We start from the raw sequence: 72,089 nt of genomic DNA on the forward strand, positions 1-72,089 counted from the left end.
CATTCAAAAATACAAGATGGGGGAATTTGACTTGGATTCCTGTACACAAGCACCTATGAGTTTACCTGATCAAGATATAAGACTCACGGCGGGTGTGACGTGACGACATGGTATGCTTACTCCTCCTAGGCGCCTGATCTAAACTCTGATATGTTACAGTTTGCTCAACTCTTAACTTTGTATTCCTTTTAGGAAGGTGAAGATAACGAACAGTGATCAATCACATAACTCCTATAAGCAATACAAAATAGATAGTTCAATGGACAAACACAGACCCCTGGATATACCAGAGGTGGGACAAGGTGCCTAGGAGGAGTAGGCGTCCCATGTCGACCGGTCACACCGGAGTTATAAAATTCATCACTGTTCGTTATCTTCACCTTTTCTTATGTGCAAAAGTAAGATCACATAGCTATTTTTGTACATTGAATAAATTATAGCTATTTTACTGCCATTTGTTGATGTTTATGAAGTTATATTTGTTGAGATTTTCCTAGATGATTTGCATAGAGCTCTAGGATTGAATTTCAAATCTTAAATAAGATCGTTCACAATTTTAAAGATGAAGGATAAGTAAATGTCTGAGGTTTAGGTACAACTTCTTGCATTTAAAGCAATGAGGACTTGTTTAGCTGTGTAAGTCATGTCAATCTTTAAGAGGAGTTATAGAAAAAAATCAAAATTTAGCATAAACCCAAGAGGTATAATGTTATGTGTGGAGATTTTCAAACATGTTCTTATGCTAGAATATTAATGTAGGGGCATATATTGTGACAAAAATGAGCAATTCCAAGAGTACAAATGTATATGATATGTTGGAATAGTACAATACAACCCAAACAAGGTGTTAAGTTACCAGTGTCTGTATGTACGTGAACATAAACAATTAATTGTAGACAACATATGTTATGCGTCAGTTTATGACTTTTGAGTGAACTGTTCTATTGTTTTATCATTTGGAATAATTCTCAATCCCAGAGGCATCTGGTGCAAATCTATATAAAATCATTTCCCATTAGTACTTTGATTGTATAAAAGTTTTTCTGTTCTTTTCCATTACTATATAACGTATGGAATTGACATGTATTTATTAAGTATATATATGGATTGCTATCAAATTACAACGAGACTAAACATGAGAAGTAAAGTTTTATTTTAATGTATTTACAAAACTCCACTATTTTTTCCCCGCTGTAATTCGTCAGATCAACACGGTGTGTTCATGTGTTCTGCCTATTTCCCCAATGGTGGTCTTCTCTGTAAATTGGAGAAAATTTCTTCACTTTGTGGATAATGTTTACGCTGTTTTGAAACTGAGGTGTATAGTTCCTCCATGCAATTTTCTAGATCATAACAATAAATAGTAGAAATTGATGTACAAATAATGATAAACACATTGATCTTTGTAACCCAAAACAATACTGATATACAGAACACACAGTATTTGTTTTATTTTCAAGACCTACAAAGTACTTTGATCTTTGTAAGTAAGGTGAAGATAAGAACAGTGATCAATCTCATAACTCCTACAAGCAATACAAAATAGATAGTTGGGCAAACACGGACCCCTGGACACATCAGAGGTGGGATCAAGTGCCTAGGAGGAGTAAGCATCCCCTGTTGACCGGTCACACCAGCCGTGAACCCTATATCCTGATCAGGTAAACGGAGTTATCCGCAGTCAAAATCAGTGTGCCAAGAACGGCTTAACAATCGGTATAAAACAGGTCAGACAGCATTTGACCCAATGTGAGGTTGTATTGACGAACTAGATCGTTATAACGACCATAGAATTTTCGAAATGCTGACTTTAATCGAGACTGTTGAAATCCCTGTACCATCAACTTGTTTTTCAGTAGCTTACCTCGATTTAAAAACTGACTATATCCAGAACAAGCTCTTGCATATCGAATCAGTTGAGATATATAAACACCATATGCAGGTGATAATGGGATATTGCTACACAAATATGGGAAGTTGACGATGGAGAAGCTGAAATCATACCGTTTGTCAAACAGTTGAGTTGTCAGTTTGCCGTTAATGTCTACTTTCAATAAAATATCTAAGTATGAAGCAGAAGTGGACGACTCTGTGGTGTCCTTTATTTCGAGCTCACAGGGATATATCAAATCGACATATGAATGAAAGCTATCATTGTTAATAGACAAAACGTCATCAATATATCTAAAAGTCGAATTGAAGGTCACAGCGAGAGATTTTTTCTTCTCACGTAGAAGTTTTGGAATACATTCTGCTTCATATGAATATAAAAACATGTCAGCTAACAAAGGAGCACAATTCGTGCCCATGGAAATTCCAACAGACTGTTGGAAGACCTGATCACCAAAGACCACGAAGATATTGTCAATGAGGAACTCTAGCATATTTTTTATTTCAACTTCAGAGTACTTATGCATGGAATCAGAGTGGTGTTTAATAAAGTAAGTTTTTGAATGACAGATCACGAGATATGAATATTTCCGTTTTCCGTTTTTGTTGAAGAAGCAACTGTCTATGATGTCAAAAAGTCTAGTCTTTAATTTATCGTGAGGAATGGTCGTGAATAATGTTGAAAAGTCATAGGGTTTAATGCTATTGATTTGGGAAAAATTCTGTGATTTCAAGTTTACTAAAAGTTCTTTAGAATTTTTTAGAATCCACATTTGATTAACACCACTTCTGGCATATGTAGTCGCACAGTAAGTTTGAAGTTTCTCCTTCACAGCTGTTAACATTTTCGTGAGGAGCAAATATAGGGGCTTGGTAGAGCACTTACTGGATCCAGCAATGTATCTTTGTTTGTAAGGGTTTTTATGTAGTTTAGGAATCCAGTATAGGTACGGTAACTCATATTCATTCGACCCATTGACTGGAATATTAAATGTGTCTAAAACTGAAGCATGGTTTTGAAGAATTTCTTCTTTTGAAAGGGCAGTTGGAGTATAAGTATGATTACCAAAAGTGGAATTAATTCCAAGTTCGTTTAAAATACAGTTGTAATAATGAGCCTTACAAACAAAGACAATGTTGTTACTAGCTTTGTCAGCTGGAACCAAAACATATTCCTCATGTAACCTATCTAATTCTTTTATCACTTCTGGTTTACTGAACAGAGAAGGATATATGGTACGTACTTTTGTTTTCATGTGTCTAATGGGGGATTTTAATATCCCTCTTAGGCTTTTAACCCATTCTGACAATGTATCAAGTTCTTCTTTTTCATATTTAGCCCATCGTCTGGTATAATATTCGACAGAATTCATAATAGAGATGAAGTTCTGTCACCAATTAAAAGACCGAGGTTCTCTGTATTTAGGACCTTTAAGAATAAGTGATTTAGGTCCTCATTTTCAACTATATCAACATCACCAGTAATGACATGTCCAGCTGGACTATAGTTGAAAGAAGATGAAGAACAAGATTACGTATAAGATGGTCTATATCTAAGCACTGCAAAGTTTGTTTATAATTAAAAATTTGGATACAATAGTAGAAGTATAGCCGTAGGAAATACAGGGTGTAGACTTGAACTTGAAATAAGTTGGAATACACGACTGAACCCTTTTATGACGAAGAATGTTGTTTATGTTGACGGCATCTATTCCTTTGTTTGTAAATTTGAGCTTATGGAACTGGCGGCATGATTTGGAAGGAATATCATACATGGTCCGTGCTGGTTTATAGAGCCTGTGGTAGGCAATATCCATAATAATAGAGTTCAGTCTATATTCAGGTATTGAAAATTTCAAGTATATACTAGCCATAGCTTCTTCAAATAACGTGTGTAAAACCCTCAATGGAATAGAGTAAAGTTTTGTACGAATATGATGTGGACCTAATTGTCCGTTGACGTGAGGCAAAAGTGAATCAAACGTGACATCATTTATACTTGGTCTTTTATTTGGGTATTGGGAAAGAGTCCCATCACATCCACGTTATTTTCTTGTGGACTAGTCAAATTTCCCACATCATATACATTATCATTGCATCTAGGATTGTTTGTGTGATGGTAATTTTTTTTCTCTAAAATCCTTACCCTCATGGACAAGATGGAGTGGTCCGGTGCATTAAAATGCTTGTAAAGAAGTTGGTTACCACCATTATTAATTTGAAATCTGTGCCCCGATATTCTTTTATTAAGTGGCCCCTTGGTTTCTCCCACATAAATTAAGCCACACAGGTTACACTCAACGGCGTAGACAACGTTAGAAGATTTACAAGTCAGATTATCAAACGTTTTTGTACAGAAACTACGTCCAGTTAGATTACTACTAAATGACTTTTTAGTGATCAGTATATCACAAGTTTTACAATTTTTTGCAGAACATTTTGAGGTTGAACACATGGGGTCTGAAAAGTAATTATCAAATATATTTCTTAAAGGAACATAACAGTCTTTAATTTGGGTATAAGAATGTTGGTTTCTGTACCAAAGCTGACAATCTGACGATTGTACATACGACAAATCTTTGATATCTCGAAGGAAAATCCGAGGGACACCAACCGACCTTTAGGAGACTGTGTCCCTTATAGACTCTACAGAGTGACACCTTTTATACTGGGCGACGTGTCAGCCAGTATTGTTTCGTTATTGTGTATATTCATGAAGGAACATATATCGAGCGACAAGTATCCTCGGGGACAGACTGTCCACCAGCAGAGATACAAACTCGATGGTTAAATGCAAGGTGAAGATAACGAACACTGATCAATCTCATAACTCCTATAAGCAATACAAAATAGATAGTTGGGCAAACACGGACCCCTGGACACACCAGAGGTGGGATCAGGTGCCTAGGAGGAGTAAGCAGCCCCTGTTGACCGGTCACACCCGTCATAACAATGCTGATATGCAAAATAAAACACTTGTCGATATTTAAAACTCAAACCATTACTAATATACACAAAAGTATATTCTGCATATGATCATTTTTTCGGTTCAGGCAGACTAATGCCAAACAAGTTGATGTTGCAGAGAATTGAAAGCCAATACTTTTGAAAATTCTATGATCGTTATAATTACCTCATTTGCAAATACAAGCTTTCACTGGGTCGATTGCTGTCTGACGTACATGTGTATTTCATAATAACTTTTAGGTAGTTCTCTACATAATGAATTTAATAAAGGATTACTCGAATTACCTGATCAAGATATATAAACTCCACTGTGGGTGTGACCGGTCAACAGGGATTGATTACAACCTTTCTTTAAAATTGTTCTATACAACCACATACATGTATAGTACAGATTCAGTGCTTAGTTACACTAAACAGAAATAGCTCAACCATAATTATAATTTTCCTAATCTCCGAGATAGAGGTTCTGACACCGGGGTTTTATATGTAAAGAATTTAAATAACATATTTCTGGCACAGTGATTTTGACTACGGATAACTCCGTTTACCTGATCAGGATATAGGGCTCACGGCGGGTGTGACCGGTCGACAGGCGATGCTTACTCCTCCGAGGCACCTGATCCCACCCCTGGTGTACCCATGGGTCCGTGTTTGCCCAACTATCTATTTTGTATTGCTTATAGGAGTTATGAGATTGATGACTGTTCGTTATCTTCGCCTTTCATTTTTTATTACGATTGATGTTGAATTGAAACTAAATGGATATTAAGAAGAAGCGTGTAGCCCTTTATCTAGATTTTAAATTTCATGGTCCTAGGGGTAGGAGTTTTGGTATTAAGATGGGCATTTTTAGGATAAGGGGTCATTCCATGAAAATTTCGGGGGTTTTGGTATCAAGATTGGCCAATATAGTCATAGTGATTAAATGTCTTAAAGACAACTTTGATTTTTTCTATGTTATACCAAAACTAAATGCATATGGAAACATCACCTTTGCCGGTGATGGAGAAATATGGGCCTATGCTCGGTACATGTACTTAAGGCCTTTTAACAGGGGGGGGGGGGTGTCTTTATCATGCCACGCCTGCTGTGACACGGGACCTCGTTTTATACGGTTTCATCCGGCGGACCGCCTAATTTAATCGCTTCTAACAATAGGCAAGGGCCACTGAGGACTTATTCTTAACCCGGAAGCTCAAGGGACTCAGATATTGCTAATATAGCATATATTATATGAATTCTTTCATCAGGGTAAGTGGTGTTTTGAGAACACATCTTGTTTTATACCGCTGCTGAATGAACAAACGAAGACACCGAACAGTGATTAATTTCATAAACCCTATAAAGAATATAAAATTAACAGAATTTCAACAAGCGGACCCCAGGACGTATCAGAGGTGGGACCGAGCGTCTAGGAAGGGTTAACATCTTTGTTGACCGGTCACATTCGCCGTGAACCCCTATATCTAATTCAGATAAACGATATATTTCGCTGATATATGCAAAGCAGAAAAATATTCTATTTTTCGAAGCCCATGGAATCCCACGGGCCTGTTTTTATTAAGGAAACATCTCTCTTTGAAGTAAAAAATTCTTAGTCTTTAATTCATCGTTAGGAATTGATATGTAATATGTTGAAAAGCCATATACTATGATGCTGTTTTAGAATTCATATTTGATTTACACCAGGTATACATAATGTAATAAATACGTTTAGCCACAATATGTTTTAAGTTTCTTTCCCACATCAGTTATCATAATATTTTCCTGATGGGCAAAGATAGTTTTGGAATCCAGTATAGGTGCAGTAACTCATATCCATCCGACCCATCGACTCACCGTACGAAGAATTGAAACCAAGTTCGATTAAAGTACAATTCTAGAAATAAGCCCTACACTGACAATGTTGTTACAAGCGTCGCCAGATGGAACCAATGTATATTCCTAAAAAAATCTATCTAGTTTCTCTACGATATCACATATTCATTTGTCCCATCGACTAGGATATTAAATGTGTTTAAAACTGAAACGTAATTTCGTATAGGAACAATGTATATCATTGTGATGTAAAACTTATACGGTACCAATTTTGATGCACCAGATGCGCATTTCGACAAATGATGTCTCTTCAGTGATGCTCAACCGAAATCTTTGAAATCCGAAATAACTATGAAGTTTTAGAGCTAAATATAGCCAGAAACAGCTTGCCAAAACAGTGGAGCCAAATTCGTCCAAGGATAAGAGCTATGCATGAGGGAGATAATCCTTAATTTTGAAACGAATTTCTAAATTTTGTAACAGCAATTAAATATACATCCGTGTTTTCAAGCTAGTAACGAAGTACTTAGCTACTGGGCTGTATAGACCCTCGGGGACTAACAGTCCACCAGCAGAGGCCTCGACCCAGGGGTCATAATGTAAAACTTTTACGGTACCAATTTTGATATACAAAGTAATCGAGACGTTTGTATTTGAAAGCCAATTAATGAAATCAGTTTCATTATTAGAGTTATATATATCCTGATAAAGCAAGAGAACAACATCCAATGCTCTTTAAACGTTGTAAGTAAAATCATTGTTGATATTGAAAAGGATATTTTTCTTTAAATAGTTAGGGTAGACTAGTAGTTAAGATGTTTAGTTTCGCAGTCGAGAGGCCTGGGTTGATTCCTGCGTCGCATTAAATTTAAGCCGTTAAATTATGGTGGTTACAGTTTCGTCGTCAATCGCCCGGTGAAATGAAAGTCACTGGTCTTGGTAAGCAATGTTATGAACAATAATACTTTGTGCCACGACTTTGCACCATATGCATTGATTAAAATTTGTTATACTTTACCTTAAGCTTGTAAGGTATCTATCTGAGTGAACAATTCGTTAATGAGACGTAAAATAACAGGCAACTTAACCAAACAAACTTACAAATAATGTAAACTTAAGTTAAAATCTACTGCAAAATTGGGAATCATGCCTATTCCATTATTCTATAAATTCATTTGATAGTATATTTTTTGTATAATCTACCATGCTGTCTGACACTAACCTCAATCTCTTCCATCTATATTATTTTGATCAGCAATTGTATCTTCTTTAAAAGAACCATCTGTGGCATCTAAACTACCAAGGAAAGACGCCGACTTCCAGGTTTTCTGAAAACGTTGCTCTGCTAAGGTGTTGTGAAGAACACAAAAGAAGACGATGAGCGAAAATATCACCTGATGAAATAATAAAATACCGATTGGAAATATAACAAATAATCGAAATATTGATAATAAATTTAACGTTATCCTTCAAACTGCCATTTATATTTTTGATTACATTTCGCCTATTCTTCAGAGCACGGTTAATCATAATTTAAATGGGAAAAACATGAAAATACTGAACTTTGATTAAGCTAAGGAATCCTATAAAAAAATACAAAGGCATAGGGACTCTAAGGGCCAACATCAGCCTACCTTAGAAATACACCACGTTTTTGTGAATATACGTTATGGATGTACATTTCTTAAAGGTAATACTAAATTGTTCATGGAAGTCAATTTTGGAAACAAATATAAGAATGTTGATAAAAGCATCCTAAATTCAGAAACGTTATCAATTTTATAGGCTTATTACATAACATTCAAAGGTAAACTAACAGCTAAACTTTATCAAAACGGGATGGTTTCAATTGCTTCATGGTCAACTTCCAGTATCTATGTAGTAATATTCCATTATTACCTGCATATTGTGTTTATATTTCTCAACTCATTCGATACACGAGTTTTTTCTGCATATAATCAGTTTTTAAATCGAGACAGGCTACGTATACTGACAAACAAGTTGATGGTGCAGGGGTTTCAACAATTTTGTTTAGGGGCTTCCGTGGCCGTGTTGTTAGAGCATCGCGCTCAAAATCACACGGCCTCTCACCTCTGGTTGGCGCGGGTTCGAATCCCACTCGCCCCGGTAAGTGAGATAGTTCCCCAGTTTACTTTCGGAAGGTCGGTAGTCTTTTCTAGGTACATTGTATCTGGGTTCTCCCTTCCATCAATAAAACCTGGGCGCCACTAGATAACTGAAAAATGGCTGAGTGTGGCGGAAAACAACACAAACAAACAAACAACAATAGCGTTTAAAATCAATACTTCACAAATTATATGGTCGCTTTGACAACCTATTTGTCAATGCAACCTATCATTGGGTCAAATGCTGTCTGACGTGTTTCATACCAATTGTTAGGCCGTTCGTGGAGCACTGATTTTGACCACGGATAACTCCGTTTACCTGATTAAGGTATAGGGCTCACGGCGGGTGTGACCGGTCAACAGGGGATGCTTACTCCTCCTAGGCACCTGATCCCACCTCTGCTTTATTCAGGGGTTCCTGTTTGCCCAACTCTCGATTTTGTATTGTTTATAGGAGTTATGAGATTGATCATTGTGCGTTATCTTCACTTTTCATTAAAAAATATATACATTCCTACAGTTTATCTAACTACGTCATCATCTTTTCCCCTACACTATCGATGGTGAAATGGTACAGACACTCAATGTGCAGTCTAATATTGCCTCATGCTGGAATTTTTACTCTTCACCTTTTATATTCCAAATGAAAACTAGGAAGTGGTATGAAATACAACAAAATATACCGTGACCCCTCTATCTTCTTCAGGTAAACAAAATAACCCATAGTCAAAATGAGTATTACACAACGGCGTAAGAATTGGTATGAAAAACGTCAAACAGTATTTCTTCCAATGACATGTTGTATTTCCAAATCTTATTATGATAATTAACAATTTCTCAACGAGACGTTTGTAACCTATATATTAAGAATTTAGTTGATGGTACAGGGATTTCAACAAACTCGATTGAAGTCAGCATTTCGCAAATTCTATGGTCGTTAAAACCATCTACTTCGTCAGTACAACCTCGCATTGGGTCAAATGCTGTCTGACGTGTTTCATACCGATTGTTAAGCCGGTATTGGCACACTGATTTTGACTGCGGATAACTCCGTTTACCTGATCAGGATATAGGGCTCACGGCGGATGTGACCGATCAACAGGGGATGCTTACTCCTCCTAGGCACCTGATCCCACCTCTGGTGTGTCCATGGGTCCTTGTTTGCCCAACTATCTATTTTGTATTGCTTATAGGAGTTATGAGATGCTTACTCCTCCTAGGCACCAGATCCCACCTCTGGTGTGTCCAGGAGTCCGTGTTTGCCCAACTATCTATTTTGTATTGCTTGTAGGAGTTATGAGATTGATCACTGTTCGTTATCTTCACCTTGCATTGATCACTGTTCGTTATCTTCACCTTACATGTATTTGTCAGTAGCCTGTCTCCGTTTAAAAATCGATGACACAAAGTACATGCAAAGTGAAGATAACGAACAGTGATAAATCTCATAACTCCTACAAGCAATACAAATTATTGTATTTTGCAAGTTAATATTCTAGTATAATGTGCATTATCTAATCATGATATTATATTCTTCTTACCATTTTGAATACTATCCCTGCGGCAACTCTCAAGTCAGTTGACGTATGTGATAAGGCTTACAATACTTCCATTATATATATATGTATTCCATGAATGCACATGTTGTCATCTGTTGAAGTGGGCGTGTTTTTGTATTTATGTTTTAGTAGAATACAATATCATCACTTTGAAAATACGGCATGAACAATGATCATTCTCATAACTCCTATAAACAATACAAAATAGAGAGTGGGGCAAATAATGACCCCTAGATATACCAGAGGTGGGATAAGGCGCCTGGCAGGGGTAATCATCCCCTGTCCACCGGTGACACCCACTGTGAGCGCTATATCTTGATCAGATAAACATTTATTTAATCACTCAACACTTTCCAATGATCACATTAAAGCAGAATTTGAGTTTTGGATATTTTTCAAATAAAATCTTTAATTTTATGCAAATCGATGAAGATGACAAACAATGATGAATCTTCTAAATACAGTAACTATGGATTTATCATATGTCTTGACAGTGAATAGTTATTTCGTGTACATATACCTTTGTTTGTCTATTTGTTGACTGATGGCCCATATGTAGTATTATGATTTTCAACCCCCAAAAAACATGAAGGTAGTGAACACTGATCAATCTCAATTCTATAAAGGTTGCATGTTCAATAGTAAGACAATCAACAAAAAATAACTTTATTTCATTAACATTGTTCAGCAAATAATATCTCGCTAGAATGTGAATTCGTGATGGATGTCTTTTTATTCGCACATCTTGTAGGGTATTTCATTTGTTGTGTACTTGATCGTTTTGCGTAACTTTGAATGTAACAAAAAGTTTTAATAAACGAAAATTAAATGGAGATGATTCTGGTCTACGATTAGAGCATAAATCTATCTCACCATTAATGCGTATTCGGGAAAAGTAGAATATGTAGCCTTACATTCGTTTTATTTTAATTTCTCGGACGATTTAAGTTACTGTTCAAACATCTTCACCAAAGAAATGAAATTGAAATAAAATGGATGCAGCACATGGTATCTGGAAGGACAAAAGTGAAGCTGATTTTATATATCTGAACGTGTGTGTAGGCAATAGAACCATCGAATGACATATGTTTATCTGAAATTGTAATCAGTACGTAAGTCTCACTGTTCGATACCTTCACCTTTCATATTGTGAAATTTATTACTTCAATTCAAGTATGCTGCATTCAACACATACCATTAAACCCACTTTATTTGTGAGAAACATATTTGTAAAATAAAGGATCAGACACACGTTCTCGATGATATTCATTTATGAATACAAATTCTAATCATTTGTTCTCCCTTTCTATACGCTGAAAGACATAAACACCATATGTATATGATAACCGAACATAAGATTAAAATGAAAATAAATTAAAATTATCTTAAAATCAGCCCAGGTATATGTCGCTTTGATCGAATATAATGTATGAGATGCTTTGGACGCCATCATGGAGATACCACGACCATGCTAAATAAAAAGATAAGGAATGTTTTGACAATGTTGGGTATTATGACGATGGGTTGGCAGGGGTAGCAAGTCAAGAATAAGTAACAAAACATAATTGAAAAAAGCAGACTGAACAATTATCACTTGGCTGTTGCATAGTGTAAATTCAATGCAGATCCCCTGAATGTTAAGAAGGTGAAGACGGTTGTACAAAATAAAACTTACGTGTGTCATTTCTACTGAACCAAGCAGAAACATTAGTGGATTCATGGTTGCGAGAAAACAATCTAGTCAGGTACCACCTTACCACCAAGTATGTAATCATTAAATCGTCATCACAAATTGCTTGGACATTAATTGAAAATAAAATTATTTCTTGTTTCGGAATAGGTTTGCCCTTTCGCCTCCAGGTAATTGGATAGGATTATGTGAGTATAATGAAAGGTGAAGATAACGAACAGAGCTCAATCTCGTAACCCCTATAAGCAATACAAAATAGAGAGTTTGACAGACACGGACCCCTGGACACACTAGAGGTGGGATCAGGTGCCTAGGAGGAGTAAGCATCCCTTGTCGACCGTTCACACCAGCCGTGAGCCCTATATCCTGATCAGGTAAACGGAGTTAACTATTATACATAAGATGAACTCTGCCCAATTCAGTTTATACAACTACATTGCTTGCATTATTTTATTACAGAAATCAGTATGTACTTTTCAACATTACTACCTATATGATTATCCCAAATTTCAGAGGCATAATTGACTGTTCCTCCAATATAACAACCAAAATGCGATAATAAAGTTTCAGTATTTAGTGATATCCCTCGTATATTTTTATAAGACGAAATACTGCTGTCCTACTTTGGAATGCTAATTGTTCCTCAGCTTTAGTGCACCATGGTGCAATCTGCACCGTTCTGGCCTTATGTTTGTTCTTCATGACAGCTCCAACAATGTCACAGAGGTATATACCGTTACACTTGCAATGAAAGATCCTGCCAAAATCCGTTCATTCTCAACTAAAAGTCTTCCTTTTTGAAAGCTTTAACATATCCACAACATTGTTTGTCTCCTATAAAAACAAATACCCTTATATGTACTTGTATATTGCTTGACTTTATTAATTATTTAATGATTAAATGATTTACAATGGATATACCAATGTGATATTTAAAGCCTGCAATAGTCACCTGCAAGTCTGTGAACAAAGTAAATGTCTATTTCGTCTTGACACACTGAAGGCAAGTGGTTCCTGTCTTCCTCTCTCAGCTGCTGGAAACATTTTATAGGCCATGCAACTTCTAAAGGTGTGGGCAGAATGACATGATCACTTTTGAAATACGCTAGCAAATTAAGAGATTAAGAGATTCAGTGATTACTGAGTCAGGTTTTTTATTGAATAATTCTATTGCAATAAATACACAATTGTAACTCAAAAGTTTTCTTTGATCAAATATCAAAGGTTTTACAGATAATGTTTGTGTGCAGCAACTTTTATATTACTTTTAAGCAGACGAAACGATATTTGTTCTCCATGACAAATTATCGATGATATACATGTAGGTCTATTTTCATTCGAATCAAAACATGATTTAATTGAAATGTATTGAACACAACGTTCAAAATTAAATCAATTTCTTTGCCTCTCGTTGAACCTCCTCTCGTGATCAACTCTTGTTTTAACTTACTTACTGACCACCATGTATATCGGGAATTCTTTCCTTCAGCGTCAATAGCTATTACTGATGCTAAGCGTCTCGTAGATCAAGCGTCGTACGTGTACCGCATAACGTATATAAAATTTGAACCGAAAACGGCGCTGGTTTAATCCATTGTCTGATTATGTCTACCAATTTTGATGTAATGTGGCGTTCAGATAAAAAGTTGTGACAAAGGTTTACTTAGTTTTTTATTAATGACCCTCGTACATACTAGATAGAGACTCGCGCAAGAGCAGTGATTTGGATTGGAGCCGGTGAGTTTTTGGAATTTATACACGAACTTTAGGCAAAACATACAAACAACAATCACTAACGTGAAAACTGTAACACTCATCCGTTTTAGTTTTAGAAATGCAACATCTTTTTCAGAATTTTGATCGCGTGATGTAGGTGTTGGAACAACACTGCGTATGATTAATTAATTAGGCCCCTACCCTTTTTGTGAAACATACATTGATCAGCGACAAAACCACCTTCCTCACGCCATTTCGTGTATTAATAAACGAAACTAGTTTGCTTCCTCCTTCTCAATTTCCTCCGATATCCATATGTGAGCAGATCTACACGAGTGGAGAATTACAACCTCGCCCATGTGATCGATTGAGAGAGAAAGAGAGAGGGAGAGAAAGAGAGATAGATAAAGAGAGAAAGGAACATTTTAAAATGGCATTCTATGATTACCGGGTATGTTGGAATTTTTCTGAAATGATCGGAAGAATTTGAATATCATTCATAGGGTTCAGACATTACAATAGAATATTCTAAATATGTTCATTGAAAAAAACCACATTGTAGATATTTTCTTTGATCCACGCCCGTACTGTTTTTAATTATATTCATTTTTACGCCATCACAACTGAAATCAGAATACTATATACAGTGTACTATATACGGTTTTTCTTCATTCTTGCATATATTTATCTATATAAATTTGTTGCTAATTATTGTCACATAATTTGTAATACATATATTGTATAGGGAAATACCTAAATGTTACCAATCGTACAATAGTTCTGATTTACTTAGTACGTAATATGAAATGTTTTGTGTGTGGCGATGAGGGGAGGGCCGGTATTTTGCATCAATCCATAAGTTCAAAGCTCATTTAATTCAACAGTTACAATTACATGCAATGACTGTTTTAAAAAAAAAATCCGCTGCACAACACAATATTGTATTCATACGTTATAGATATTTCTACATAATGAGTCATATTTAATATTCATATGTAATTGGAATATATTTATTTAAAACTATATCTTAATAAGAAAAAAATGAATAAATAAGAAGCAAATAGGGCTTTTTTTAATTTTTGAATCTTGAAACGATTCAAATTTTTCGTGTATACTGTGTAAAAACCCAAGCAATGTTTAATATTCAATGTCATTGTGCAGATTTGTTATAACCTGCTTCAAACATTTACAGTGTACCATCTCTATTCCGCTGTTAATAAATTAAAGTTGAAGGTCCTGATGGCATGATCCGAAAGAAATACCATCAATAACCAGCGGTGGTTTAAGAGCCTTTGATGCGTTCGTTTATTTGCAATACATTATTAGAAATAGTGATTCATCGTTTTGTATCATAAAATTTCGGGTTATGAAAGCGTAATATAGTCAATACAAAATCATATATCAGTCAATCAGTATAGTTATTTAGTACAGCTTTGCAAACAAATGACCGTTATTCTCCCCTCAAAGCTCTTTGTCTGGCCTCAGACTTCTAATTTTCCTTAGACGGTGAGTAGCAAAATTTAGGCGGCAAGATGAAATCCGGAACGTTTTTTTTTTTTGTCTCATTCCCTACCGCGGAAGGAGACATAAAAATACCGGTGTTCATATGTCCGTCCGACCATCACACAATTGACTTCGTCGACGCAACTCCTCGGAAACCGCTCAGCCGATTTTGTTCACATTTTGTAGGATTGTTATTCACCATATGTACATGTAGTTGATAATATTGTGCCGCCATTTCCATTCGACAAATTGTGCAGGAGTTATGGGACTTTGTTGACTTTATTCATGTTACTTAATTGGAACACTTTGCGGATGCAACTCTTCGGGCACTTCGGTACGGATTTTGTTCAAATTTTGCAGGATTGATAGTTACCATATGTATTTGATCATAGTACACCGCGAGTTTGATTTTAAAAAAATACAGGAGTTATGGGACTTTTGCACATTAACATTTGTTTGCGGAGGGGGGGGGGGGGTTACCTACGTATAGAAATCTTGTTAATTAAATTTCTATCTTAAAGATGTTTACATATATACTGGCTGTCTTTAAAAAAAATTGCCCGGTTCTTAATGGCCATAAAAAGCGAGTCGAAGCCGAGCATTCCACGAATGTTAACCCTGACAATTCTGTCGGCAGCAAGTTAAAGACACAATAAGTAATAATATGGAATGCTTGATTTATCTCACGTCAGTCAGCACGTGTAAATATGTCAAATAATAAAAGAGGATTCAATGAATCAACCATGTATATTAATCATAATCTATAGTTAAGACATTTGTGTCCGATGTTAAAACATTGTATTAAAAAAAATGCAGATATAGCGATGAGTGTATTATTGTAATAGTGGAGGATTTCACTCGAACAAATGTTAACAAAACTACATCTAGTCGATTATTCGTGCGTGTATTTATTGCATACTTAAGTCAGTACAACATTTTGTATATGGAAACTAATGTGTGTTATGAATACAATAATACTAACATATCAGTGAAATACATAATAAAATATAAGTAAATGGATACATAATTATACATATACGTATATATGTATCATTAATGAAAGGAGAAAAATATAACACAAAAAACTCAGTTCTAGGCCTAATATCAGCATTGAAGACTGTATAACACAGTGATAAATTGACCCACTGCTTTGAAAAATAGCATGCTAGCATGAAAAGAGAGTGAACCAGAAATTGTAAGACAAAAATGTTTCACAATTTCCCGGATAAAATGAAATTTCATTAACTTGAGTTTATCAACATCTTCATATCGGATAAATATATCAGAACAACTAAAACCCGCCTTTTCCAGTTTGGTGATGCGGCAATGTTGTTGTTTATTCGATTTAATTATTTGAGTTTTGTTTATCAATTATTTGTAAGGATGAGAGGAACGGAAGTGACGTCTGCTCGCTTTAAACCATCTAATGTGAGTGATAACAGTTTACGCTCTTGATAAGCCGCTTCAACGGTGATTACTACATACATTTGTTTGTAATGATTATGGAACTTCCGAAACAGATTAGTCGTGTATAGCAGCTGACACCAACTAGTCATGTTCTGATCGAATACTGTGGTACTATCAAGCATGAATATATAAATTGACTCATTGTTGTATAAAGACCAGGTATGTTTTATATTGTCACGGTTTCTTTGTCCGGTATTTTATTGATTTCTTTCTTATTTTGACGTCGCCAAGTGAAGAGGAAGCGCCGCACATTTAGATCTATGGGTGGCTCTTTGGACTGTCGTAGTTAACAGGTTCATAAGTTATTTATTATGCCAATACCTGCCGTGGGAGCTCGGTTTTTACTGTTTCATCAGAAAGACCCACAACCTCATGGTTCGAATTCACGACCTCCACGTCACAACATGAACACTTTAACCACTTAACCACCGATTGATCTATTGTATATTGGATCTTTTTCTTTAAAATACTTATGATTTATTATAAGACTCTCTTATGAGTAGCCATGAAATATAAGGTGATTCCATCCGAGTGTTGCAAAAAAGCTGTGAAACCCGAGGCTTTTCCGAGGGTTTTACAACTTTTTTGCAACCCCGAGGGTGGAATCACTTTAATACTTCATGGCTACTCATAAGAGGGTATTTTTCTTTCATATTTCTAGACATTTTCCGTTTTCTTTGTGCTTAGCGACGCCATTTTGAGATTTTTCCAATTAATTAATTTTTCGCCGTACATTAAAAATAACACCAGAATCGAAATCTACGACCTTCAATTTGGCAACTACGTAGGCGACAAGAAATCGGCCGACGAGTGTATAAGTGAATTGTATTAGAGCTATTTTTCTTTGAATAAATCAATAATCAGGGTGATGCGTGACGTAACTCGACAGTCCATCAGCGCGGAACAATTTTACAGACCTAATCAGAATATGAATCCACAACTGCACGTTTTTTTCTTAGAGGAGCATTGATATTGATATTAATCGAGCAGTTATTTAATGACGAGTGTGTGAAGAGAGATTCCAAGTGGGTTTTTTTTTTTGGTGGATATGGGCATACCAGGCTAAACTTTCGTTTTCCACGCGTGCAAGGACTCGAGTCTCATGGACATTGGATGCACTTATTTCACCTGAGACACATTTAGGGACAGTAGACGTTGACAGTGAATGTGGAGGGAGGTCTAGAACTAATAAACCGTGTGGGCTGGGTTTCTGTGAACTGGCATAATGCACCGGATGATATAAATGTACTCGACAGCATTTGTGAGGAGTTTGTGACTGTTGTTGAGTGTGCAGTAATTGTTCAAGGAATGTATATTTTTGTGTCCGGTCACATACACCTGGAGATTTTCAGGGACATTACAATCTGTAATTTTTTGTACAAGACTTTTTCAGAAGTTAGTGTTGGTCAATCGAGGTAAGTTGCAGGCTAGTTGTGTATTGATTATGACGTCACGGGATATCTAAGATAAACGTCACGTGATATGAAAGATTATAAGACTCTCTTATGAGTAGCCATGAAATATAAGGTGATTCCACCCGAGGGTTGCAAAAAAAGCTGTGAAACCCGAGGCTTTGCCGAGGGTTTTACCGCTTTTTTGCAACCCCGAGGGTGGAATCACCTTAATATTTCATGGCAACTCATAAGAGAGTATTTTTCTCTCATTTTTCTAGAGTTTTCCGTTTTCCTTGTGCCTAGCGACGCCATTTTGAGAATTTTCCAATTAATTAATTTTTCGCTGTACATTAAAAATAACACCAGAATCGAATTCTACGACCATCTATTTGGCAACTACGTTGCCGACAAAAAATCGGCCGTCGAGTGTATAAGTGAATTGTATTAGAGTTATTCCTCTTTGAATAAATCAATAATCAGTGTGATGCGTGACGTAACTCGACAGTCCATCAGCGCGAAACATTTTGACAGACCTAATCAGAATATGAGACAGAACTAATCAGAATATTAATCCACAACTGCACGTTTTTTTTTCTTAGAGGAGCATTGATATTGCTATTGAGCAGTTATTTAATGACGAGTGTGTGAAGAGAGATTCCAAGTAGTTTTTGTTGGTGAATATGGGCATGGCTAGACTTTCGTTTTCCACGCGTGCAAGGACTCGAGTCTCATGGACATTGAAGGCACTTATTTCACCTGAGACACGGACAGTAGACGTTGACAGAGTGAATGTGGAGGTAGGCCTAGAACTAATAGACTGTGTGGGCTGGGTTTCTGTGAACTGGCATAATGCACCGGATGACATCTAGGTGTATGAGGAATTTGTGACTGTTGTTGAGTGTGCAGTAATTGTTCAAGGAATGTGTAATTTTGTGTCTGGTCACATACACCTGGACATTATCAGGGACATTACAATCTGTCATTTTTTTGTACAAGAGCTTTGCAGACGCTAGTGTTTGTCAATCGAGGCGAGGTAAGTTGCAAGCTATAGTTGTGTATTGATTATGACGTCACGGGATATGTAAGATAAACGTCACGTGATATGAAAGATAGAAATATCTTACATACCTTTCTTTCATAGAATATCTGTATCTTACATATGTAGATATGAGAGAAAGAAATATCTTACATACCTTTCTTTCATAGAATATCTGTATCTTACATACGTAGATATATGAGAGAAAAAGTCGTCTTCTCAATATTAACATAGACCTGCTTAAAACGTAGGTTGAAATACTGTTCTCTGTTACTAATTCTGCAAACAAAGTTGCCTATAAGACACCTGAATTGAATGAATAGAAAAATCGGCATTTGAGTTTAACTAAGGGACTCGAAATATTTACTGAAGAATACAAAATATGAATGAATAATGTACATTTTTTTGAAAACGTTGCTCCTTTCTGTTAAACTTATACAACAAACATTTAGATATGTGCATTAGTATTAAGCGTACAGGGATTAATGGGACATTGAGTTATATTCAATATTGGTAAACGAAGATTGTCATCATTTGCAAGAGGTATATGTAGATTGCGGTACTCATGAAATACATGGCAGCATTTGTTTTGTTCGGTTCGTCGTCATATCTTCCGAAAAGTCGAGTTGGTCCACCGCTTCCATCAAAAATCTTAAGTACGGGCATATAGACGACGCTGCCACTTTCCGGAATGTTGTCCAGATTCGCTACGTGTTCTATTCCCACTATATTATGTTTTCCCAATATGATGTGACAGGGAAATGTGTTGGTTTGTCCATAGTCCGTAGAGGGAGTGTCGACACCAACGGCGTTGACCTGTCGTTTGGTTATCAACCACGTGACGGCTTCCTCGTGCCAGCTAGGGAAATGAAACGATGTGGTATCGTTGGGTAGAGAGGTTCCATAAACAAGATTTGGATCTGGATATTTTTTAGACCAACCTGAGTTCATCACAACCACAGCGTGTCTGGGAATCTCTCCGTATTTTTCCTCCCATGCCGACAAATCATCGGTTGAAACTCTGTAAGTAAACAAACCACTCCAAAACGTAGAAGATGTCATTCACATGGATGAGAAGGTAACGATAATATCATAAGTCCTATAAGGAATACAAAATTGAGAGTAGGGCACACACGGATCCTGGATATACCAGAGGTGGGACCAGGTGTCTAGGAGGAGGAATCATCTCCTGTGGACCGGTCACACTCTTCGTGAGCCTCACAGTATATCTCGATCGAGTAAACGGAGTAATCCGTTGTCAAAATTAGTGTGCAAATAACGGCCCCAATTGGCATGAAACTGGTCAGACAACATTTTACCCAATAGCAGTTTCCATTGGTGAATTAGATCGTTATAACGACCATAAAGCGAAATGCCGATTTTAACGGAGATTGTTGCAACCCCTGAATATCGTGCAATCATTCAATTGAATACCATTTCATTACAAACCGTTATAATGGATGAAAAAATAAGCAAAGATGATGTCTCAATTATGATTACATCCTGCCTGCACCGTGACATTAAAGCTACCAGAAGTCTGTGGAATTGACACGGTAAAAAGGAAAAGCATCTGTTGTGTGACCAATATCCATACCACAATACATATGTTAATAACATGTAGTTGGGAAACTGTAATAACTGATAAATGGCTAGACGAAATATTGATTTTTTTCTCTCCGAACTTTGTTAACTATAAAGTATAAGATGATAAATCGAGTGTATCGTATTTCATTATTTACACAGTCAGTTTGGGATGTAATACAGAGCCATACAGGTTGTGAAATGGAAATCCGTATTGGGATTCAGCTTCGCCTTGATGATACGGAACAAGTGATATTTCGTGTAATCGCCATAAAGTAAGTTTGACGCCATAAAATCAAGAAAAGGTTTGGAGTATGACTTGATATTTTTCAGATACATATAGATATGTATAAATGGGCATTAAAGATTAAAAATTCTTAAATTTTAACCGATGTAAGATTATACTTCAACACCCCTGTCCTTAACCATCTGATCGGATTACCACTGTTTTTTGTGCTTTATTTGCATTAATAGTGTTTTCAAAACATGTAACAGGAGAATCTCTCCAAAAAGAATGGCAGCTGCTGTTACAGTTTCATCGTCCATATTGAATACACTGCATGTACACTACACAAGTAAATTAAATTCAGTGTAGAGATGTGTAGACAAATCAAGCACTCCCATTGAACAAAGGACACTTGAATATAAGGCGTAAAGCGACTAAAGCGGGTGTAGGCGAATGCGCCCATTGAGTGTGTCAAACACTACAGAACCATATTATATCACATAAGGAGGCTCTAGTAATGAAGGATAACTCGCAGAACATTTGAGGTCCATCAGAAATATTTTTCACATATTTCTAACAGCACATTTCGTTTGTAGTTCAACACCCCTGTCCTTACCCATCTAATCGAATCACCATTTATGACAAATAAGCTTCATCTGAATGTATATCTATGAATGTAAGAACCATAGTAGCGCCTCGCATATATTCTTTACCTGTAATCCGGATTGTTCGCAACCTTGGATTTGACATTTATAATGACTCCTGGTCCGTACAATTTTTCCATCGGGATTTGATGGATCTTCCAGGCACCCTCTGCGGCGTGGACCGGCGCGTCAATGTGAGTCCCCATGTGCTCTGGCATGGCAAAATGGTTGTTTTCAATCCTGCAATGATATATTTAATATCACAGATACGTGTTGCTGTAAATAAAGTTTTGACGTCAGCATATGAAGAAGTAGCATACAATGATTAAGCGACACCCTTCTGAGAATCCCGGCCATGTGTGCTTTCAGATACTTTAAGGGAAAATACAATGCAAATGGATTTTATTACCGTTCTCTTCTACTCTAATTTATTTACAAACCGAGCAAGGCATTCATGTATTCTTTGTCTTTTATCTCCGTAAACAGCGACAAAACATGGCTCAACATCACGATTTTCCATTTCACCCCACCACATACTCTGTAATAGTACCGCACTTAATAAGTGTGCTGATCACCCCACCAAATACTTTGTAATAGTACCACGCTGAAAAAGTGTGCTGATCACCCCATCAAATACTCTGTAATAGTACCGCACTTCATAAGTGTGCTGATCACCCCACCAAATACTCTGTAATAATACCGCGCTTAATAAATGTGCTGATCACCCCACCAAATACTTTATAATAGTACCGCGCTGAATAAGTGTGCTGATCACCCCACCAAATACTCTGTAACAGTACAGCGCTGAATAAATGTGTTGATCACCCCACTAAATACTCTTTAACAGTACCGCACTTAATAAGTGTGCTGATCAACCCACCAAATACTTTGTAATAGTACCGCGCTGAATAAGTGTGCTGATCACCCCACCGAATAATCTGTAATAACCCCGCAACTAATAAGTGTGCGGATTTTGATTGGATGAAAGATTTGTTTTTTTCTTCAAATATTGATATCAAGAAATAGAAATAGCGTATATTGTCTTTAATTAATACTTTTATTCTATCAACAAAGCCACGTTTCCTTAGTATTTTCCCTGATAAATGCATTTATTCAAACAATAGATATCGTTTTTAATTAGATGATGTTATCTAACCCTGGAAAGCTTTACGCCGGCATATATTTCATTAAAAGTAACCTAGGACTAGAGAAGGTGCACTGAACCAAATTTAAACTAAACAACATTCGTGCCAACTTTACAAATAATTAGTATATCATATTCACACCTGCTGAGCACTTTTTTTTATCAAGGTTTTTCCCTGACGTCTGTTTGTATATCTGACAAACATTTTCAATTCATCTTTTTTTCCTTTTGCAAAATGTACATGTACCATTTGGCTTTTTTTTAACGATACATTTGGTGCAAAACGGATTAACTTTGGCATTCTATAATGCATTAGGACCATGATAGTATTACGTCCACTTGGGCAAATTCAATGCAGATACAGACGACCAGTGATGTTTTTATTCACATTACCAGGATTTTCTATGCTTTCCGTGACACGGGACTTCCATTTTTAAGATCATGTCCCACAGACCCTTGACTTTCACATTCTATGCCGGAACAGTCCCAACCTTTTTAAAACGTTTTGGCTTGACGAGGCGCTAGGACTACAAGGTCTTCCGGTTGTGAAGCGTATGATCTAACCACAAAGTTACCGCGACCGGTAATAACTTTATTTTATGGCAATCGCAAATACCTATTTTGTAAGGAAGCAGCCTTAGCAATGTGTGCACGGTGATCATTTGCAGCACTATCTAGTGTAAGATCTTACTGAGCAACCATTCACTGATTGTCGTGATGTATGCAATATAATACCACTTCCCCTGATAGACAAACTCTTACCAGGAATTGTAGTATGTCGAAAATCCTCGGTAGAGCACGGTAAAGTTATACGCCGGGTTGGTGGGCCACGTGATAGAGTCCTTATCCTGTTTGTGGGTAAGGTCCACAATCCTGGGTTTGGAATACGCGGGATTCACTGTCAGGAGAAACACACAGCTGCATATCATCAAGAGATCCATTCTACCCAAAACTTGCAGCTATTGTGACTCTAACGGCTCACGCGTGTGTAAAGATTTATTTGGCATGCTCCACCGAATATAGCCTGGTACTTTGGCCTTTCCTTAATGCTCGGCAAACGAAGGCCAGATATGAGAAACGACCTTAAACGAGGCTATTCAGCTGTGACGTTACAACGAGATCACACATGACAGCTGGTATGGACGATATAGAGAGCAACAGTAGTGTGTGCAATGATTTAAGCGTAATGTCATCGGATTAAGAAATTATTGAAGGTTGTGATGTCAAATTAGGGACACAACCACACCTTCTTGAGCCAAAGACTGACGTAGACGAAAATTGTTCGCCTCAAAATAGCCCTACAACTAACGATGAGCGAGTTGGAAATAATAACTGGTTATAATATTAATAATAATAATAATATCATATTTATATAACACCCTTTTCATACTCTATGTACACTCAAAGGTGCTTTACAATGCATATATACCTTACAACAGAATGTTATACACATAATACATACAAAATAAATAAAACATTAAAAAGCAATATAAGATGCGTTATCACATGTAAACAGTCCGTAGTTGTACCTATCCTGATTGTACATATAAAACATGAAAACACAATGCAAGATACCATAAATATGCTATATATGAATAAACATCAGTTTCAGGGCGTATTAAAATAATAATAATAATGAAATACACACACGCACACACATCATATAATGACTCGGTTATAGTATACTACTCAAAATTTGATAAGGATCACTAGGTTATATGTGTGTAATTTACCACTAACATAACAAAAGACATAAATTTGACTCCGAAACGTGTTTACGCAGGTTATGAATGAAAATTCATGAACGGCATGAACTTTTATCAATACGGAATGCTTGAAATCTGATAACAACACCAAAAGGCATTTCATTACAAAAAGTTAACAGCAAACCAGAGAAAGAATTACACAGTTTTGGGGGATAGTCCATCATTACACTTAGTCGATGAAGTGTCAATACCGGGTATGGCCTCCCCTTGCATCAATGACGGCTTGACAACGTCGAGCCATGCTGTCAATAAGCACCCGGATGTTTCCAATGGGAAGGTTGTTCCACTCTTCCACAAGGGCGTTTCCGAGTTCTGCCAAAGTCGTGGGTTGTGCTCTACGGTGTGAAAGGGCAACTTGCAGCATATTCCATACATGCTCAATCGGGTTCAAGTCCGGCGAGCGCGCTGGCCAGTCCATACGGACAATTGTCTCCTGCTGAAGATACTGCTCCATCACCCTGGCGCGATGAGGACGGACGTTATCATCCATCAGGATGAACTCAGGGCCAACAGCACCAGCGTAGGGTCTGACGTAAACATTGAGGATCTCATCCCGGTACCGCACCCCCGTCATTGTTCCTCTCTCCAGGACATGAAAATCTGTTCTTCCATCCCTGCTGATTCCATCCTAGATCATGATGGAACCACCACCATAACGGTCATGTTCACTTATGTTGGCATCATGGACACGTTCACGTTGTCGTCGCCACACTCGGTGCCTCCTGTCTGTAAAGTCCAAACAATACTTGGACTCATCAGTGAACAGAATTTGAACCCAATCGTTCTGTGTCCAAGTGACATGATCTTCAGCCCAGTCCAATCGCTCCCGACGGTGTCGAACAGTCAGAGGAGTTGAGACCTGCATTATGAAGCTGATTCCGTATCGTCTGAGTGGACACATTCACCCCCGAGGCATTCAGGAGGTCGTTATCTAGGCTGGTTGCTGTCCAGAAGGGATGGCGTCGTGCCTGAAGAGCCACAAAATGGTCTTGGCGTTGGGTTGTCGACCTCTGACGACCATCCCCATGTCGGTGTGCTGCTGTACCAAAACTTTGCTGTCGGTTCCAGCCCCTGTTTACAACACTCTGGCTGACGTTTAGTGCATTTACAACGTCACGTTGTGAATAGCCAGCGTCAAGCATTCCAATACATCTGCCCAGTTGTTCTGTCGTCAGGCGACGCCTTACACTTTGAGGGGGCATTGTGTTGATAAACGTAATGTAAACACTCAAGTGAGTTTGAAATTTTAGAAAGAATGAGACACCGGTACCTGAGTGAAAATCGTGCAATGGTAGCAAAAGCATAAACTGTGATGAGAAACGCATTTCACATGGCATGAAATGCACGTGCAAGTTTGTTGAAGACGTTTTTGATTTCACTTGGACACAATATTGCCAGTTATGCAGTTAATCATTTTTTAAACAGAAAATATCTAGGATCCTTATCAAATTTTGAGTAGTATATACATTAAAACATGGATTTTTTTTTTCATAAAACATCACAAAATGGTACTTGAAAACTAAGATTCACAGTCAAAACATATAAGATAATCTTAATGCACTGAAACAGGAAACACAAATGACTGAAATGATAGAAACCAGTCCTGGAAAACTTGATGGAAAAAAAATGTGTTTTCAGTGACTTCTTGAATGCACACAGTGTTCTACAGTCCCTTACATGTTTTCGAAGGGCATTCCACATTTTTGGAGTTATTGTTCTGAAACACCGTTCTCCGTACGTAACAGTTCGACTTTTTGGAACAACTAGAGTGACCGATTGTTTTATAGACCTAAGATTTCGGGTAGGCTTATATTCCTCAAGTAATCGTTAGATATAAGTTGGACACTCATCATGTAAGGCTTTGTAAGTATAAGTAAATATCTTATATTGTGTCCTATACTGCACAGGTAACCAGTGTAGTTCTCGTAGTATTGGAGTGATATGGTTGTAACGAGAGGTCCTGGATATGAGACGTGCGGCAGTGTTCTGAATATGTAAGTTCATTCTAATCTAACAATACGTGTTTTTGCTATTAAATGAAGAAGTAAACATTTTCAATAGTTTGTTTGCATATAAATCAAATCAAAAACACATGGGAGATAAGATTTTTTTGTGAAAATGAAATATGATAATGGCAGAGAATACTGAGCTCCCAACTGATATTTATGAAATAATGGCTTCATTTCGTAAGTAAATGGAAATTCAACAATAAATCTTGCATGATTTGATTACACCAGGCGCACTTGTGGACATTTTCTTCCAATGCCAACTGAAGACAATATATCTGTTGTCAGGAAATTCAACAAGTAATGACAATGAGAAGGAATCAGGGGAAGCCTTATAACGCAGCACAATGAATTTCATCCAGTGTGCCTTCGCCCCTCTGTATTGCGAACAACATATGATGTCTATAGACAGCATCATGAGTTTCCAAAAACAAATGGGTATGTTGCAGGGTTATTCCTTAGTTAAAATTGGAGACGCATATATGATCTAGAGGGACTGAAATTAACAAACTATATGCCATGATGACATATGGGGAGTTATTATACTTGTGTACCAAGTAATGAGGTCAGAGCCTATGTATAAAGTTTTCTTAAAGCTGACATTAATTAATAAATATAGTATAATTCTATATGTCCGCCATATTTCTTTGCTAATCCGCCATATAAGTTGGATATTCTATTGTTATATATATCAGGGTGCGTATGGTATATAAGGGGACGAATTTTGCTACGCTTCACTTCACATCAGTGTCTTCGGTTTACCTACGCGGGTAGCTTCGACAGGTAACACGTACATCTCCGATACTAATTTATAGGGCATCAAGAAGAAATGAAATCACGTTTTGAAACACCATGCAGTTCTCAACATTACAATAAACATATCGTACAGTAGTAAATCATTCTAAAAGCTTTGGATAAATAAATATAGAATGCCTTTTCTTTACGTTAATGTGCGTACATTTGTAATAAATATGTCAAAACTATACAAAAACGCGGACAAATATTTCATCTATTATCTAGATCTATTGATGAATTGGAATAAGCAAAGGGTATAAAATATATACCATTCCCACTTACTTCAAGCAAAATGCAAATACATAAATGCTACTGTAGGTATAAAGAAGACATGGTCATGGATGCTCGTCATGAAAAAGCATCGAATGCGGATGACTATTTACCTGGGTCTACTCGTAATATCTGTAAAGGACCGAAGATGTACGTGTACACTTGTCGAAAATACTCAAAGTAGTAGTAAAACTCCCTTTATTAGCATAATCCATGAAACAAAACGATACACTCCATTTGTATTCCAACAGTAAACAACATTGTCCATTGTACAGACTGCGACACACTTAACCCGTGCCGATCAGCTATCTTCAAGCAGGGGAAGTATCAGAGTAGAATATTTACCCTATATTGTGCATGAATCCTTATACCGTATGAATTACTTGCCAGAGTATTGTAGATTTATAAATCAGGAAATCATTTAGGTATATAAATTGTTTGTGCATAGATAATTTGCATATACAACACTGCACGAGTGTATGGGATGAGAGAGAGAGAGAGAGAGAGAGAGAGAGAGAGAGATATTCAAACGATGATCTTGTAATAATCGCGCTCTTATTAAGACAAATAATCGCGCTCTTATGAAGACAAAATATATCGTTAATTCAATATAAGAGAACAGTAACTCAATATTGCTCTCATTAATTGATAATACAGATTTATTTGATTCATTTAAAGCACACAATAATTAAAAATTAAACATATTTTTAAATAATGTTATTTTCAATTACTTTATTGTATGCAAATTCGGCGCTCAATAAATCTTATATATCTATGCCATTTTGCTTTATTACATTCTGCGTTGAACTCGACGCAAATTGTAGTAATGCAAAATGTAATAATTGAGTTTATCATATGCGTAGTTATCAAGCACATAGAATTTTTTTTTAATTTAAACATATTTTATTGAGTAACTCAACAGGATTGGACAACAGGCATAGCCTATGTAGGCCCTCACGCAAATACAAAGGTCAAGTACAAAGGTACACAGAATCAAGGGGAGGGGACAAGAGTGTCTGTCCCCCACCTTTGATAACAATATCCATTTTGTTTATGTTTTCCGTCACACTCAACAATTGTTCAGTTATCTGGTGGCTCCCACTTTTTGTTGGTGGAAGAGAGAAATCAGATACAATGTACCTGGGAAGAGACCACCGACCTTCCGAAAGTAAACTGGAAAACGTTATCACTTACTGGCGCGAGCGGGTTTCGAACCCACGCCGACAGAAGTGAGAGGCCGTTATTTTGTAATGCAAGTAAAAAATATATTGGGTGACACCCCCCCCCCCCCACGCAAACTTGACCCCTGCTTGAAAGTTCTGATATAATAGTAGAAGACACACACCACCACCAATTAAGAAAATGAAGATATTATGAGGTACTCATAGTAGAGGACTCTAACCACCCCATCCAACCCCCAACGATGGAAGAAAATGAAGTGTAGGGAAATTATTGAGGCAGTCAAAGTGAAAGATTCTTTTAACCCTTCACCCCCACATTAGGACTTTGAACATCGGATAAAACATCTTGGTTTGTTTGGGTTTTTTTGTTTTATTTATTATGTTTTCGTCATCTTTTTAATTATTACTTTGAATGGCAAAGAAGTTTGAAGAATCCAATTTTCCATTTTGTTCTTCCTGTTGTACCCTCCCCCCATAAAAAATGACGATACATGTCTGGTTATTACATGTACATTTTGCTTTTCAACACATGCATGCATACTAATTGTATGGTGTAGAATTGCACCCTTTACCACGTTTTCCTTCATTTACACAGTGTAAGGAATAGTAAACCAAAATCACAAAACAAAATCCATAACGGCCAAGATAGTTTTAAGCGTAGGAACTTCATTCACGAATACATAAATACATGTATTCAGAAAAATCGCATGCATGCATTGCAGGACTATAGCATATGTCTGTTTTAACGTTTCTTAACATTTTCATTTCGTAGATGCAAGGTGAAGACAACGAACAGCGATCAATTTCATAACTCCTACAAGCAATACAAAATAGATAGTTGGGCAAACACGGACCCCTGGACACACCAGAGGTGGGGTCAGGTGCCTAGGAGGAGTAAGCATCCCCTGTTGACCGGTCACCCCCGCCTTGAGCCCCATATCCTGATCAGGTAAACGGAGTTATCCGCAGTCAAAATCAGCGTGTCAAGAACGGCTTAACAATCGGTATGGAACACGTCAGACAGCATTTGACCCAATGCGAGGTTGTATTGACGAACTAGATCGTTATAACGACCATAGAATTTGCTAAATGCTGACTTCAATCGAGACTGTTGAAATCCCTGTACCATCAACTTGTTTGTCAGTAGCTTACCTCGATTTAAAAACTGTTTATACCCAGAACAAGCTCTTGCATATCGAATCAGTTGAGAAATATAAACACCATATGCAGGTGATAATGGAATATTGCTATATAAATATGGGAAGTTGACGATGGAGAAGCTGAAATCATCCCGTTTGTCATACAGTTGAGTTGTCAGTTTGCCGTTAATGTCTACTTTCAATAAAATATTTAAGTATGAAGCAGAAGTGGACAACTCTGTGGTGTCCTTTATTTCGATCTCATAAAAATCTACATAGGGGTACATGACTTCAGTAGTGTCTGTAATAACAATGAATATGAAAATCCTTAACTGTTTTGCCTTTTTCCATTACTCAGAATGTGAATTTATTGATTTCAAACAAAAAATGCTACCTAAACCCCAAAACTCCAGGACTAAGAACCCACCTTAAGTATTGATATTTCTATCAAATGATTACACAATCAAACTTTTCTAAAATTGTAAATCTTATATAAAATCAAGTTTTAAAAAACACCTACTAGAAACTACTGTATAATGATTTTCTAGTATGACCATGAGGCAGACAAGATATTTGTACTAAATATAGAAAACATTGTTTCTGTTCAATCTAAAAAAAAAAAATCCAGTGAAAAGCAGTGTTCAGCGTGTTCAATTTTTCAAACAACAAGAAACAAAGACTACTAAATAGCTGAAAATTACCCAAATTCTATCAAGAAGAATTTCAAGGTTTCCGTGTAAAAAAACGACCCTTTCTATTACATGTATTTGTTGAATTAGAGAAACGTTTTTGATAGTTGTGAATAAGATGAACATGTCAGTTCCATTATGTTGCAAATTTTCTTTTTTCTTTCTACTCTTCGTTTTCTCTCTTTTTTTTAAAGATTAAAAATCCTGTAAAATTGTTAAGTCGTACGTAAATTTGATCATCAATAAATTATCTTCATTGCGTTGAACAGAATTTCAACCACTGATATAAATTAGATCTTTCCCATCATGCATTATCCACCAATAACAAAGGAGAGGAAGTGCATTATCCGAAGACTGTAAAATGCTTCAACTATATGATACCGTCTTTCTTGAAAGACGATAATTAAGGACTACCTACGGTCCTCCGTGAGTCTGTCTCAAAGACGACAGTCCCTGTTTGTTTACATGATTTTGTTTCGCACCTTTACAAATATTAGTATCTCACAAACGGTCATCTCAAAAGCTTTTTACAGACAGTAGAAACTGACTATGTAGAACGACTTATCAAGATGATGGGCGGAAAAATCACAATGTTTAGATGAATAATTGGTTCTATTACTTACAACATCTGACATATACTCTGATGTGGCTAAGTCAACGAAAATGAACAATGGTTATGACATGGAACTTTCATATTGCGTTTTTAGCCTATAGTTGGGTCTAATTATACATCTTTACAAAATCAAAGTTTTGTGCTAGTATTCTTCACCAAACCTTGATATTGTGAGATCGTGGTAGCATTCCTTACCAAACATTGACCTTGAAGCAGTAATATATTCGGTGCACGTGTTTGGGTACGGTAAATAAAATATTTGTTTACGGTGTGGATAACCAGTAGTGTAATGTTTTGACGATGCTTATAGAATTATTATACATGGATTATGTAGCTTGTGGGAAACGAAAGAGGCCGTTTACTCTTAAAAGTCATTCCATATGCATGTTTTACCAGTAAATATGGTATGAATGCCTTCAAAACATCATTTTCTAGCCGTTTTATTATCATAGCGTTATCATGAAGTACTTACAACTAATTCAGTTCTTCTCTTATACAACTTTCAGAAAAATCCACTTCTAAAAGTAAGGAAGATGGATTCTTGTTTGATATTACGATTGAATTCGAAGCCACTGCATGTGGCATTGGAAATATTTAATTTCCGATTGGTTGGCTAGTTGGTTGATAGAGACTTTAACGCATGTTTGACGTTTTTCATTCAAATATTTTTAGACGGGAACCAATACTAGAACCTGAAAATATAGTGACGGAACCCGGGCTCTAACCGCCATTCTTTTGTACCGCAAGAAAATCGTTTAACCACTACACCACCGCTGTCCCTAATTATTTATTGGCTGTGAGTTGATTTAATCCGCGTTGTTGAGAAGCTTTAATTTATGTGGTGTTTATTTCCTTTGTTTCAGAAAGGTTCATCATGCCATCGAATGTGAAGCAAAAGATGCCTTCTTTGTTCGTGTAAATATAAATTAAAGAATATTATCATAAGCTATCAGGTGGTTGGTCGCTTGTATATTGTTTAACACCCCTCTCGAGAATATTTCACTCATATGGAGACGTCACCAATCCAGGTGAAGGACTGCATAATTTACACCTATTTTCGGTGCTTACGGCCTTTAAGTATGGAGGAGTTTTTAGGTCATCAGTACCATTGTTTGTCGCAAGAGGCGACTAAATAAGGCGGTCCTTCGGATGAGACCCCCCCCCCCAAAAAAAAAAACGAGGCCCCATATCACAACAGGTGTGGCGCGCGATGAAGCAGTGAAATCCGAACTCTCTTATGTATCGTACATACATTTACACATATAGTAGCATCTTCACAAGTCAAGGGTTATTGATTCGTTACCTCACACTAACCCTTGACATCAGTCGCTATTTAAAAGTTGGGCTCGAGAAGAAGCAATATGATTGGTTTGCAGCCTGAAGCTGCAAACCAATCAGACAACGGCTTTTATAGTCGATCGAAAACAAAACTAAACAGTAAACACGCATGGCGACGGCATTATGGTGTAGAATTTGTGGCCAATTAGTACAAGACAGATACCGTCGATTGATTTTCGGGAGTTCGTTTTGCTTGAAGAAACAATTAGACGAGGGTTCGGGGTATGAGCCGAATGAAAATGACGGATTGTCGAAGTACGTTTGTCGACTATGTTTTAATAAATTAAACAAATTGTCCAAAATAATGGAACAACTTCGTAAGATAGCGATTTACCACTGCCGGTTTTAGTCCCAATAAAAACATCTTTTCCTTCTCTGATACATGATATCGAAAGCTTTTGGTTTTCAGTCAAATGATCGATTTGATATTTTTCACATATCTTTTCGTCAACGGACGCCATTTTTTACTTTCTGTTCATTCCCTTACCAAACTTTCATCTGAAACAAGAAATCCCATTGGCTGATTAATTTTAGCGTATTGCGTCATCCTTCTTCTCGAGCCCAACTTTTAAATAGCAACTGATGTCAAGGGTTAGTGCGAGGTAACGAATCAATAACCCTTGACTTGTGAAGATGATATAGTAGACGCATTTTCGAAAAACAATTGTATTTTTCTTCATTTGTCGACTCGATATATCACAAGGAACTCGAATAAAAGACACCACAGACTCTTCCATGGCTGATTTATATATGTATGTTGTTTCAGCAGTAAACTAACACACAATATGACTTCAGTTGATCCATAGTCATCTTGTCAATACAACCTATCACTGGGTCAAATGTTATCTGATGCGTTTCATACCGATTGTAAGGTCGTTTTTGGCACACTAATTTTGACTGCAGATCACTCCGTTTACTTGATTAAGATTTTAGTCATAGGGCTCATGGTGGATGTGACCGATCAGTGGGGAGTGTTTACTCCTCCTAGGTACATGATCCCACCTATGGTATGTCCATGGGTCCGTGCTTGCCCTTCTCATAATTTTGTATTTTTTGTGGTATTTATGAGATTGCCCAGTATTAGTGATCTTCATTTGTTCCTTTACATGTAATTCTCAGAAAGATATCATGATCATCATTTCACAGTTAATGTATTAGGACAGTTGACGCACTACGGATGAATAAGTCGGAGACGGCAATATATTACAAAAAAGAATGATTGAATCCGACCGATATTAAATGTATCTCCAATTTCATAAGTATATCAATTCACTGTACATGGACACAGTAAATTGCCGAACTGCATAATGCTATTGTGTAACAATTGACCTGAAATGATTTTGCTAATTTCTTTTATTTATCGACATTTATGTAATTTTACGGATTTCAATGTAAACAATATTGCATATTATGAAAATTCATAACGGGTACTGGGAAATAAATTCACCGGAATTGTATTTGAAACCGTAACAGAGGACAGTTTTATAGTTACTAGACACTTAATTTTAAAGTATAAAAAGAAATCAACCTCATTTCGTGTAATTCTGCAGTCATTGAGAATAAGTATGTACTTCGTTAAAATATCTCAACAAGTGGATGACATCAGCAAATGCATAAAAAGTGGTTTAAAAAGATGGAATTCTCATCTTAGTGTGTTATTACTTCAAACATTTTTTGTTTTGAAAGGAAGCAAACTCCGGTGTCGGTAATGCACACTGAGGGTAATAGAAATGTAGTGACAGCACAGAAACTCGGCACGAATTAACCCTTTCTATTCTATTACACTGTAAATATAGCACAGATGGTGCCAAATTTTAACTGTCGAGACACTGTGTTGACACAGTTTATTTTGAACCGATCATAAAAGTAAACAACCCGAGCTGACAACCCTGAAGGTCATCTTCTCCAAAAAATACAGCGTCTCACTTTAAAACCTTCCTGAGACTTTTAACTTTTCAGATTCAAATTGACACCGTAAATAGCACCGTGATACACACAATTACACAGAATAATCCTAGGGAAATTTACAAAGCCTACAGAGTTATCTTTAAATATTGATTTTAACATTTCAAATCTGTCTGTAATAATGATGGAGATAACAGTAATACAGGTATGGATCTAACGCTAAGTTATACTTTTGAAGAGCTACATGTAGATGCTACAATATCATGTGATGAAGTTTGTAATGTGTTATATAAAACACAAGATACCCATGGGGAACATCGCTCACCTAAGTCACCATGGCCCATCTTTAAAGATTGCCCCCATGTATTTGCATGTAAAACTGTGATATCCTATTGTGGCCCCAACCTAGCCCCGGGGGCCATGAATTTACAAATTTGAATTTGCACTATGTCAGGGACCTTTCATGTAATTGCATTTTGTTTTTCTGGCCCAGTGGTTCTTGAGAGGATTTTTAAAGATTTTCTCTATATATTTGTATGTAAACCTTTCATCCCCTATTGTAGCCGACCCTAACCCGGGGCCTGTAGTGTTAACAAACTTAAATCTGCACTGTGTCAGGAAGCTTTCGTGTAAATGTAAACTTCCCTGGTCCAATGGTTCTTGAGAAGATTTTTCAAGATTTTCTAAATATATCTCCATGTGAAACCTTTATCTCCTATTGTAGCCCACCTTACCCCGGGGGTTGTGATGTTAACAAACTTGAATATGCGCTAAGTTAGTAAGCTTTCATCACAATATAAACTTCTATTGCTCAATGATTCTTGAGAAGAATTTTTTTTTAAAGATTTCCCCAATATATTTGTATGCAAAACTTTGATCCCCAATTGTGGCCCCATCCTACCCCGGGGACATGATTTTAACAAACTTGAATCTGCACTATGTCAGGAAGCTTTCATGTAAATTTCCGTTTTCCTGCCCCGGAGGTTTTTAGAAAAAGATTTTTAAAGATTTTCCCTATAGAATTGTATGTAAAACTTTGATCCCCTATTGTGGTCCCATCCTACCCCACGGGGCCATGGTTTTAAAATATCTTGAATCTGCACTGACAGAAAGTTTTCATGTAAATGAATATGTTCCTGACCCAGTGGTTCTTGAGAAGAGTTTAAAAGATTTTCCCTGTACAACTTCCCTGATTCTCTATTTTGTCTCTAACCTGCCCCCGGTGGTTATGGTTTTAGCAAACTTAAAATCTTGAGAAAAGTTTTGATGACCCTACCCTATTTTCGCATTCTATGATTATCCTCTTTTTGAATTAGGCATGCCCCTTCATTTGGACAAACTTGAAAGCCCTTCAACCATGCTGTTTTCCAAGTTTGGTTGAAATTGGAGCAGTGGTTCTGGAGAAGAAGTCGAAAATGTGAAAAGTTTACAGAGAAATGGAAAGACGGACAGACAGACGGACGGACTACGGACAACGGGTGATCAGAAAAGCTTATTTGTTCAGGTGAGCTAAAAACGAAAGCTAGTAAATCATCAGGTATTGATAACTTGTTGAATGAATACTTTTGTAAATTTCATGATATTTTTACGCCAGTGTTGTCACGTCTATTCAATATTATCTTTGATCAAGGCACATTTCCAACACGTTGGTCTGAGGGAATTATTTTCCAATCTTTTAAGACAGGAAATGCTAACGACACTAATAACTATAGAGGCATAACTTTGGTGAGTTGTTAGGCAAAAACATTTACCTGTGTTTTAAATTATTGATTGTTAAAGTGGTCTGACGGGAAGAATGTTGTGTCAGATGCTCAGTGTTGTTTCAAACCAGGTTTTGGTACTGCATATGCTATATTGTCGTTACAAAGTGTCATAAGTAGAACGTTATCTCGCAAAATAAGTTATTTTGCTGGTTTGTTTATCATCAAAAGGCTTTCGATAATGTTAATCAAAACGAGTTATTTTTATAATGATTTCGTTGTGGCATAACTGATAAACTACTTTTAATTATCAAATCATTTTATAACAACTTCAAATCTTGTGTAAGATTTCAATCAAAGTTATCGAACTTCTTTTCATGTTCAAACGGATCAATGCAAGTTGAGAGAGTGTCCGCCTTTCTGTTCTCTCTATGTGAATGATTTTGAGAATGCAGTTACGTGTATTGATAAAATATGTGAGTAAATTGACTTTAAGGATATACATGAAGCATTGTTTTGCTAATGTACGCTGATAATACTGTGCTCTTTCCTGAATCAGCTACAGGTTATAAAACATATCAAATACTTTATCAGTGGATTGTAACGAATGGGGTGTTAATGTTAACATTTAAAAACAGTTCTTGTCTTCCGTAACGGAGGGAAAACAAACCCCACCAGCAAATGGTTTTACACTGGTAGCAAACTATAAGTTGTTGACAGCTTTAATTATCGTGGTCTTACTTTAAATTGTAATGGTAAATGTATAAAATCTCAGTGTATTATCGCTGAACAGGGTAGAAAATATATATACTAAATTCTTCGAGTTCTTAACATTCTCTCACTGAATGTCGTATCTAAAACAACAATTATGTAAATAATTGCATTTATGTGTTGAATGCTGTTTTTTTTGTATGTAAATGTTAGTAAGTTAATATACTTTTTGAATTGTTTGTAACTCTGTGGCTTTGATTTTTCAATATATGTAATGTTACTGGTCTTCTCCCAGGCCTTGCAGGTGTCAGGTGCCATATTATGTAATTTTTCCCAGTTCTGCAGTTGCGGCAGACTTGTTACGCAATTCCGAAATTTTCCATGGCCAAATCTTACCCCCTTGTCTGATAACAGCCAGTCAAAATTTATTATCGTTGTCACTTGTTCTGATGCTGTCGGTAACTGACCAGTCAGCCTTGGGTCATTCTCGCTTCATCGAAGCTATTGATAGCATCAAAAATTTGGCACCCCCACCACCACCCCCATCTTTTCCTGCCTTACTTGCATTGATATGTTTGGCCTTTGTATTTTTGATGTGCCATCTTTTTGCTGTAGACCTGCATGTAATCAATTTTATAATTTTTGCATATATTGTTCTTCCGTAAATTTAGGGGATCAGCATATTGATTTGTCATTATGTATTGTGTGAATAGTTTTTGGTCTGATCCCTTTATTATATTATATATATCTTTTTTCTTATTTCCGTCATTTGAATAAATGACATATTTCATCTCTACATTGGTGTTGATGTTATTGATCTAAACTCAGCATAAACTGAGCTGCGGTGAGTTTGTGCAGCATGAGGAAACATAAACTGTATTTAATACTTATGTTTCAAGTATTTTGAATTATGGTAGTGAAATTTGGGGCTTTAACCCAGGTAACAACGATGAAAAGGTGCATGTAGACGTTTGTAAGCGAATTTCTAATGTAAAGAAGTGAACTCCAAGTTATATGGGTTACAGGGAATTTGGTCGTGTGCCAATGTATAATTCACGTATGTTAAAAATTGTTAACTATTGGTTGAAATTTATCAAAACTGAAACTTGTATTCTTCTATCTATGTATGATAACATGTTAATTCGCATTCATAAGACATGCAATTGGCGTTGTCAAGTTAAGCGTGTATTATTGTCGAGAGAATTTAGTTATGTATATGGTTCAACTGCTAGGTTGACAATGAAGTTTTATTTCTAGAATGTCTCAAACAGTAAATGACAACTTCATGCAGTCACGTAATGATTAGTTTGATAATTCCCCCAAATTTATTCTGTATAAATATCGTATTGATAATATTGCTATTCAGGTTTACTTAACAAAACTTATCCCGAAAAAATTATTTAAGTCTTAACAAAATTTAAATTGTCTGCTCACCAGCTGAGAATAGAACAAGGTAGACAAGACAAGATTGCTTGTGTGAATTTTGTAATTAAAACGAAATTGAGGATGACTATCATTTTATTTTAATATGCCCGTTGTACAAAAACCTCAGATCTGTATTTATTAAAAAGTATTATTGGTCCCGTGGTTTTATGTTTAAACTGGTACAACTGATGTTAATTCAAAATAGAAAGCAACTTTGTAATCTGCGTAAATATCTGAAAGTGATTTACTCTTGTGATCTAGCCAAACTGTCATCGAATATATATGTATGTTATGTAGACTTTACTTATAATTCTGTTCATGTATGTCGCTCCACTTTTCGTATTGTATGGAGCTTTTTTGTTTATACTCTGTGATTGGATATGCATTGTGCTGTTGAGCCGGAAGTCTTAAACCCAATAAACAATACAATACGTCACACCCCATTACTCACCATGAATTCTGCCATCTTTAAAATAAAGCCATTAAACAGTCCACGTCTCACTGTGTACAGGCCGGTGATTGTAGGATATCAAGCAATGGTGGGGTGGATGTGATCTAATGATGTTTTTCTATACCTCTGTGGTACTTACGATAGTAAGTAACCAATGGCGTAATTTCAATGTCAATTGGTGTTACTTACTCGATTTGAAGCAAAACAAAGGATAAAAAGGACCTCAAAGTTTTTCCATATTTTAAAATTGAAAACTAATTGCGCCAAATTTGGTAGTTATACTTTAATGGACCTCAAGAAAAACTGAGTGGTAGATATGCAACTTCTTCAGGTATATTCATTCAATATTTTTGTTTGTTTGGTAAATCGGGTGAGTTTTAATGGAGTTTTTCGTAATTAAAATGTTGTTTTTAAATGACATATTAGGGAAAATCTTTTAATTTGCGTTTACACTTATTATTGTGACCGAAGAGTATCCTTTGCAACATTACACTGCCTTTAAATGCATCCCGTGTTTGCGGTTATAGAGCATTGAAGTCGGAAGACGTTGTGGTATGGTGATAAAAAGGGGGTGGTTATAGTCATTCGGGTTTTGAAACAGAATGGGTATCGCCGTCAGTCATTTGGTCAGCGACCGACATCTCTAGTTAACCAAGTGGGCCAGGGGAAATCTGCCAGACACCAGACATAACATATATGTTTGAATTGTTGTCAAAGGTATATGTATTTTAATTATCTTTTATTCAATTCATCATGGTTATGTTTCACACTGTTTGGACTATTTGACATTCTTACAGGGCTCACAGCGGATGTGACCGGTGTACGGGGGATGCTTACTCCTCCTAGGTACCAGATCCCACCTCTGGTATCCAGAGATCCGTGTTTGTTCAACTCTTTATTTTGTATTACTTTTGGGAGTTATGAGTTTGATCATTGTTTTTTTTTATCTTAGCCTTTCATAAGGAAGGTGAAGATAATGCAGAGTGATCAATCTCATAACTCCTACAAGCAATACAAAATAGATAGTTGGGCAAACACGGACCCCTGGACACACAAGAGGTGGGATCAGGTGCCTAGGAGGAGTAAGCATCCTCTGTCGACCGGTCACACCCGCCTTGAGCCCTATAACCTGCTCAGGTAAACGGAGTTATCCGTAGTCAAAATCAATGTGCCCATAACGGCCTAATAATCGGCTTGAAACACGCCAGACAGCATTTGAACCAAGGATAGGTTGTATTGACGAACTAGATCGTTATAACGACCATAGAATTTGCGAAATGCTGACTTCAATCGAGACTATTGAAACTCCTGTACAATCAACTTGTTTGTCAGTAGGTTGCCTCGATTTAAAAAGTGACACAGAACAAACTCTTGCACATCGAATCAGTTGAAATATATAAACATCATATGCAGATGATAATGGAATATTGCTACATAAATATGGGAAGTTGACGATGGAGAAACTGAAATCATCCCGTTTGTCATACAGTTGAGTTGTCAGTTTGCCGTTAATGTCTACTTTCAATAAAATATCAAAGTATGAAGCAAAAGTGGACGACTCTGTGGTATCTTTTATTTCGAGCTCACAGGGATATATCGAATCGACATATGAATGAAAGTTATTGTTGTTAATAGACAAAACGTTGTCAAAGTTTTTGAATAAATTTTGCTTCATATGAATATACAAACAGGTCAGCTAACAAAGGATCACAATTCCATCAGAGTGTTGGAAGACCTGATCATCAAAGACCACGAAGATATTGTCAAAGAGGAACTCTAACATATTTTTCTATTTCAACTTTAGAGTATTTGTGTGTGAAATCAGAGTAGTGTTTAACAAAGTAAGTTTTTAGACCTTATTGCAATTAACGATGTGTCTAAAACAATTAATCATTGATACTAAACTGAATTTCAGAATTTACTATTGCATTAGTATGGTTTTCAACTATCTATTTTGTATTGCTTATGGGATTTATGAGATTGATCAAAGTTCATTATCTTAACCTTTAGTATTTGAACAGCGTATTATTTATTGATTGTACTAATATCTCAATATATTCTTGTTTTTTCAGCAAAGAATGTTAAATTTCCATAAACCTCTTCCAAACTTAAACTCCCTGATTTGAGGATGTAATATTACAGCAGAATGATCTGACATAACTATTTACATTATTTTCGACAACAGAATGGTAATAATCCGTGTCTAATCGACACTCATTTTACAGAAGAAATGAAACAAACAGTTAGAAATGAGTGGGGATATGACACCTATCTTAGCTTCCATGCGTCAAAGGTGAGAGGAATTACAATTTTGTTGAATGACAATAATCATTTTAAAGTATATGATCAAGTCTCAGATAATTCTGCCGTTAGATATTACCTTAGAAAGTAAGAAAATTACTTTACGAGTCATAAATGGACCAAATGAAGATTGCCCAAAGTTTTATGAAGATATTTCTAATATCATTGCCGAATTTAACAATGACGGTGTTATGACAGGAGATGAGATCCAAATAGGGACTATTTTAACTATTTGCATATCAATAATCCTAGGGCAACGCAAATGGTTCTTGAACAAATGAATCCATACAATTTAGTAGAGATTTACAGATAATTTCCCCCTGAAGATAAAAGATATACACATACATGGGAAAAAAGCTATCCTGTTGAAACAAGCATTTTATGCTCGTTTCTAACAGTCTCTTGTCAAGTCTATTTGTGCATTTTTTACCCAGCAGAATAACATATGATTAATCGTTTCTATGAATGAATGAATCGTAGATTCTAAAACGAGTTTTCAAAAAGTAGATTTTACGATGTAGTACATGTGGATCGTAGAACCGATTTAAAATGTCGTTAGTGTGATTTAAAAAAAATCAATTCTACGATTTAAAACATCGTTCATACGATTTAGTAAATCGTACAAACGATTTAAAAAGTCATTTGCACGATTTTAAACAACGTTTACTAAGTACATGTATACGATTTAATAAATTTACAAAATCGTTTCTATGATTTAAATGATCATTTGTACGATTTAAGAAATCGTACACACGATTTGAAAAGTAGCTTCAGCGATTTAGTAGTTCAAATAAACATCTTCTTAAAAATCTCATATGCAATTTACTAAATCGTAGAAAAGACATTTTAGATCTCCGTGTCTGCGTCCTTCGTGCGTTAGGCAAGTAAGTATATGTAAGTAAGTAAATTACATGTACATGTAAAGTCGGTACCAAATACATTTAACAAGTAAACACGAGTTTTTCTTTTCTGGACTCGCTATACGTCTGCCCGATTCTTGTGAATTTTATTTTACAAAAACATTTTGAGCTGAATCTGCGACTCTGTTGATATTCGACACCCACTTAAGGTATTCAATGTATAATGATCATATTTCATATCTAATAAATGGATGGTGGAATATTTGTAATCATGATATCATTTTGAAGGGTTCATCAAATAAAAATAATCCACCATAGGAATTTTCAAAATTTTGTTTACTGCTCGATTTATTTCAGCTAGAATTTAACACTGAAGTATATGGGGAAAGCATGTGTTATTACAATATTTTAAAAACAAATCGTATTTTCATACTAATCTCTTGGTAGAAAGTTACATACACTTCTTTCTTCTTATGAAGATATGAAATAAAATTAATCATTGACCACACACATTTTTAGAAAATCAGATTTTTCTTATTTTTACAAAGGGCAGACAACTCTTCCAAAAAGCCTTAAGTGCAAAAAGGTCAGCTTCTAATCATTTATCAGTCATGTGAATTTTTTCTGCTTCACTTTCATCATTATTTAACAATAAACTTTTAAGCTGATCTAAATCCTTCAAAATTGTCCATTATCCCTTCATTATACATAGAATACCTTAATAGAATAAACAGCTACACTCACAATAGAATGAGTAGCACTAGAATTTGATGGAAGTGTTACGTATAATGTTATATGAACCGGATGTGTTGGAATACAATCATGACCCCGAGCACAGATGAACTGTTCCCATCTTCCGAAGCCGTTTAAGCACGATCTGCTGGTACTAACACTTTAAAAAGCTAACATATACTGTGCCATTCTGGCCGAGAAGTCAAATAAAAACGTCATATCTGTGACACCGTTCTCCTTCACCTTTGTCTAAATGTTTTGCTAAAGATGTAATCCTGTCAAAAAGGAAAAATATGAATTAGAATTCTGTTATAATTGCCAAAAAATCTTAAATTTCTATTTGATAGACCAAGTATGCTATTATTACCGTACCATTCATGAGTTACGTTACTTATGGAATATTTATGAAACTTTGCAAATTTTGTAAAACCAAACTTATCAAAAATATAAGGCCAGAGCGGTGCAGATTACAATTCTGGTAGCGCCACAGTGCCTAAAACGTTTTCTTTCTTAGTTTGGTTTTTTTTTTTTTTTTTTTTTTTTTTTTTTTTTTTTTACATGTAATAGTCTGAACTATTTAAGTCGGAGGTGATATGAACCAATTATTGTCAACTGACCAATAACTGCTCAAAAGCATCTACGCCACTCGTTCGTGTACACCAATTATTTGAACTGAAATTATTACATTTCCTATTGTACTTATTTACAAATCTATTACAAGTATACTGTCCCCACAACTTATCGGGTGACCCTAACACCAACAATTGCATCTCCAGTCGTCGCAATCAGGTTTTCTAAATATATCAGCAATTACATTTTCTGACCTTCGTATTCACTTTGGTGAAGGAAATATTCATATATGTATTCCTTATAAAAGTTATGAGATTGATCACTGTTCCTTAGCTTTACCATTCATTTAACAGGTCAGATTTTTATCTCATACGTGTGGTGTATATTGGAAGTGAGATAAAGCATTAGCTTTAACACACGCCCGTTTGATAAAACACTTCCGGTCCGAACTACTGTTGACACTGTCCCCGTTTGGATGATATTTGCTGTGTTTATGCATATCCATGCATGAAATAAAGCGCAAAACTAATTATTCTTTATCTATTTAGAATTTCTTTTATAGTAAAATTAAAAGATGTTGCCCCCACTGACATATAATGCAAGTTACCGGCCACAAAAATGCCAAGTCGGCCTGTAACTACTCAAAAAGTACGATCAGAAAACAAAAATATGTGCACACTATTACCATCGACAATGAATAGACCGTACACTGGACAAGCCTAATCGAAAGTACCTCGACATGCTGCGGTACCAAGTATTCACAAGCACGGTCTCTTTTTTCTGGAACATATTACATGTAACAAATCTCATCAGCTTTACTTACTAGGTTAGGTATATTTAAAGTGCCTCCGGATTTCCGCTCGCCCTCAGATCCAAAGAAACTACGTAAATAAAATCGAAATGCACAAACACTTCTACTTTTCATTGTAAACTGTTGAATATTCTAATATCGCTGCATTGAAATATTACTTTCATCGATCGTTAATTCGTTATTACAATTGTTTATTTCAAAACGACAACGACATTAAACTTTTATCAGAAGCTCAGGCCTACGTCAAATAATAAATACTCGGTCAATATGTGTTACTTTGTTGGAGTGGCAAAACCATTATAAATTATAAACTATAATCCCTTTTAAAACAATTTTCATCCATGGTTTCTTTTATAAAACTGCCCTTTTGTACTGTGGATTAATGGTTTATAAGTGCAATATTTTTTCCCGCTTAAGGTAGACAGCTTAAGCACGATGTCTGAGCCACGGATTCTAAACAAATTCAATCAGTTGTTTTTACCATACTGGGGATCATCTCAAAATTAAGTGAAAAGAAGAAGCATGGGATAAATAGAACATCCATAATTGCGTATTTTGATATTTGGTTTATCCAAATCGTTGACATGGTGTATTTATTCGCGAGGCTTGCCGAATAAATACACCATATCAACTCGTTGGATAAACCAAATATCAAAACACGCAATATAGATATCCTCTATGTATTAAAGGTATATCAAACTTCCGGGTCAGGGTCACATTTGTAAAATCATTATCGAATGTTCAATACGAAGAGAGATGATTTATGTTACATAAGGAACATTTAATTTGGAGTGACTTCCTAATGATCAAGATTTATTTGTTGTATGATTTAAATAAATACAACATAACTGATGCAAAACTTATACGATACTAATTTTGATGTACCAGATGCGCATTTTGACAAATAAGGTCTCTTCAGTGATGCTCAAGCGAAATGTTGGAAATCCAAAATATCAATAAACTTGTAAGAGCTAAAAGGAAAACAGGGTGTCAAATACTGGTGCTAAACAAATTAGAGCCAAATTCGTTTAAGGATAAGAGTTCTGAATGAGGGAGATAATCCTTAATTTTGAAATGAATTTCTAAATCTTATCACATAAATTAAATATGCATCCGTATTTGCAAGCTAGAAACGAAGTACTTAGCTACTGGGTTGTAGAGACAATCGGGGACTAACAATCCGCCAGCTGAGGCCTCGACCCAGGGGTCGTAGGATAAAACTTAAACGGTACCAATTTTGATGTACCAGATGCGCATTTCGACAAATAATGAGACAATCCTCAGTGATGTTCAAGAAGAAATTTCGAAAATCCGAAATAACAATAAACTTGTAAGAGCTGAAAGGAAAAACAGTGCGAAAGACTGGATCCAAATCCGTCTAAGGATGAGAACTATGCACGAGGGAGATGATCCTTAGTTTTGAAATGAATTTCTAAATTTTATCACATAAATTAAATATACATCCGTATTATCAAGCTAGTAACGAATTAATTAGCTACTGGGCTGTAGAGACCCTTGGAGACTAACAGTCCATCTGCAGAACTACTGCATACATTTACCTTTCAGGACATGTAGAATATGAAATTCAAAAGTTACCCGACTGAAGTGCGTAGCAGCTCCACTCCCTTCAATTTTCAACATTTTAGTTTGTGATGGCTTATCATGGCTATCGAAAAAGAACCTAATAATACAAATAGAAGATGCAACAATACCATATGATGATCAATCTTACATTTCCCCACAATATTGCATTGAGGTAATTAAATTAGTAACCCAATATATCACTTACTCATACCACATATAATTCAGAGGCGGATCCTGAAAATATTCCAAAAGAAATACTGTAGAATCATTTCAATTCGTGGGGGCCAAATTTCGTGGATTGCTGAATTTTTACGGGTTCGTAGGGACGTAATTTCGTGGTTTTACATATGTGTAAGAAAGATACCTCTGGAATGTTTGCTTTTTTTTCAAACAAGTTATCTTTCTTAATGTTAGTATTTACTAGATGCGTGTTCAATAGAGTTAGCTCTCGCTCTGTTGAGCACGTCTCTGATATCAAGTCCTGATTAAACTCAGTATTTTCTACTTTGAAATGAATTCGCCAGAAGGCAAAATAAGTTATCCTGAGTGAATGTTCTTTTTACTGGTCAGTTCTTACAAAGATGACAGCGCTTAAACAGTGGTTAAAGGCAGGCAAGCTTAAAAAGGTAGACAATGTTGTGCGTGAATTTTCTCTGATAAAAGAAATACTGTAGAATCGTTTCAATTCGTGGGGGCCAAATTTTGTGGATTGCTGAATTTTTACGGGTTCGTGGGAACGTAATTTCGTGGTTTTACATATTTGTAAGAAGGATACCTCTGGAATGTTTGCTTTTGTTTGAAACAAGTTATCTTAATGCTAGTATTTACCAGAGGCGTGTTCAATAGAGTTAGATCTCGCTCTGTTGAGCACGCCTCTGATATCAAGTCCTGATTAAACTCAGTATTTTCTACTTTGAAATGAATTCGCCAGAAGGCAAAATAAGTTATCTTGAGTGAATGTTCTTTTTACTGGTCAGTTCTTACAAAGATGGCAGCGTTTAAGCAGTGGTTAAAGGCAGGCAAGCTTAAAAAGGTAGAAAATGTTGTGCGTGAATTTTCTGTCCCCGATTCTCTGGTCATTAATTGGGACCAGACTGGCTGTCAGTTTGTTCCTGGTGGTGAGTGGACCATGGAAGGGAGGGATCTAAACAAGTTCCTGTTGCTGGCATTGACGACAAACGCCATATAATAGTTGTCTTTATTCGTTGAGGATGTAGATTCGTGAGTAAGGGGTACCCACGAATTCCACGAATATTGAGCCACCATGAATTCTATTGATTCCACAATGTAATATTTTGCCTCCAAAGGAGATAATGGCACATTATTTACATTTTAAAACAAATATTCAACAAAAGGGAGGAAGCCTAAATAACCTCTCTAGATCCACCACTATACATACAATATATTAATAGGACATACTAATGACCGACCGATCACACCCACTGTGAGCCCTATATTTTGATCCGGTATACCGAGGTATCAGTAGTGAAAATCAGTGTGCTAAGAACGGCGTAATCATCGGTATGAAACAAGTCAAACAGCATTTGACCCAATGATAGGTTGTATTGGCAAACTAGATCGTTATAACGACCATAGAATTTACGAAATGCTGATTCTAAACGAGGCTGTTGAAACTCCTGCACAATAAACTTGTTTGTCAAAAGCCTGCTTTGATTTCCAAGCAGACCATACGCAGAACAAACTCTTGTGTATCGAATCAGTTGAGATATATAAACACCATATGAAGGTGATCATGCAATATTGCTACATAAGTATTGGAAGTTGACGATGGAGAAGCTGAAATAATCCCGTTTGTCATTAAGTTGAGTTATTATTCATTATTGTATGCCGTTAATATCAACTTTCATATCACCGTTAACAACAGAGGTTATGTGTCGCGGAAAGTTTTGACATGTTAAAAGAACAATCACTGCTACGACCCTGAGCGCTAACCATCAGTTTTAATTCTTGGAACTTCACCTACAGCTAGTGAGATGACATCTCAATATCAGTGAAAAATTCTCGACGACAGGTAAAACAAAAACATTTCTGAAATATGTTCAAGTTGTAATGAAAGTTGAAGATAACGAACAGTGATCAATCTTATAACTTCTAAAAGCAATACAAAATAGAGAGTTGGGCAAACACGGACCTCTGGACACACTACAGGTAGGATTACGTACATAGGAGTATATGAATAAATTCTGAAAAACAGTCAATTCGTGACCCTTCCCTTTACGCACCTAATTTTGGTCAAAAGTCCAGATTTGGCACTAAAAATGGCTGAGTAATTTGGCAAGTGTTTGACTTTGACATGCCCTTCGTTTAGGAAATCCTGGATCCGCCACTGAGTCCTGTATGTGTTTCTCCTAGCTTCCCCAACGGTCATACTGATCCCAACGTAAATTTTAATTCACGTATGAGTTTTATCTCATTCTATTTTTACCTCTTTTCTCGCAGAATATTTTCAAAATTCTGGGTCTATCCACTACATTCTCTCTCACTGGACGACAAGCTGTACTGTTTACCACCTTTGCGCATGCGTCTGAAGACCGAGAGGAAGAGATTCAATTGTTTTTGTATAGCCCATCAAAAAGTATTTATATCGCAGTAAAACGAGAATTTTCAACTTTAGATAACTGTTATTTTCGCAAAGTTAATTCATTCAACTATGTAACAAATTTTTTTAAAAGGTCAGGGGAAATTGTCATATCATGATTTTTGCGCAAAATGAGCTGTAGTTTCTTTTTAATTAGCTAAAAGAATATATATCTATAATACATGTGTATAGTACTATACAATGAAAATGAAACAGACAATAAAAACGAAATTATGTTCAATGAGACACAAATAAACAACCACAAATAAACTGTGTCAATACACAGGTTGGTTATGCACACAAACACTGCATTAATTAACATACAACTGTAATTAACATTGTGTTTAGATATGTAATTGACAGTTTTGCAGATGTAATTAACACTTTAATAGTTGTAATACACCGACACAGAGCTGTAATTAACACGGTGTTGGTAGATATAATCAACAGTGTTGGGATGTGTAATTAACACTGTGATTGTATATATTGGATTTTAATCACTTTTTGACTGGTACACCCCGCCACAAAGAGGTTGTCTTTGATGTCCACACATAAACCCCATGGAGTGTATAGATCACAGTGAATGTAACGGAGGAACTGTCCGTCCTGATTTAGGATGTGGATACGGTAATTTTTAATTTCTGATGTCAGGATGTGACTCTGGCTGTCTGTAGTGATGCCGACTGGACAAAATAATTCATTGATATTAGACGGATGACCATTGTATCTAAATCGAAGTTTTCCAGACTGATTGACCACCACTACTGCTCCAGCTTTCCAGTCAGACACACAGATATCCAGGTTCCTGTTCTCACTTATGTATTTATTGCTACTATAGCGCTCAGGTGAATAGAGAGGACGACCCTTATCATCAAACTGAATGGTTTGTGTCTCTGTGGAGCCAGAGTAACGAATAACTTTGGATTGTTTTCCATCATCGCTGTCCATGGTAACAAGGAGATCATCGGAGGAGGTAATGCAGACATTCCGAGGTCTCCATCCCTGTAGCGTGATCACGCTCTGTATCTGTTTATTTTTCACTAAGTTTACAGTTTTATTATAAGGGTCAGTATAAAGAACATCTCCGTCCCGTGTCACTGTTATGTCCCATGGCCAGTACCCTGACTTGGTTCGTATTGATGTCAGTAGTTTACCCTGAAGGTCGAGGAGCTTCATGCAGTTGTTATTCCCACATATCCAGACTTCATTTTCACTGAGACAGCTAACATTGCGTACTGGTGTTAGAACTTCATACCCAATGTCAATGGTGGCAGTAACTCGCGGTTCATCAAGCAGTGGGTTAACTGGAACAGGCGTAACAGCTTCTGGAGACTTTATTAGTTTGACTGGAAGAGATGATACAGCTTCTGGTGACTGCATTGGTTTGACCAGAGGAGACGATACAGCTTCTCGTGACTTCATTGGTTTGACTGGATGAGATGATACAGCTTCTGCTGACTTCATTGTGTAGTCATGTTCTTCTTTATTAATAGATAATGATGACAGACAACCAAACATTTCACGGAGCTGGTCTGTGTTTATTATCTGAGGAGAGAAACTTGGTAATGTAACTCGGACTTTATGAGGCAATTTTCTGAACTCGTTATTCCTAGATTCGTAGGTAGAGATTAGAGAGATATCATTGGATTCTAATAGTGCCTTCAGGTTTAGAATAATTTGTTTAAGTTCTGTAAAAACGTGTGTGATTTCATCTGTGCTTTTATCTAAGGCAGCCATATGTTTAGTTTCCATCTCCACAATGTAAGCTTTTCGTTGGTTGACAATGGTGGTGATCTCTCGGTGCCAGATTTCTCCTTGTTGGTCGGTAGCTGTTGTAAGTTTTCCGTAATTGATTTTTATCTCATTTTTTTCAGTCTGGACACCAGAGGCCATTTGTTCAAATAGAGGATAAATTCTGCACTCTAGTTCTTCCAAATCGTTTTGTATGACTTCTGTTTTAGAACTGACGTTTTTCAAAACATCGCATAAGATATGCCCTCTATGTTCATCTAAGACGCAGGTAGAACAGACAGGAACGTCACATTCCTCGCAGTAAAGTTCACAGTGTTTGTTAGCATGTTTCGGACATTCTGAGTAGTTAGGGTTAGAACTTTTCTCTTTGAACGGAATGACTCGGTGTTTTCTAGACGAATCCAAAAGGTGTTTTCCTACACAGTTAGTACAAATGTTTATATTACAAAGTTCGCAGTGGCTCTGTAAGGGGACAATTTGACAGGAGTCACACAGTAGGACATCCTGGGCACTGCGCCGGGGATGCAGCATTTCTGACGTCGGGTTCACATAAGTAGTTCACTGTCAATAACGAAATAACCATTAAATTTTCAGTGCTAGTTCTCATTTGTAGAATATGGATGTGAAATTAAATAAAAGTGTTACATGTAAAAGGTTAAAACAATCAATTTACACGTTAGAATTATGTTAGCGTTATCTTCTTTTCATAATAAATAACCATAAATTTGTTTCCATACTAGAAAGGTATAATGCAACCCCCTCTGAATTCTAAACTGCGAGCAATTATGACTATCTGTGACAACCAGCCTATCTTAAAAGCAGCGAACATTAAGTGGGAAGAAATGTCCTTTTTTTTCATCTGTTACAGTCGAAATATGAAAGTTGAAAATAACGAACAGTGATCAATCTCATAACTCCTATAAGCAATACAAAGTAGATAGTTGGGCAAACACGGACCCCTGGACACACCAGAGGTGGGATCAGGTGCCTAGGAGGAGTAAACATCCCCTGTCGACCGGTCACACCCGCCGTGAGCCCTATATTTGACGTCACAATGTAGTGGACGGATGCTACAATGTAACTCAGCTCGGATTGAAAAGATCTAAGCTTATCACCGAGCACGGGTGGGGACATTTTTCATTTTAAAATGTAACGCCTGAGTATTGTGAAATGAAAGCGCTTGCGTTGAAAATTGATTTTGTGGGTATCTTTCCTTTTCACTGAATGCATATTATATATATACAATAACAAAAATAATTTATACACATATAATCTAACGCAGTCTTGTTCATAATTATGAAAGCATTGCTTGTAAATGTACATATAAATAACTTTTTGCGATAGCAATAATGCATGGGAAGTAGAACAGCTTTCTTCGTAAATCGAGTTCCATATACACATACACCATTTACATCCCAAACCGTCATCCCATCCCAAATCGTCGCCTAGGCGATGATTTGGGACAATATTGCACTATCATTAGGGGAGACGTTTTGGGATGAACTATTATACATCCCAAATCGGTGTCCGTCCTAAATCATCGCCTGCTAATATTTCATTGACGTTTTTAGGATATATTACACAGTTATTTTATTGTACCCCTCTTATATGGGGGTAAATAACTTTCCCTTGATCTGTTTCTCTGTCTTTCCACACCGCACCTATATCTCTGGTTTTTATCGACCTATTGGACTGCAATTTGTATGTATACTAGTGGAAAAAATAAACTGCATTATTCAATATATGAAAAAAATAATAAAAAATAACAATGAACAAATTTTATTTTGTGTAATACTATTAAGAAACATTTCATAATTCATTAATGATAATGTCGAATAACGTCAATTTCAGCACACTCGAAAGACACTGGTATTCGAACTTGAATTAACAAAGTTAATAACGCGTGTGACCACCATTTGCATTCACGCATGCTTGACAACGGCGACTTATTGATCTCACTAAAGTGTTCAGAAATGCTTGAGGGATGTTGTTCCAGATGTTCGTTAAAGCCTGGCCTAAATCAGCCAATATCACTGGCTGATTTGGTAAACGGCGTAGACGTCGTTTCATTTCATCCCAGACGTGTTTGATCGGCGATAAATCGGGGGAAACAGCTGGCCAAGGCAAGACATCGACATTCTGTTCATGAAAAAAAGTCCCTGACTACACGTGAAGCATATGGCCTTGCGTTGTTTTGTTGTACGCAGTTGTGTTAAGTAGGGCCATAGAAATATGTCAGGAAAAAAGCATTATAAACAGATCAATTTTTGACAAATTCTGTACACAAAACCCTTATATAAAAAAGAATATGTATATATAATTAAGTGCATATTGACCTCCCATACATTTTTCACCAGACCGACAGTCTCTATATCAGCTGTATATCACGCGATCAAATATCAAGATAAAATCGTACCGTGTATGTATAAATGGTTCCATTGGCACGATATCCAGATATCAATGCAAGTTGAAGTTAATATAACTTCAAAACATATTAATTTCTTAATTTGAAAAGTGATGAGAACAAGTTTATCGTGACTTGTAACATGTCTAATTTTTGCATTCAATATACAAGATGCGGTGATTTTTGCATATACGAAGTTGAATTTAGCCTGAAAAAGATGTTTTCTGTTGAAGCCATCACTTGCTCCCCTAACTTTCCTTTTGCACTGAAGTTCACATGTCACATAAATCAAACATTTATCACTCAAAAACCTCGGGGTGTCGTGCCAATGATGAAATTTGTATGTACATATACCCTGTTTATGCAAATGAGTTCATTGTGAAAGTCACTATATATGTGAAGATTAGGGGCGATATCAAGATCACAATATAATATGGATATTACTTTAGCATGTATATTATATAAAGAAGAAATTGAAAATATTTCAATATCAAAGAGAATTAATATATCCCATTTGACAGAAACTTTTACACGATTGCGGTTTATTGTTTGACAGCGGTGGTAAATAACGAAAAAATATTTTCACATTTCCAACCGCAAAAGGAATGTAGATATGTACGTCATGACCTTCATCATGACGTATTTTTCATTGTGACGTCATATAAATGTGCCTGTGCGGTAAAGTACATTTTTTACAGCACTGGTACATTATGAGGAAAGCCTTAACTCAGCCGCGTAGAGTGATATGATTTTTTTGTCTTTGTATGAAAGGTATCACATGGGGCTGAATAATGTCGTCTCGATAGCGTACACCGGTGAGATTTCCATTGACAATTTGTAGAGGGGTCCTTCCACGTGCTGTTATTCCATCCCACACCATAACGTTACCTCCATCGAATTGTCGATGTTGCACAACACGACGATACAAACAGACATCTTAGTCTGATGTTGTGCTCGCGCAGACGACTTGAACTGATTGGTCGAAGTCCAGGAATGCTACGAGCAGTCAAACTTGCTGTCTGGAAACGATTTCGCGGGTGCACACGTCTAATGTGGTTGTCCTGTCGACGCGACGTCATACGAGGACGCCCAGAACGTGGTCTATCCCGAGTGTTACCAGATTGTTGGAAACGTCTCCATAATGACTGGATGGTGTTCCGATGAACTCAAAAGTGTCCTGCTACGATATTTTGTGTGCCATTCCAGCTTGAAGCATCCCAACAGCAAGATTACGTTGGTTTTCGAAGAGTTGTGGCATGACAGAGGGGTAAATTTTGTCAAAACTAAAATTCTTTCCTTAACGAATAGTTTTACAATTCTTACTCCAAACAGTATTGCCCAGTAAAACTCGTGCGTACGAACACTTCAATAAAGAACATGTATTCACTAACCATGAAAAGGTTCATGCATCTGAGTGGGGTGCTATCCGATATTATTTAAAAACATCACCTTTATCGATTGTTTAGATTTTATAAATACAAACAATAAATGTAGAAAAATTATACTAAATTTTATAATGCACAGTTTCTTTTTTCTGCTAGTAGATTACAAGTGGCCCTCTGACATACCTCCCCAAAAATGAGAATTCTGGAATGAGAGTATGCTTGTTTGTTCATTTACTTATTTAGAGAGAGCGAGGGAACATCGCAACGAGTTAAACAAAAAATATAGAGAAATAAAGTGGAAGGGTGGGTGTTTCTCGAGGTTTTCACGATTGTCCAAACGGTAGGAAAGTGTCTAAACGGCGATTAAAAGGCGTAATCTAACATAATCTGAGGTCATTAACACATCTGCGGTGTACAAGACCTAACAACCCTATGTTCAGCAGAATGACCCTATAACAAAAGGCAAAACGATTTATTGTCGGACACATCTCTCTCTCTCTCTCTCTCTCTCTCTCTTTCTTTCTTTCTCTCTAGGGGACTGGACGAAATAAAAATCATATAGAAAACAATGACACCACCATCACCACCACCACCAAATACAATTTTTTCAATAGAAACAAAACTACTACCAACCAAAACCACAATAACAAATACTGTGATCATAATAAATCTTTTTTAAAAAGTATACAACAGAACAAGTAGAAGACACGAATCATGCTTGTAAAGTTAATAGAACCTTTTGTGGTCATAGCTCGACCACAGAAAAAGAAGAAGAAGAAGAAAGGGGAGGAGATGAGAAAGAGTTAACAAACAGGGCCATTTTGTATGTAAATGATGCTTCCAAATAGTTACCGCAAGGGGGACGGCAATTCGGAGTGTGAAGTTATGCCCATATCGTCTCCGGCGACGATTTGGGACGGGCGACTATTTGGGGTGTTATATAAGAAACCCAAATCGTCGCTCATCCCAAATCGTCGTCCGCGACGATTTGGGATGGGCGACAATTTGGGGTGTAACACCGTTTTCTTGAAAGGTTACCCGTACAAACATGCTGTGATAAGTCTACGGGTCACATGCGTGGTTAAATTGAAATTGAAGAAGTTGATCTTACACAAATATTTTGCGCCTGAAGTGGAAGCTAAAAGGTGATTGAAATCAGGAACTGCAGTTTTCATGCGCCTATTACCCGCTCATTTTTCAGCGATAAGCTATATGGATTATTAAAATTGAACAAATAATTATGTTCTCCTTGGTTTTAGTCTGTTATACAGCTCAGACTTTCGTTTTGAATACGTTTTACCAAATGTTTAATATCATAATTCATTAATACGATGAGAGTAAAACTAAGTGGATTGAAAATCAACTTAGAAATTGGAATTTCAATCCAATGTTTCCAAGGGAGTCTGCGCCGAAAATTGTTCCCACCCGTGCGCGGCGATAAGCTTAGATCTTTTCAATCTGCGCTGAGTTAGCATCCGTTCATTGCACTGTGACTTCAAATGTTTTGACTATAACAGATGGACATCACGAATACTGTATATGTAAAACTTATACGGTACCAATTATGATGCACGAGATGCGCATTTCGACAAATAATGTATCTTCAGTGATGCTCAACCGAAATGTTTCAAATCCGAAATAACAATGAAGTTTTAGAGCTATTATAGCCAAAAACAGCGAGCCAAAAAAAGTGGAGTCAAATTCGTCTGAGGATAAGAGCTATGCATGAAGGAGATAATCCTTAATTTTGAAATGAATTTCTAAATTTTATAACAGCAATTAAATATACATCGGTATTTTCAAGCTAGTATTTCATTTCTTGACACTTAATGCTCGCCGATCTTATTATTTCTTTAATTCAAACACATACATTGTACATCTGTAACAGATTAAAAGAATTTACTCAAGATCATTCTTTTCTCGTTGTCAATGGTTATGAGTATATATTTTATAAAAATACATTTTACACTCTTACCTGGTAATTTTGATGGTCTTTACCATCATATTAGATACATCCCCCCTAAAATTCTGAAATTTAAGAATTTACGATAATGAATGTCAGCAAAAGTATCTTACCAATGTGTGTGATCATTCAAACAAATATATTATGCATTATAACGATTTGATGACACTGGAATGTGTATGTTATTTTGTCTTACCTCTAGTCTGATATTTCGATCTCGTGCTTCTAACATCTGTAAGTGGTGTGATCGATCCCGTGTACACACTATCTAGTATCATGTTACCTCCTGTTTAAATAAAATCGACCCAGCTCGTGATACAGTATTTGTACAGACAAATGTTATTATTTAGATAGCTCAAAACATTCATGTTTATAAAATCTCGTGTATATCATTTCAAATTTTATTCATTTCTTTTTCCTAGTTTAACCTTTAGTTAATAATAGAAATATAATAAACTTGTTTGACCATGATATATATAGAATGTACATGTATCTCTAAAATTAATGACCCGTCTGAAGAATACATGTTAGCCACGTTGAATCAGGGAGTTGGTGTTGACAATGATCATATTCCATTGCATGTTTTTGTACCAATTGAACCCCTGTATTTTAGGCAAATTTAGTTCAGGAAATACATGAACAACAGCAACCCACATCTTTGTAAAACTGTGTTAAGTGCCTGTGTATTTAGACGTGGTCGTTCTGCAAAGTTCTATTTCGTATATGTATATGTATATAGGGGTGTCAGTTGCCTATCTTGTTGCCAGCTTGTGAGATCTTTGTGACATTATGACAAGACATATTCAGGTTTGGTCTGCATAGCCTCCGTGCAGGTGGCGCCACTGCCGCACGGCTAATTAGGGCATAGTGATCGGATTTCAATAAGGCATGGACGCTCAGAATCGGAGTCCATCAAATACGACTACATAGCAGAAAATGTTACGCATCACCTTTAAGTAACGAAACATAGGGGTATTTAAAAGGGAGGTATTTATTTGACTTTTCTTCTTTATGTCATTATAGCTGTTGCATTCGAACCTACAAAAACAATTAATGCTCTTGGGAGCTTATAAATTACCGTTCTTTTGATATCCAATACATGTACATTTGTATATGGATGTCATGTTTCATTTATTGTCAGCGCTAATACATCGATGAGAAATTTCCACTAACACATTTCTTCGCTAAGAATAGCGAGTTCATCAGTTAAATTATTTATTGATATCTCAATACATGCTGCATGTACCTATCCTTTTATATTTTTGGATATAATTAATATACCTTGCTAAAGCTGATTGGTTGTTACACGTGTGGATGTGTCGGTAATTATGTACATGTGAATCCCCTCCACCCCATGAAAAAAATATATAGAACCAATGATTTATTCAAAATATGTGGATATTCCCGCAGACTAATCGTTCTGCATAGTCAGTTTCTACTTTATATAAGCTTTTGAGATTTTCACTTGAGAGATACTAATATATGAAAGTAATCGACGGAGAAATGGCATATTTTGAATAAATTATTGGTTCTGTATTTTTTTTATTCGATAGAGGGGGTCTATATACTCTTTGTACACTCAAGGTGCTTATGGTTAAAAATACAGCGGAAAAATAAAATACCGAAAATCGCGAAACGCGGTTGATTTAGAAGACTGCATGCTTGTTCCAACTTATGAATAAGTTATAAATGTTTACAGCGGAACAAGTGACAGTGTTTTGGGTTGTTTTTTATGTCTTGGGGTACTATTTATGTTCAAATTTGATAGATTGGGTCTAAAGGGTAAATTTAACTGGTTTGTAATAGGTAGTTCACCTGTGTTGGGTGACATTCAAGGTTTCAATGCCTTGCGTGCAACAGAAAAGTAGAGTCGAAAGTTGTTATGTTGTATGAAATATAAAAGCCTCGGTGCGTAGCGCATTGATGAAAAAGTTTTCCGTCCAATTTTTCGTGTAATACATGCATCAAATAAAGAATTATAAGTTTTATTTCTTATTATTTAATTGTGTTTTTAAATTCGAAAAATAAATAGTTTCTCTCATCAAAAAGCTTGAATAACGTTTTTGAAATGGCGCGTAGGAATACCTATATGTAACAATGAAAACAACAACAAAATTAGCTGTGCGTTCAGGTCAGGAGGAATTATTGTGCAGAATTTTAAAATGGGTATTATACGCCAAATTAAAGGTGCAATGGTTAAAGGTTGAATTAGATATAAAGGAAGAGAACAAGTGGTGACAGGATGTATGCTGCATTGCGTTTGAGAAGACGTTGAACACTGATTGTGTTGTAGGAACGGTGGAATACGACTCAGCTCCATTTCAATATCAAGTAAAAAGCTCAACACCTCTTCATCTAAATTGCCCACGTTGACTGAGCCCCATATAACGCAGTTCAATTTCATTAATATTTACCAGATCAAAATCGAACTCATAAAGCAAACGATACATACCGGGAACTCATGTTTACATTCTGTCTACTTCTAGTTCTACCAGTCAGTGTCCTACGTCATCAAGTTGATTATTCTGCCACGTCAGCTCTGAGCCCATGTGCATTGTTCCTTTAAATTGATTTGTATTTTATTCATATCTTTGGTTGTGTTTATTTTTGTTAGCATCAAACAATTTATACATTTTGTTTACAATGCTTTTGTGGAAATTCCTATTCTGCAAATAGCACTAACGAGGAAGACGCATTCCATACAAAAGTAGTCCTGCGTGCTTAGTGCAGATGAACGCCGGACGATTTTTTTTTTACTTAAGAAATGAAACTTATAATTCTTTGTTTGATGCATGTATCAAACGAAACATTGGAAAGAAAACTTTTTCATCAATGCGCTACGCATTTAATTATGTTTTTAAGATAGAAAAACAAATAATTTCTCCCATCAAAAGCTTGAATTAACGTTTTTGAAATGGCGCGTAGGAATACATATATGTAAGAATGAAAACAACAACAATGCGGCATGACTGTGCGTTCAGGTCAGGAACAGTTACTGTGCAGATTTTATAAATGGGTTATACGCCAAATTAAAGGTGCAATGTTTAAAAGCTGAATTGAATATGAAGGAAGATAACAACTGGTGACCGTATTTATGTTGCATTGTGTTGGAGGAGACGTTGAACACTGGTTGTGTTGTAGGAACGGTGGAATGCAACTCGGCTCCATTTCAATATAGAGTAAAAAGTTCAACACCTCTTCATCTAAAACGCACTCGTTGACTGAGCCCAATATAACGCAGTTCAATTTCATTAATATTTACCAGATCAGAAGTAGCCACTTACTCCGTCATGTTATCGATCTCGTAAAGCAGACGATTCATACCGGGAACTTGTGTAATCTGTCTACTTCTACCAGTAAGTGGTCTACGTCATCAAGTGGTCTACATCATCAAGTTAACTATTCTGTCACGTCATCGCCTATGTACAATGCATGTTGTTTCTTTAAATTAATTTGTATTTTAATTATATATTCAGTTGTACTTATTTTTGATAGCAATGAAAAATGCATTCGTTATATATAATATGCTTGTGTGGAAAATCCCTTTCTATATATAGCGCTACAGTTGGAACGGGAAAGGCGCATTCCAGAGAAAAGTAGTCCCGCGTGGTTAGTGCAGATGAACTCAGAACGAAATTTTGACAAAGAAATCAAACGAATTGTTTCAACCAATCAGCATCGTTGTTAAGTCATCACTTTAAAAGTCATTAAATGATTAAGAAATCAAACGAATTTTTCATCCAGTCAGCATCGTTGTTAAGTCATCACTTTAAAGTTATCAAATGACAATAGTATAAAACAAGTGTTTTCTTTAAACACATATGCCCCAAAACGTACCCATACTGATGACAGACTTTACATAATATATGTTTTATCAACACTATATATATGACTATGTTGCACCCGCCCAAGTGTCAGAACTCTGAGTTTGCGAATTTCACAATTTCGGTACACCCCTTTATATTCTCTCTCACTGAGTTCCTCCGAGTATAGAACAACTATATCCTAAGCATAGAGACGACAAACAACTCGTTTGTTTGTAATGTCCCTCACTGTAACCTTTCATTCTAACTACATGTATATAAAAATGTTCATCATTCCATCCGCATCTTTCGTCATTTGTTTTATGACCGTATTGATTGATTATATGTATTGTTTAACATCCCTCACAAGAAGCTCTCACTTACATGTATATAGACACGTCACCATTGTCGGTGAAAGGCTGCAAAATTTACGCCTATGCTCGGCGCTTACGGTCTTTGAGCAGGGTGGGAGCTTTACCGTGTCACACCTGATGTGACACGGGACCTCGGTTTTTGCGGTCTCATCCGAAAGATCATCCCATTTAGTCACCTTTTACGACAAACAAGGAGTACTGAGGACCTATATTAACAAGTATCTTCACTGGAATTATGATGCATATATTATGAAAATCAAAATGTACAATTTTGTCATTCAAATAGCTGAATCTGTAGAATTAAAACACCAATTTGAAATCTCATTATATTTCAAATCACTGGACTGATTACTGCATCAAACACTGGATCTTTGTTCTGCTGCATGAAAACAGCAGCATTATATTAATTACTTATTAACACTGCTGCTTTTCCCCGAATTCCAGTGACATTATATATTACTGCATTCGCTGGAACATTTCTATATCTGAATCATTCAGGTACAAAAACACTGTGTTTTGAAACTGCACATTCTAGATACACTCTGCTCGCCTTAATCAGTTTCATTATTCTTTAATGCAGAATTATTCTCAAACAACCGATTTTCAAAATCAAAATATTTGTAATAAACGGTGATTTTACAAATATTCTTTCTTTGTCTGAACCAGCTATTAAAAATGTTGATCTTTTTCAATTATATGACATCTTTGACGAATTCATGGTACTTTTGATCTGCATAATTCTACAATAAGGGTCAGTATATAGAGCCGATTCTCACTTAGAAACAACAGGAACCCGTCTGGCTTCAAATATCATCACATTAGTAATACATGACGTAAGTCGAAAGATTAATACAACACGTGGTATCAGCTAATTATTTTCACATGAGCAGTCAAAATCAAATACATTTATCCCGAGAGTCAGGAACCTAAAATCTAGAATTGCATGACGTCTTTGTTTTTTATTGCCGGCGAATCTAACATATGCAATACATTCTCATTAATAGACCAGTCATCGGAATTGAATATTTCACTGAAGTAATCTGCTTGCATATTTTCTGTTTTTGGAATCTTGAATTCTTAATTTCATAATGCAAATTTTACATATCTTGATAGCTAGTTCTTGTAAATCATGTTTCGTACTACCCACTCAAGAAATGTGAATCACAATCTCATTACCGATGTACATGTAAGTTTTCCTATTGATAAATTTGAAAACTTTCTGAAATAATTTTTACATATTTAAGCTCTCTCCATGTATAACTTATTTGGTGTTCGGGTTCTGAAAACATGGTATGTGCAATCTATAAAATATCGCCGTCAAGGAAACCTGCACTTGACGAATGCATTTACATAGAAGAAAAAAAAACCAACAACAAACAAAACCGGCCGATTCTCTCAAATCACCACATTTTGTAACATCTTTAAAAAATTTAACCAAAATTCTGATTCTGCTTTGAAATTACAAGGAATTTTAAAAATATGTATCCCACGTGACTCTCTAGCATACTGACATGCAATAATGTATTGGCATCAATATACATGTACCTACACTAGGGCGTAATGTTTCCACGACAAGAGAAGCAACTCATACAAAAAACCGTCTCGACAGCTGATTTACTGGAATAAAGAAACAATACTTAGCTCTGTATTTAGTGAAGTGATCCTTCAATCGAAAATGTTGCTTGATTATCCCGGGGAACATAAATATTATAAAGGTTTATGGCATAATATAATGGCATGCCATATCCTTTTTTATCCTTTCTTATCTTTTCGTTGGTAAGAAATATTTTATTCATAAAAAAAAGAAAAAGAAAAAAGGAAGAATAAACATTACATGAATAGGATTGAACAGCTGGCACAATGCCTACATAAATGTCCTGCCATACCCTGAGCGTGTGTTGAAAATGTTCGTCGACGGAATATTATGCATCTGTGATTGCAGTTCTTAAAATGCTGAGAAAGGTCACCGCAGCTAGTTTTTGCTGTATCATATATAAACATAAGGCAAATTAAAGTATGAAAATTGTCATTTATTCAAATGACGAACTAGATAACAAACTACTAACAAGGGGATCAGACTCACAAACAATCCACTGAAAATGTTACTGAAATGGAGAAAGAAAATAAACAATGACAAAATAATTCAATATGTCTGATACCCCAAATTTATCAATAAAAGTCTACATCAACTACAATAAAAAACAACTTTACAAAGACGCAGCAAAAAGATGGCACATAAAAAAAAAATGGCCGACAGATGAGATCAACGGATCACATCCCGTGCGTCCGAAGACTATGCAGGCCAACTCATGTTTTTTATTCGATTTCTGACGACCAATCCCTGTGTTAATCGAAATCGATGAACTGGGGCATTATCGTCATACGGAAAAGGTAACTTCCCTTAGAAAATGACGCACAATAACTGCCCAAAGGTTTGTATCTGATATGTTAATTTATATTGCTGAATGTATATTCCCCTCAACTTGATATCATGTTCTGACTCCGATAAAACACAAGCACCCTGAAACCATAACGCTGAACTTTCGGCCATCTTCTCGCGGTACTAAATCGGGTATCCAAACCTTCCCGGCTTTCTTCCACACATAAACACGGTTGTTTTCACTCACACATATCTGAGATTCGTCACTAAAATCCATTTAGACCACTGATTTGTACGCCCCACCACCTATCCTCTCAACACCATGACAACCGTTTCTTTCTGTTGACACTTTTACTATGGGATATCGGAACTTTAAAAATTTGGAACTCTTCAGAAAAAGAATTTACGAAAATGATGTGTCATTTGGGCAACTCTTATACATATAAATTAGTGGTGCTAAAAAGGACGAATCATTTCTCAGACAAAAATATTACCCGATTTAAAGATTATTTTTTTCAGAATGTTGCTAGCAAATACCCTAGTACCAAAATATAAGTTATTAATCTAAATTCCTGATGTTTGGTAGTAGAAACAAAACAAATCATTCACAATACCGTTTATTTCCTCCACCGCAAGATTTTCTGGAGTCATCATAACAACCGACCGCTAACAAATGATACAAATTTTTGGTGTATAAAAATCAATCGCAATTTATGCACCAATCTCCAGATCGACACGTACAATAGTGAAAATGCAAGCTTGGACCAATGAATTGTGCCCCCCCCCCCCCTCTTTTTTTTTTTTTACTGCAGAACTACTTAATTTTATTGCTACATGTAACGAAGAATGTTCATAGGTCTGATGGCAAATTGTTTTTCTCTCCGTTTGCTCCTCATCCCACAATTTAACCGACCGAAGTTGAATGAAATTTTCCAGACATGAATTATAAAGGACTGCATCCAGATTCGGTGAAGGCGTCAGTCCAAATATTCATCAGGGGATTATTTTGCCCCTCCTAAGGTATACATTTGTATTATCGAATGCCGGAATGAACGAAATTATCTTGCCCAAAATTGATGCTAAATTTTTGGCTATGTTTAGATAGAATAACATTCTTTCCTTCAATGCATTTGTGATCTTACTCTATCGTACCTGTGTAACACCTTCCTGTAAATTTCAGATAAATTTAAGACAAAAGTCGATTTTTCATTGTACGACACAAACTCTGCAGTGTTGATTATATGAATGTATTTTTCTTTTGTTGCATACGTCCATCCACCATGAAAGGCGAATATAACGAACAGTGATCAATCTCAACTACCACAATCAATACAAAATAGAGAGTTGGGCAAACACGGATCCCTGGATATACCAGAGGTGGGAGCAGATGTGTAGGAGGAGTAAGCATCCCCTGTCAATCGACCACATCCATCGTGATCGCTATATCTTGATCAGGTAAACGAAGTTATACGTAGTCAAAATCAGTGTGCCAAGAACGACCTGACAATCGGTGTGTAACACGTCAGACAGCATTTGACCCAATGATAGGTTGTATTGGAAAACAAGATCATTATAACGACCATAGAATTTGCAAAATGTTGACTTTAAACGAGACTGTTGAAACTCCTGCACCATCAAGTTGGTTGTCAGTAGCCAGCCTCGATTTAAAAACTGACCATACGTAGAACAAGCTCTTGCGAATCAGTTGAAATATACACTGTAAACACCATATGCAGGTGATCATAGAATATTGCTACATAAATATGGAAAGTTGAAGATAGAGAAGCTGAAATCGTCCCGTTTATCATAAAGTTGAGTTATTAGTTTGCCGTTAATATTTATTTCCAATAAGACATCTAAGTATGAAACAGAATTGGATGATTCTGTGGTGTCTTTTATTTCGAGTTCACTGGGATATATCGAATCGACATATGGATGAAAATCGCCATACATGATTGTTAATAAATAAAACGTCGTCATTAATACATCTATGAAATTTGTTCTCCCAAAAATCTGAATGACGTGATCATTCGAAAATTCAAACTCATCTTGTATGTCTCACTTACCTTGATTAACTTGACTACTGTACCGTTTGCTGGTTTGCCTCGTAGTCGTAATTAAAATGACAGCTGGCGGCCGTTTCACTAAACGATCGTAGATCGTAAACATAGACTTAAACCATTTCACTAAAAGTTACGACTTGCGATTTATGATCAATATTGATCTCAACTCCACTCGTGAGTGGTCTAGGGCTATCGAACAAGTGCTCCTACATGCACGTAAATGAGCAGTATGGCCGCTATGCTGGCCCTGTCTGAGATCATTTTATGGTAGCATTTACTTGACTGAGTTTGTTATACTTTGTAGGAAGAAAACAATCACAATGACTTGCAGTCTGCTTTTGCACAAGAATACTGTACATTCAAAGTCCGAATCTTAAATTAATTAGAGTTATCTTTCTTTGTTACGCACACCTACAGAAATGCCAGTCTCACAGGGGCTAAGCCCGTTTTGGGCCCGAACTCTGTGATGCCATAAATATAGTGAATATAGATTTATGGTATCACAGAGTTTGGGCTCAAAACAGGCTTAGCCCTTGTGACCAGTCTGTCGAAATAAATGTATTGACAATAAATTCATCACTTTACTCTCATATTTCCACTATCATTTTTTTAAAGTGAGGATGGGGTAGTCAATATATCAAGCTTTGTCAGAAAAGTAATCGGGGAGGGGGAATATGTTGCTATATGTGCCTGCATCACCATTAGTTTACATGTATTAGGCAGAATTGAAATTTAGTTTTTGAAGTAACAGTTGATTTAAATCCGAAACGTTGCATGCAATTCGACGTACTCGGCTATTTTCCGTCGGATCAATACCTTTGATGCAACTGACTAACTACATGATACATGCACATTCGAATGATAAACATTACAATTTTTAGGAAAATATGATAATATTGTACATAATTTTGGCTTATTTTAGCGGTTACTTAGCTTCCCGCTAAAATTTCACTCGCCAAATATACACCCAAATGCGACGTATAATGTAAGGTTAACGGCGGCGACCTAATTCCCGGAAGTTGGACTTCTTTTTTCGAAGTTTCTGTGACGTCGGGTGTACGATTTATGTATGTCGAAAAAGAGCAATATTATGGTTTTCGAACGAGAAAATTTTAAATGCATTATCATATTTAATACGGAAATTATGAGAGTTTCAAGCGAACAAACGAGAATTTAATGCCGGTTTGTTAGGTCCCTTCTCTCTATATTATATTATGTTTATATACCAGTTTGCATAGATTGTGTCAAAACCCTGTACTCTAGACATCTTTTATGATTTGTGGATTGAAGTTGTATGACCTAGATTTCCCCGTCGCCTTATTTATCATCATAGTATGTGCAAGTTTTTGTTTTGTTTCAAAATTAACCAATGGCACATATATTTCAGGGAGATATACAAGACAACAATGATAATTATTATGTAAGAGTGTAACATATTTTTGGTCTTCCTGACTTTGATTTTTTTATGGATTAAGTACTGTGCTGAAGGAAACTGTTCTATATTTCCTTATAAATAATCGGATTCATGAATATCAAATTCAGTGGAGCATGCAAGATAAAGTTGTACACACGCGTAAACAATTGAAGTCATAGTTGTTGCAAGTTTTGGACAGAATGGATCTCTTGATGATATGCTGCTGTGTGTTTCTCCTGACAGTAAGTCCCGCGTATTCCAAACCCAGGATTGTGGACCTTACCCATAATCAGGACGAGCATTCTGTCACCTGGCCCATCAACCCTGCCTATAACTTCACCGTGCTTCACCGAGGATATTCGAAAATGTTCGATGGCTGGTAAGATCTGACTTTAGATGGTGCTTGCAAATAATCACCACACATATATTAACTAAGACAGCTCCCTTACAGAATAAGTTGGGTTTTTTTTGCGATTCCATAAAGTGGTCTTCTACAAATACCGCTAAATTTTCACCGGTAGCAGTAACTTAGTAGGTACATGTAGATCACAACCGGAAGACTGGGTTCGATTCTCGACCATGGCGCCTCGTCAAGCCAAAAAAAGTTTAACATGGGTAGGGGTTGTTCCGACATAAAATGTGAAAGTCAATGGTCTGTAGAACATGATCTTGAAAACGGAGGTCCCGTGTCACGGTAGGTGTAGATAACCCTGGCTATGTGAATGAAAACCTCACTGAGTCAACAACCGTAAGCACCAAGCATAAATCATTTTTTGTGGCGTCTTTATGTGTATTAAAAATCCTCGAATGGAAAGTAAAAACAACCCCTCAGTGTGACAAAAGACTGTAAGCTCCACTGGTTTCAGTACAGAATTATAAACAAAATTTTACCAACATATTCTTTATTGTTCATAATAAAAATAATAGATTCTAAATATTTTAACTTTTGTCACTCTGAGGAGGAAACAATAGAATATCTTTTATGGGAATGTGATTGTTTGTTTACAACTATTTCTAGTAGAATTCAAACAATGTTTAGAAGATAAGACTGAACGACAGATAACAATAACAAAGAAATCCTTTATTTTAGTTTGTATTGAAAACAATAGTGATTTACAAAACATTCATTTTATTTCTGAAGTATTATGTTATACTGCAAGATGCACTAAGAAAGCTTTAAATTTGCCTGCTGCAATATCACAAATGAGATTATTTTATGAAACACATAGATATATCGCATATAAGAATGGAGAAAAGAAAAAAAATGATACTCAATGGAACAGATGGAACTTACTATTTACTAAAAACATGTCCTCTCTCTCTCTCTCTCTCTCTCTCTCTCTCTCTCTCTCTCTCTCTCCACACACACACATAATGATAATTATATATGAATTGTTATATTCATGTAATTTATTATGTGTACAAACACCAATAAAAAAGAAAGTAAAACAACACGCAAATACTAGGTCATGATCCCAATTCATCTCAGAATGCTAAGGTAAATCAATTCTGCACCAATAAGCATAGTAAAAAAAAAAAAAACAGCAATGATTCCTGTCCAATGTTGAAGAGATTTATTGTAGAAACAATTCAGGTGTATCGTGCGTAAGATATACTGGAGGCAACAGGTCAACATAAACAAATATTGCATGCTACAATGCGCGTGTTTAAAACAGTATAGTGAAATTATTGTGTTCATATTTACCATGCGTTACCAAGCTTTTGAATTACAGGTTGTATCCAGACGTTTTGATTACAAACTTTGCCGAGCCTAAATATGGGTCATCGTAGACTTAATTCACCTTCGTGTTCTTCTTCGTCTTTTTTAAAACTATAGTCCAGCTGGACATGTCATCACTGGTGATTTGATATACCGTATAGCGGGTATTTTCTGCGGTTGCCCATTGGAATTTTGCGGATAGAAAATTGTTATTGTGTTCAACGTCTAACGTTTGATGCGGCATCGTCATGGAGAATGTTTTTGTTTACAGAGCATTTTATTTTCAAAAGCCAACAAAAACACAGTCGGTTTGTAATCGCTTATATTGATGATTATGTAAATATATGGAATGCGTGGAAAACACATCAGACACCTGTACTTGTTTCTGTGAATGACGTCTGTATACTAAGAATTAACACACGGTACTTGAATATACACCACACGAGAATGTCTGTCATTGAAAGGAAATGTATTTACGACATTCTTTTCTACACTAATTCATCCACAAAACCGTGTCATTGTTTGAATATTGTATCAAATATGTACCTTTCCAATAGTCTTGCCTAAGACATCTTTACAAATTGTAATGACAGGTATTTCATCATGAACGAACTGCAATAGTACACAATACACACATGAATCTTGGTAGATAAGATATGTCTATAGTAGCGACTGGAAATTCCGTCAGAAATGAAAGTAGAATGTAAATATAAGAATTGTTTTTTCAGATACATGTGGTTATGAACTGCAACGCTTAATACCGGCCTACCTTTCATGAGGCGTTAACGCATTTAATGAACTACATCTAGTTGGGCGTAGAGCGTCGTGTTTAATGACGCGCTTCATGAAAAGTATGTCGGGCTGAAACGATGCAATTCATACCATCATGTATTTTGAAACACAAAATCTAACATTTCTCATCAAAAAAATATCATAAAAGGTTACATGTAGCCTTGTTAATAAAATAAGAATAATAATATTCATTAAAGACGATGCACACCGTTTCTACTTTTTGCTATAAATTTTAGAAAGAATGTGTCTGCCAATCAAAATCAGCATACTTATTCACCGCTGTACTGTTACAGAGTATTCGGTGCGGTGATCAGCACACTTATTCAGCGCGGTACTGGTACAAATTATTCGCTAGGATAACCCGGAAAATCGAACTATTGAGTCATGTGTTGTATCTATTACGGAGATAAGAAGCAGCGAATACAGTAATGTCATACTCGGTTTTGTAGATAAATTAGCGTAGAAGAGAAATGTTGTAAAATGCGTTTGCAATGCATATTCCCTGGAAGCACACATGACCGGGATTCTCAGGAGGGTTTCGTTCGATGTGATTTCAAGTTAAGTACCTTGTACATGTGTTAATTCGTTTTGCCTGTGGTATCAGATACATGTATCTCTTTGTAGGCTTGAAAACAACTATTTTGCCATGCCAGAGCACATGGGGACTCACATTGACGCACCGGTTCATTTTGCAAAGGGTAGTTGGAGAACCCATCAAATTCCGATGGAAAAATTGTACGGACCAGGAGTCATTATAAATGTCAAATCTAAGGTTGAGAACAATCCGGATTACAGGTAAAGAATGTATGAGAGGCGCTACTGTTCGTACATGTATATCCATATATATCCGTGTAGTTGAAGCTTATGAGTTTGTCAGGGTGGTGATCCAAGCAAATGGTTAAGGGTAGAGGTGTTAATGTATGAACGAAATGTGCTGGGAGATATCAGTGAAACATACTTCTTATGGATATTGGATTTCTTCAACTTTTAGTTCCTACAAATTTAAAGAAGAAAACTTTGTTTTCTTCTCGAAGTAATCCCGAAGTGTATTCGAATTCTAAAATAAAGTTACTTCAAAGAAATTGTAGTGATTTACGGTATCAGATATATATCACCCTGAGATATTTATCATATGAATCAAGAAATTAAACTAAGATTGGGATCTCAAATGCAATGAGAGCTATCCTTCGTTGATAGGGACTTCATATGTGAAATAATGTCGTTCTGTAGGCTGAAGTAGCGCTTCCAAAGCGCACATTTGATTCGATATGCAAGAGCTTGCTCTGCATATGATCAGTTTTTTTAATCGAGACAGGCTACTGACAAAAAAGTTGATATTACAGGGGTTTCAACATTCTAATTTAAAGTCAACATTTCACAAATTCTATGGTCGTTTTATCAATCTAGTTTGCACATACATGTACAACCTGTTTGGGGGTTAATTGCTATCTGATGTGTTTCATACTACATGTAAATATTAGGCTGTTCTTTACACACTGTTTAGAACTGCAGATTACTCCGTTTACCTTATCCATATATGGGACTCACAGCTAGTGTTACTGGTCAACAGGAGATGCTTACTCCTCCTGGACACCTGAACCCATCTCTGATATATCCAGGAGTCCGTGTTTGCCCAACTCTTAATTTTGTATTCCTTATAAGAGTTATGGGATTGATTTTCTTTACATTTTCTTCACCTTTCGATTAATGCAGCTTTAGACAAATTTGCAGATAATTTATTGGATAAAAGCTAATGAAGCCCCGAAATGTTATATATTACGTCTCCACGTATTTGGGGTAACCAACATCGGACTCGCGATTATCTTCAAAGCGTCGTTATTGTAAACAAAACACAACGGTAATTAAACGGTTGGTGCAGTCGACCGACCTAGAAGTTGAAGAAAAAAGCAAGTGAATTCCACGAATACAATTAAGAACAACAACAAAGCGGTAAACATTTTGTGGAAGGGTTAAAAGGGAAAAACAGGATTGTGCTCTTGAATATTTCGATGAGTTATTGGGGCATTTCTGTATCTAGACGTTAGGAAACCAAACGGAGAAAAATATCCGCCCTGGACTTAGCAGATAGTCAGGTACCTACCTCATAACAATCCATTTGATATCGTTAAGGACTCATGTCAGGATGCAAATCAAAACTTCAAAGCAATGATTACCTGACGGTGAATGAAAAACAAATCAATATTTTATCAAATATGTTAATAAGATAAAAAAAAAAATAATGCTGAAAAAGATCTTCAGCGCGATAAATGGGTTACACAGTTAGTTTGGGACATAATGCGGCGTCATCCAGGGTGTGAAATGAAAATTGGTATCGTGCAAGACGAAGCCGAATTCCAGTAGGGATTTCTAGTTCAAACCTTGGATGACTCTGCATTATGTCTCAAACTGATTGTGTAATTAATGAAATACAATACACTGGAGTTATTATCTAATACTTAACAAAGTACGGAGAAAATATATACAATTTTTTTCTCTCGATTTCCCAACCATATCGAAGCTTTCGGTGCATTTACCAACACATGCATTGTACAGGGTGGACGTGTTATACACCAAAAATGTAAATCTTTGCACTTGATTACGGAAAAAAGTACACTTTGTGGTCGGTGTAAACAATTCGAGTGCGCCCAATATTTCTAGAATGACCAATCCTTCTTGACCTTTTGACCTAAATCATAACAGCGATCGCTCTAAAATCATGTATACAATTTACGCCAAATCCCATTGCTAAAGCACAAATAGTATTGAAAATCATCCTCACTACAATGTTATTATATATATACATCTGTCAACATTAATACTTATTTTAATTTTTGTTTTGACAGCAATTCATGATGAGTTATTCTGAACCGTGATTGGACGTTGGTGTTAGTTCCCGGAGTGAAATTGAACCATACAATGTAGGGTTACAAAGATCAATACGTCCATTAAATATTGATTTGTTTTGGTAACAGCCTCCATCATTAATTTTTAGATGTCTTCATCTGATTGAAAAAAAAATTCGAGTGGGACGTTGAATAATATACAACCAAACATTCATCACTTTTCAAGTGAATCTTACAACGCTTTATATTCTTTATCACTTTAAATTTCAATTACATGGCATCTTTTGCAGTTCAAATACTTCAAATCAAGAATCTATAAATATATAAATACTATTATCACCTGACTGGTACGATCATATCGCACTAAAATGAGAAATCCAATTTGTGGATATCATATTCCTAACTTTTTCTCAGCATGTATATCGTGGAATGGGTTTTGCCCACACATCATATCTATTCATTTTTGTCATTTTGAACACGTGTGCAGACTTCTGGTAGCTTTATTGTTGTTGCAGTAGGGAGGTGTTTTATTGTAATTGACGTCTTGTCGATATTTCTTGTATAGCTTATTCTTGAATAACGGTTCGTAATGAATTGTTATTCAACTGAAAGATCGCACGATATCCAGGGGTTGCAACAGTCTCGTTAAATTCGGCAGATTTTATGGTCGTTTTAACCGATCTAATTTATCAATATAACCTGTCATTAGATAAAATGCTATGTGACATGTTTCATGCCAACTGTTAGTTCGTTCCTGACTACAGATTACTCCATAAACCCGATCGAGATATAGGACTCACGTCAAGTGTGACCGATCGACAGGGGATGCTTACTCCTCCTTGACTGATCCCACCCCTAGCATGGCCAGGGGTCCGTGTTTGTCCTACTCTAAATGTTGTACTCTTGATAGGGATTATGAGTATGGTCACTGCTTGTTATCTTCACCTTCTCATCCATGTGTATGACATATTCTACTTCACAATGTGGTT

The 72,089-nt window shown here is 36.2% G+C and overlaps 3 protein-coding genes and 1 long non-coding RNA gene across 6 annotated transcripts in view; 2 read left to right on the forward strand and 2 right to left on the reverse strand.

Annotated features, from left to right (window-relative positions):
* Positions 1 to 16,154: 16,154 nt before the first annotated feature.
* LOC125654873 (isatin hydrolase-like) lies at positions 16,155 to 23,817 on the reverse strand. The gene is made up of 3 exons (XM_048884976.2): positions 23,524 to 23,817; positions 21,687 to 21,857; positions 16,155 to 20,187 (listed from the first exon to the last, which is right to left on the reverse strand). The coding sequence occupies exons 1-3, from the start codon at positions 23,700 to 23,702 to the stop codon at positions 19,671 to 19,673; spliced, it is 867 nt and encodes a 288-aa protein (XP_048740933.2). The 5' UTR covers positions 23,703 to 23,817; the 3' UTR covers positions 16,155 to 19,670.
* A 2,617-nt stretch (positions 23,818 to 26,434) lies between these two features.
* LOC125655707 (uncharacterized) lies at positions 26,435 to 32,168 on the forward strand. 2 transcript variants are annotated; one of them, XR_007362836.1, is made up of 4 exons: positions 26,435 to 26,521; positions 26,765 to 26,971; positions 29,552 to 29,728; positions 32,084 to 32,147. It is a non-coding gene; the product is annotated as an uncharacterized LOC125655707 (long non-coding RNA). The 2 variants fall into 2 exon arrangements; XR_007362837.1 differs by lacking the exon at positions 29,552 to 29,728 and having other exon boundaries at positions 32,084 to 32,168.
* A 16,171-nt stretch (positions 32,169 to 48,339) lies between these two features.
* On the reverse strand, positions 48,340 to 55,968 carry LOC125655014 (tripartite motif-containing protein 2-like). 2 transcript variants are annotated; one of them, XM_048885127.2, is made up of 3 exons: positions 55,908 to 55,968; positions 55,724 to 55,776; positions 48,340 to 50,520 (listed from the first exon to the last, which is right to left on the reverse strand). In XM_048885127.2, exon 3 carries the CDS (start codon positions 50,488 to 50,490, stop codon positions 48,673 to 48,675), a length of 1,818 nt encoding a protein of 605 aa, XP_048741084.2. In that variant the 5' UTR covers positions 50,491 to 50,520; positions 55,724 to 55,776; positions 55,908 to 55,968; the 3' UTR covers positions 48,340 to 48,672. The 2 variants fall into 2 exon arrangements, 1 of the variants encoding a protein (XP_048741084.2); XR_007362551.2 differs by lacking the exon at positions 48,340 to 50,520 and adding an exon at positions 51,771 to 52,098.
* A 9,869-nt stretch (positions 55,969 to 65,837) lies between these two features.
* The window catches only part of LOC130048168 (isatin hydrolase-like), a 7,380-nt gene continuing 1,128 nt past the window's right edge, over positions 65,838 to 72,089 (forward strand). Inside the window, exons 1-2 of the mRNA XM_056144514.1 lie at positions 65,838 to 66,124; positions 68,882 to 69,052. Coding sequence (XP_056000489.1) covers positions 65,946 to 66,124; positions 68,882 to 69,052 — 350 coding nt within the window. The 5' untranslated portion in view covers positions 65,838 to 65,945. The remainder of the gene's footprint in view (positions 66,125 to 68,881; positions 69,053 to 72,089) is intronic.

The sequence above is a fragment of the Ostrea edulis genome, chromosome 7 (assembly GCF_947568905.1).
Source record: "Ostrea edulis chromosome 7, xbOstEdul1.1, whole genome shotgun sequence".
Taxonomy (NCBI): Eukaryota; Metazoa; Mollusca; class Bivalvia; order Ostreida; family Ostreidae; genus Ostrea; species Ostrea edulis.

What these genes read in the sequence shown, in the direction of transcription:
- LOC125654873 (XM_048884976.2), bottom strand. Translation starts at nt 23,702, where the DNA reads ATGGATCTCTTGATGATATGCAGCTGTGTGTTTCTCCTGACAGTGAAT. An exon ending in TCGACATACTACAATTCCTG is followed by an intron (nt 21,858 to 23,523) that starts GTAAGAGTTTGT and finishes ATATCATTGCAG; the next exon opens with GATTGAAAACAACCATTTTG. An exon ending in GCGAACAATCCGGATTACAG is followed by an intron (nt 20,188 to 21,686) that starts GTAAAGAATATA and finishes GTTTACTTACAG; the next exon opens with AGTTTCAACCGATGATTTGT.
- LOC125655014 (XM_048885127.2), bottom strand. Translation starts at nt 50,490, where the DNA reads ATGCTGCATCCCCGGCGCAGTGCCCAGGATGTCCTACTGTGTGACTCC.